The sequence below is a fragment of the Populus alba genome, chromosome 11 (genome assembly GCF_005239225.2).
Source record: "Populus alba chromosome 11, ASM523922v2, whole genome shotgun sequence".
In the NCBI taxonomy this organism is placed as follows: Eukaryota; Viridiplantae; Streptophyta; class Magnoliopsida; order Malpighiales; family Salicaceae; genus Populus; species Populus alba.
Window position 1 is genome coordinate 21,166,115 of NC_133294.1, and position 71,211 is coordinate 21,237,325.

The window sequence follows — 71,211 nt, forward strand, 5'->3', positions numbered from 1 at the left end:
TATTAAAGTCTACATCTAATCCTAAAAACAAAAATTGAAAAAAGATTTTTGACATGTTGGTCAAATCCTAATGGATAATCATAAAACTGGTCACAATATCCATTTTTGATTTTTTTTATAAATATGAAAAAGATGCAATTTTTTATTATGAAAAAAATATATACTTAGAAAAAAATTTTTAGGATTTGGCCGTATGCAACAAAATATTTTTTTTGTTTTTAAAAATGTTTTGAAATTTTTTATTATTTTTTGAGAAATAGTTTGGAGAAAACCAGTATTTTAATACTGAATTTGTATTTTACAGTGTAAATATACAACCCGATATTATGCAAAATTGATAAATAAAAAATATGCAAAGAAAATCACATTTTTTTAAATGATTTTTGGAATTTTTTATTTTTTTTTATTTTTTTATGTTTTTTTAATGTTATAACACACACACACACATAATTCACGTCCTGCATGAACAGTACGACATAAATTATATTTCACGCCTACTGTTCATGCAGTGAACAATAGGAAAGGAAGAAGAAGAAGAAGAAGAAGAAGAAGGCTCACCTGGCTGAAGGGGTCGTGGTTGTTGTTGCTACCCAATTTTTGACCCATGTTTTGATATATTTTCAAAAAATCCAAAAAATGAGAAAAAAAACAATGAAAATCCAAAAAAATATGTTTTTTTAAATATATTTGCGTCATTTTAGCATTTTCAACGTCGTCTAAAAAAAGAATTTAAATTTTTAAGGGTCTTTCAAACGCGTTCGACTTTTCACGCGTCGTTTTTAAAATCATTGATTTTCCGCATCGAGTCGACGTTGATATTGCTCATTTTCAAAAAATTACAAAAAAACAAGAAAAATCAAATTTTACAAAAAAAAAAAAGGTTAAGGGACCAATGTTGAAAACTTGGTAATATTTTTTGCCTATAAATACTGGTTTCTAACACTTGCAAGAGGGGGGGCAATTTTGACAACATCTAAAAAAAATACCAACAACCCTAAACCTATCATCTCCCATTTTTCTCAAGGCAGCCGCCCCCCACCCTTGACATTTTTTTTTCCTCCCTCAACCGGCTGTTACCCCCTTCAGCCGGACCCTCTCATTTTCAACCCAAAGAAGCTGCCAGCCCCTCATTTTTTTTTTCGAGCTCCCTCAACCGGCCAAAACAACAGCCCCAGTTTGAAATTCTTCTTCCCATAATCGCCGTCCGAAACGACCACACCACCACCGAAACTTCCCCCCTTTGCTTGGTGATTATTTTGCCGCCGGTTTGGACTTTTCTCTAAAAAAACAGCCGGATCAGCCACTCCGTTCCCCCCAAATCACAGATCATCACCATTTCCCCCCTCCCCAGTCTGTGCTTCTCATTTTTTTCCGGCCACTCCTTCATCCTCTCTCGCCGGCCTCCTCTACATCAACACCGGAGACTTCCCCTCGGCGTTTTCAGTCATCTCTCAACAGCCATCTCCCCTCTCGCCGGTCACCAGACCTCATCTTCAGCAACCAGATCGGCCTCCAGCGCCGCCGTCCGCACCGGAACAGAGGAGAAAAGGAAACCCAGCGCCCACCGCGGCGCAACCAGCAGCTCCAGCACCATCGAGGCCACCGCCATTAACACAGCAGCAGCGTCGCTCCCTTTGCAACCACCGGATCCACCACCAGAAATAGAGGAGAAGAAGACACCCACAACCGCCGGCCATCTGAACAGAAGAAGAGGAAACAGAAAAACAAGCTGCAGGGAGGGCAGATCCAAAACGGCGAAGGAAGAATGAGCCAAAAAACAGATCTATAACGGAAAAAAATAATTAAAATCAACTGCTGTTTGTGTGTGTTTCTCCGTTCTGCAGATAGCGGCGGTTGTCACCGCCGGCGAGGAAGAGGAGAGGAGGAAGCCATTTCTGGCCCCCTGTTTCTGGTTTGATTTCACGGCGGCGCGTGGACCCACGCGCCGCCGCTGGCCTTACTGTTCCAGCGGTCTTCACAGCATTATTCCAGCTACTCGGAGGGTTCCAGCACTGTCCCAGATTGTTTTGGGTTATTTTTTGTAATTTAGAAGTTGTTTAATGTGATTTTTTGTTTAGTGTTAGTTTGTTTTGAATTTTTGTATTTTGTATGTTATAAATATGGATGTAAAAGAAAAGAAAAGAAAAGGAGAGAAAAGAAAAAGAAACAAAAAATAGTGAAAAGTGTATGTGTGTGTTTATTTTTTTTTTTTTTGAATTATTTATTTATTTTCTTTTTTAATGATCGAATTGCAAATATATTAAAGAAGAATTTAATATTTTGATCGGATCACGGATAAGAATTATTAACTTATACGTAAGTAATATTTCTAATTTCCGACGAAAAGACAATTATTAAAACTTCTTTAACACGTCAAAGCCACGAAGCAGCTTACCTCAGGTAGGGTGCGTTAGGGGTGCTAATACCTTCCCTAACCACAACCAGTTCCTTACCCGCGAATCTCTGACAAGACCAGTACATCCGGTTTCCTAGTAGCCCGAAATCAATTACTAGGTGGCGACTCCAACGAACCAAAATCAAAACAAAACAACCACAAACGATGAAAAATCGCCAGCCGATGCCGCGCGCCTTCTGATTTTTTTTGGGGTGCGACAGAATGGCGACTCCACTGGGGAAGGTACTGTTTCTGGCATTATTGGACTAAGCTTTGTATATTTCATGTGTTTAAGTTTTTGCATTTTTATCTTTTTTGTTAATATTTATTTTCATGCATTTTATAGAATTGTCTCATGCATCACCTGTATTTATTTTTGAAAGCACCACGCAAGCTTCTAGGTTAGGTGGGGAACTAACGATCTGCCCTAAGACTATTGGTCAGGGTTCAGATGCGTGAAACACCCAACTCATATCTGAGTGCCTGCTTGGTAATGGTGGGTATACGTGCCTTAACCATTCCTTGCAACGCCCCCATACTGTCTTTACGAAGAACGTCACTGGGCAGATATGAGACCCTTTTGAGACCAGATAGAAAACCTACCCCTGTTAACATAATGAATAGAACATGTCCTTAGGTTGTATGTGCTATCGTTTTTGCATAAGGGCAAACTCTTCTTGAAGCATCTTGAACTCAAGACTTATGGGTGACACATTGGCCGTTACTCCGAAAATTTTCATTGTAGAGTTTGGGCAAAAATCACGATTCTTGTTCCATCATGCAAGAGTTACGACCGTATTGTCACCCCTCGAAGGGCAAGTTCATCATATAGATTACATGTTCATACATTTATCATGCATGAACCGGGTCGAAACGTAGGTCCCATGTACAAGTTGTGCTGCACGTGATTGAAGAAAGATGAGGGAAGTGAACAAAGGAGTCAGATATAGGTTCATTATCAGATTAAGGGTGAGAGCATCAAGGGTGAAGTAACGGGACTCAGATCTGCTCGAACAAGTGTTGAGCATCAAATGGAAAGAGAGTGTCTGCATAGTTTTCTGTGGGAACACTGCTTGTTCTTGTCCAATTGAAGCTGTATCTCTCCTTTTCCATCATGAACAACAACAACAATGCCTTTAGTCATCAACTACTGACAACTCTGGTTCTTGCCCACTTGCACTGTTAAATGTTCATCGCCTCCACATCATCTAATGGAACCAAACGACTACTAGCCTCTTGTACATGGCGCATTAGTCTTCTTGGAAGCCACCCCAATTATGAGCTCAACTCCAGTTCAACAGCACAAGATGGTCTGAAAAACCATGATTAAACGCTGAACTTCAATGTGGCAGGGCTCCCTCCATAAAAATCCATTTATGGCTCTGCAAATTGGGAATGCAAGAGGGAATTTATAAGTTGCATATGCTACAAATATTTCTCTCATCAGTGTCAGCACGGAGACATCTTAGTACATTGAAGATCCAGACCTGGTCTGAAAAATACGAACAGACTTCAAACTTCAACGTAGCAGAGCTCTTTCGGCAGGAATCTGTTTGTAGATCCGCAAATGGGAAATCCAAGAAGGAATACAGTAGTTTCAGATCAGCTATGATTTTCCTCCAACAGTGTCAGTATTAAAATGCAAGAGTAGAGAGAAGAGACATGCCTAGACTGAAAAACATGAAGAAGACTGAAACTTCAACAGAGCAGGACTTCCTCTATAGGTATTTGTTTGCTGCACTGTCAGTGAGAAATTGAAGAGGGGACAAAGGAGTTTTAGATTCATCAGGTGCTCTTCCAATAGAGACAATGTGTGATTCCACACGTCGGTAGTGGCGATACTACAAGTTTCTGGGCGCTGCCAAGATTACCAAGCTGTTAGAAAGTTTTCTAACAATCCTCAACCAACCACAACAACATTTGAAGATTGACATGATGTTGTGAAGATCATCGAAAGAATTGAGCGAGCTATGAAGAAGTGAAGGATTGAAGGTTTTGTTATGGATTCCAGAACCGCGAAGGGAGTTGAATCAGAAGATGACTCTCGATTGAGAAACCTCAGTTATTTTGCCTAGTCAAGTCTCGCTCAAGCATCATTGACTACTCCAATGTCTTTGCCAAGATAGAAGTTCATTTGCCATGTGGCGTAATCCAGACAACATATGCGATGTGATGGTGGGGTCCTCGACCATTTCAGTGGAATAGTTGCAAGAATTTTAATTGAGCAGTGGCCATGTGGGTTTATTTACCAGAATCTGCCAGATTCCAGACTGTTGCTATACGTCGACAGATCCCATGCAACCACCAATTTCTCGGTGGTATAATCCAGATAAGAGATGTGATGTCATGATGGGGTCCTCAACTATTTCAAGTGAACAGTTGCAAGAATTGCAAGAATTGAGTCTGAAAGTTGGTAAGCAAGAGATAAGGAAGTCCCGTGAAGGAGGGGGTCATTGGCTATATTGTCCCCCGAACATCTTTAGAATGACATGTTGATCGAAAGTGCTTGACAAAACGCTAATATTGCCAGAAAAGTTGATTCAAGAACGGTGATGAATTATCAATCATATTGTTATGGAATTCTGCATTTTGTTTTGGGATCACATCTCATCCTTCAACGAAACATGCCTTGCTTTTGACTTTTTGTTGTTTTGAAATCAACAGATGTTTAGCATTTTATTCTGACAAAATATTTTGATCAAACTCCAACATGCGATAAAGGTTAATCAATCCGGAAGATTAAAAGTGTTTTGATTATAGAAATGACTCGATGCTTGAAAATGACATGAGGTGACTAAACAATTTTGAACTCATACCTCCTGAAACCAAACCACACATCATTTAGCTAAGTTTTAGCAGTATGCATAATGACATGTAGTGGATTCGGTAGTTATGGACTCGTGAATCATGATTCTTACAAGTCCAAATCATTACACTGGATGAGGTCAAAATTTATCGGTTCTAACCGACCTTGCTTGAAATGAGAAAAGGCCATCTTTGATATCCTTTCACGTTTCTTAAAAATTATATCCTTTGCAGTCCCATTTTGAGCCTAGTGAAATATTTCTTTCAAAAAGAAACCCTGACTAGGATCACACCCCACACTGGGGGCAAATGAGAAATATGTTGGAGACACGGATAAGATCAATGGATCAAAGAGGAGCTTAGAACAAAAGTCCAATGTTTGAGAAAGGGCTAGAAGAAGAAAATCCATAGATTGAGGGTCATCCAAGGAAAACTTTGAGGAAGGCTATGCAAAAAAAAAAAAAAAATGCAAAGGAAAGAAAATGCATATCAATTCTAAAAGAGGCAAGGCAGTTTTCAATTGAGAAAATACAATAAATGCCAAAAGTCAACACTAGAAAAATCGATGCTTCATATCTTTCGGTGTGTTTAGGATAAAGCCTCTAATGTCTTCAAAATTAGATTGGTTATTCATCAAAGAAAAAGTGGGATTTGTGTTATGACCTATGTTAAGAGAATTCTGATATTTGAGATTAACAAGGTTATATGTCACTTTCTCTACAACGACGACAAGAGAAAGAGAATCGATGAATAGCTAATGTTGATCCTAAGTCGTTGAAACCCTCAAACACCTTTTGAGCCTTTGAAATTCCTTTCTTTTATAGCCATGAACCATAGCCTACATTACGTGCTTTTAAAAGCCCTTTTTGATCAAGTAAGCAATCTGAACCGATAAATGGCGCTCTCAAAACTTGAAGAGTTTTTCCATAAGGGTCGTGACTTCATGAATTAAGCTACTAGTTATTATGCATGTTGATAAAATAAATGCTAAGAAAAGAAACAACCTTTCTTGATAAAGCCTGAGCATCTTGTTTTTGAAATTCATAAAAATGTCGCCTCATCACATACCATCAAAAGATATACCCAAAATCAAAGTTTAAAGTGAACACAAAGAACCATGAAAAAGTCATTTTAAATCTTACAGCGGGTCAATTTCTGTTTTCAAAATACAAGACAATCAAAGGACTGCATTGAATAGTGTGTTGGGTCTTTGACCAAAGGAGCTCGAATTTCAAAAATAACTTTTCAGAAACAGACATCTCTGATTTCATTTCAACAAACTAGACTTTGAATAGACATGATCTTTGAAATATGAGAGTTGATTCCAGAACAAGGAAGATTATCAAACACAGAAGAACATTGATTGAGTATGCAAAATCGTTTATAGAAATGACATTGAAGTCCTCGACACTCCTTGAAAAGTTGAGCAGCCGGGGGCAATACAATAGACCTTGAAAAGAAAAAACAAGCAGTGCTCAGATCAGCTATGAGGCAATGTTTAAATGATGAATCAATGAACTGAAGACAATGATGTTCAAAGACAAATAATCAATGAACGAGCACATTCGGATCATACTGGGGGGCAATATCATTCCAAAATGGCCCATGCTTTAGTGAATCCTGCCGGCAATGGATAAACAAAAACGTACCTGAAGGGCACTTTCCTATCATTATTTTTTGAAACATGGCTCGCGATCGATGAGGAATACACAGATGAATGTAATTGAATGGAGAAAAGATGCATACCACCAAGACTGACTGTGGAACGATGCTGCACTTAAAGGACAATCTCATATTGTCATTCTTTGAAACATGGTTTTATAGACAGATGTTATCACACAACTGCACTGAATGAATGTCGGAAAGGCACCCACCTCGAAGACTGATTGTGGGACATCTGTTCTGAAGCCAGATGAGCACTTCACCGCATGAGTATGGGTGATAAAAGCATCATCATTGATGAGGCCGAGACATATCTTTTCACAAATCTGATTAGAAGAGTTGAAGGGAATCTATTAAGAAGAACACTGAGCATACAACCATGAGCCTTTGTACTGCAAGCTATGAGATGCATGACTGGATGACTGAATGAGTTCCAAGAAGGTTGATGATAACATGTACTTGAAGAGTACTGTTTCAACTAGAGGCAAGTTCATGATTGATTAACAATCTTGATGGGTATTGGCATGATGCACACAATCAATCAGAGGATAATTCTCAGAAGAAGTCAGGAGAGAAAATCCTTCATAATGAATCAAGCAGTACCACACTTGGGGGCAGGGTCAAGCTTGATGAACGATGCAAGCAGTAATTGTCAAAGATAGCCCGGGATGGGCACTGCGTTTACAGCTGAGTGGATGGCCAGTACATGAATGAGTCAATGCCTCGGAAGAACAAAGAAAGCTTTGGGATGCAAACAAGGGAACCCTATGACGATGGAGCATCAAGGAGGGGGGGACCTATATTTTTCTCAGGTAAGTATACATGCATATTGATCATAATGCATTGCTTTTAACATTGTCAGGTCGGTGTTTCATCATCATCTTTTGGGTAGTGTGTTTTCTAACCCTACCTCATTTTGAGTGCGCCTTTGAGCTCTCACCTCTTTTTGTGAGCGCCTTTGAGCTATCATCTCGGGTACTGCGTTTTTCTAACCCTACCTCATTTCGAGTGCGCCGTTGAGACCTCACTTCTCAGGTAGCGCGTTTTCTAACCCTACCTCATTTCGAGTGCGCCTTTGAGCCCTCGCCAACATTTTTCTTGGGTAGGTCACCCATTACAATGAGACCACACTTCATATTCTTTCCATCTGGGTAGGTCACCCATCATAATGAGACCATTTTTTTTTTCACTTTCTTTCCACCTGGGTTGGTCACCCATGACAATGAGACCGCGTTCTTCATATTTTTTCCATCTGGGTTGGTCACCCATTACAATGAGACCACACTTCATATTTTTTCCATTTTTGGGTAGGTCACCCATTACAATGAGACTGCACTTCATATTCTTTCTATTTGGGTAGGTCGCCCATCACAACGAGACCGTTCATCATATTTTTTCCATCTGGGTTGGTCACCCATTACAATGAGACCCCACTTCATATTTTTTCCATTTTCGGGTAGGTCACCCATGACAATGAGACCACACTTCATCATATGCTAAAATGACGCAAATATATTAAAAAAACATATTTTTTTGGAATTTTTTATTTTTTTTTATTTTTTTTATGTTTTTTTAATGTTTATAAACACACACACACACATAATTCACGTCCTGCATGAACAGTACGACATAAATTATATTTCACGCCTACTGTTCATGCAGTGAACAATAGGAAAGGAAGAAGAAGAAGAAGAAGAAGAAGAAGGCTCACCTGGCTGAAGGGGTCGTGGTTGTTGTTGCTACCCAATTTTTGACCCATGTTTTGATATATTTTCAAAAAATCCAAAAAATGAGAAAAAACAATGAAAATCCAAAAAAATATGTTTTTTTAATATATTTGCGTCATTTTAGCATTTTCAACGTCGTCTAAAAAAGAATTTAAATTTTTAAGGGGTCTTTCAAACGCGTTCGACTTTTCACGCGTCGTTTTTAAAATCATTGATTTTCCGCATCGAGTCGACGTTGATATTGCTCATTTTCAAAAAATTACAAAAAAACAAGAAAAATCAAATTTTACAAAAAAAAAAAAAGTTAAGGGACCAATGTTGAAAACTTGGTAATATTTTTTTGCCTATAAATACTGGTTTCTAACACTTGCCAAGAGGGGGGGCAATTTTTGACAACATCTAAAAAAAATACCAACCACCCTAAACCTATCATCTCCCATTTTTCTCAAGGCAGCCGCCCCCCACCCTTGACATTTTTTTTTCCTCCCTCAACCGGCTGTTACCCCCTTCAGCCGGACCCTCTCATTTTCAACCCAAAGAAGCTGCCAGCCCCTCATTTTTTTTTTCGAGCTCCCTCAACCGGCCAAAACAACAGCCCCAGTTTGAAATTCTTCTTCCCATAATCGCCGTCCGAAACGACCACACCACCACCGAAACTTCCCCCCTTTGCTTGGTGATTATTTTTGCCCCGGTTTGGACTTTTCTCTAAAAAACAGCCTGATCAGCCACTCCGTTCCCCCCAAATCACAGATCATCACCATTTCCCCCCTCCCCAGTCTGTGCTTCTCATTTTTTTCCGGCCACTCCTTCATCCTCTCTCGCCGGCCTCCTCTACATCAACACCGGAGACTTCCCCTCGGCGTTTTCAGTCATCTCTCGACAGCCATCTCCCCTCTCGCCGGTCACCAGACCTCATCTTCAGCAACCAGATCGGCCTCCAGCGCCGCCGTCCGCACCGGAAGCAGAGGAGAAAAGGAAACCCAGCGCCCACCGCGGCGCAACCAGCAGCTCCAGCACCATCGAGGCCACCGCCATTAACACAGCAGCAGCGTCGCTCCCCCTTTGCAACCACCGGATCCACCACCAGAAATAGAGGAGAAGAAGACACCCACAACCGCCGGCCATCTGAACAGAAGAAGAGGAAACAGAAACAAGCTGCAGGGAGGGCAGATCCAAAACGGCGAAGGAAGAATGAGCCAAAAACAGATCTATAACGGAAAAAAATAATTAAAATCAACTGCTGTTTGTGTGTGTTTCTCCGTTCTGCAGATAGCGGCGGTTGTCACCGCCGGCGAGGAAGAGGAGAGGAGGAAGCCATTTCTGGCCCCCTGTTTCTGGTTTGATTTCACGGCGGCGCGTGGACCCACGCGCCGCCGCTGGCCTTACTGTTCCAGCGGTCTTCACAGCATTATTCCAGCTACTCGGAGGGTTCCAGCACTGTCCCAGATTGTTTTGGGTTATTTTTTGTAATTTTAGAAGTTGTTTAATGTGATTTTTTGTTTAGTGTTAGTTTTGTTTTGAATTTTTGTATTTTGTATGTTATAAATATGGATGTAAAAGAAAAGAAAAGAAAAGGAGAAAGAAAAAGAAAAAGAAACAAAAAATAGTGAAAGTGTATGTGTGTGTTTATTTTTTTTTTTTTGAATTATTTATTTATTTTCTTTTTTAATGATCGAATTGCAAATATATTAAAGAAGAATTTAATATTTTGATCGGATCACGGATAAGAATTATTAACTTATACGTAAGTAATATTTCTAATTTCCGACGAAAAGACAATTATTAAAACTTCTTTAACACGTCAAAGCCACGAAGCAGCTTACCTCAGGTAGGGTGCGTTAGGGGTGCTAATACCTTCCCTAACCACAACCAGTTCCTTACCCGCGAATCTCTGACAAGACCAGTACATCCGGTTTCCTAGTAGCCCGAAATCAATTACTAGGTGGCGACTCCAACGAACCAAAATCAAACAAACAACCACAACGATGAAAAATCGCCAGCCGATGCCGCGCGCTAAAGATTTTTTTTGGGGTGCGACAGTTGTTGTGATGAGGTGGTTCGGTCGGTGGATCAGGGGGCGTCAGCTGAGGATGGTGAAAGAGTTGGTGGCGCTCCAAGGAGTGGTTGTTGCTCACGTTACAGGAGCTGCTATGGTCGGTGCTAGAGTTGCTAACGGTTGGAGTTGTTCAAGTTGCCGCTATGACGAGAGAGTCACCACCTCTCTTGCTGTTTCTAAGGATTAAAGCCCCTAGAAGAGGTGGTTGCTGCCTCTGCTGCTACTGTTGAGGTTGTGGTAGCAGAGAAGAAGGAGGATGAAACAGGTCTGCATGAGAGAGAGAGAGGGAGTCGCGGTGGCTGCTTGGTGGTTGTACCGGCTTTCTATGGTGGAGCTGGTATTTTTGGTGGTGTGTAGGCCAGGTGTGTTGGTATTCTCGCCAGAGAAGGCAGCTGTGGAAGAGGCAGAGAGAGAAAAAAAAATAGAAAGTTGCATAAACCGGGAAGAAGCTTATTTTTTGGCTTCTTTTGGACCCGATTTTCTCCTCCCTTAGGCCATCAATAGAGTGTCTATTTATAGGCGGTGGAAGAGGGTAATCTCGTCTTCATCGGGGTAAAATTTCAGCCTTTGATTATGTTGGGAAGGATCCCAACCGTTCGTTCAAAGTAGCCTCCCTAAGTTGTCAAATCTGCAAGAAAAGGCTGCCTGAGTTGACCTCTTCATGCCGTCGCAGGCGTCTCTGTGCGGTCATTCATCCTGAACCGTTCACATGGGATTGTAGAGGAACTACAGGGGATTAGTTTCGTGCAAGTTTTGTTCAATTTGATGGAGAAATCAAGCATTAAATGTACTGCAAAGTAGGCTCCCACGTTGTTTTTTCGGGTAAAACGTGGAAGATAATGAACAGTAACCAGACAACGCGTCGTCTGGTCCTCTCTCTTTTTTTTTTAATGCAAAACGACGCTGTTTTGGATTGAATTAGGGATTTTAACTTATTTTCAATTTAGTCCTCTAGCTTTTAATTGATTTCAATTAAACCCCTAATTGACCCTAAACTTTTGATTTAATGCAATTAAGCCTCTGATAAACTTCAATTGGAACCCCGAAGTTACGTGTGTTTTACAATGTGGTCCTTGGTATCGGAATTATGCAATTTAACCCCTAATTAACCATTAAACTTTCAATTTCTTCAATTTAGCCCACCGATTTTTGTCAATTAAGCCCCTAAAGTGTGGCACCTCTTGCAGATTGGTCCTTGGATGCGAATTTTATCAATTTAACCCCTAATTGACCCCAAAACTTTAATTTTCTTGCAATTTTACCCCTGATTTCAATCAATTAACTTGTTAAAAATTAAATTTGATCTCTTAAAATTCCAATCTTCTCAATTAAGCCCAAATTAAGCTCTCAAACTTAAGTTTTCACCAATTAAGCCCCAAATAAAATTAATTTGACCCATTTAAAGTATAATTAAGTCCTTACACTTAATTAAATCCTTTAATTGGGCCCAAATTAATTCTTAAACACAATTAAAATTTAATTCGGCCCATGATTAAATCAAATTGGCCTATGAAAAATTTAATTATGTCATGGGACTTAATTTTTTGCAAAATTCGTCCAATAATTATTTAATTTGATCTTAAATTTGCATTTTTTTTTCTCCATTTTTGGGCATAATAGGGTAAAATTAGGCCTTGAATTTCCTTCAAAAATTACAGCTTGATTTTTCCCTATTTTTGTAGTCCTCCTTGATCTGCTTTCTCCACATTGCCGACATTTATTTTATTTTTTTATTTTTATTTTGAAAAAAAATAAATTGATTTTTTTGGGGAATAACCAGAATTGGGTTATGACAGACTCGATAACTAAAAGGATCAAAAACCTTACTTGAATGATGGTCATATATCATCCCAGGAAAAGCAAATCCATATCTAATATACATTAAACATACACGTCATGCATTTATATTACATCACAATCATGCATTTTAATTACTCGTTCTGTCGTATGGATTACATATTGTGAAAACATAAGTCCTTCGCCTGTGATTCACTACATCCGACTAAGAAAGAGAATGGAAAAATGAAAAAAAAAAAGAGCTCATCTAGAAGCATATTACTAGAAGGAGTTAGAATCAATAAAGAATGAAGTTGCTCGGATGACTAATCTACTCGAGCAACTTTTAAAAGATAAGAATGAGGAGGAAACATCTATACAACCTCCTGTAGAGGCACTAGTAGCCCATGCCCCCCCCACCCAACATCTCAGAACCTGGGAACAAACTCAGTAACTGAACAACACTTTGTCCTATTTCCCCCCTTCCAGTCAACTCAAGCTTAAGTCATCGTAGATCTAACAGCGAAGGGACCTTTTATCAATAGGTCTACCAGTCCTTTAAACCATGACAAGTTGTCTGCTTTGGAAGAGAGATTGAGGGCAGATGAGGGAAATGATTGGTTTGACCCTATAAAAGCTGTTAAAAATGCTTGGTGCTGAATATTATGATCCCAAAAGATTTTAGGGTTCCTGATTTCATTAAGTACATTGGTTTAGAATGCCTAAACACTCACCTTTGGTTCTACTACAACAAAATGGTCGAGGTAATCCATAATGATAAGATGCTAATCTATTTTTTCTATGATAGTCTCACGAGGTCTATCCTAAGCTAGTATATGAGACTAGACAATACTAGGATCAATACATGGAAAGACTTAGTCAAGGCTTTCCTTAAGCAATAAAAATTCAACTTGAAAATTACTCTTGATAGAATGAGTCTAATGTCAATGGAGAAAAGAAACCAAGAGTTAGTATGGGCTTATGCACAAAGTTGGTGGGACGAGGCATGCATATCCAACCCTTTTTAATAGAGATGGATGGTGATTTTGTTCGCCAATACCTTTAAATATCTTGCATTTAATAGGTAGCTTATTTTAACATTTCTATGATGTTGTACATATTGTTGAAAGAATAGAGCAAAAGATTAAGCCTAGGCGCATAGTTGAACCAGTGGAGAAGAAATGTTTCACTACGAAGAAGAGGGAGAATGATATGAACTGCTTAGAAGGAAGGTATAAGGGTAAAAAAATAAACTATTATAATCTCCAAATACTTACCTCTCAAGTTACTAGTATTAATTTCGCTAAGCCTTTTGCCCCAAATCAAACCAATCAAGCAAATAACCAGAACAACCACCAAAGACAAAATATAAGAAATACCCTAGAAAAATTACCACCTCTACATATACCTCTGAAAGATTTAATGCCAAGCTGTTGAGTAATGGGCATATAGCTCCTATCCTTGTAACTACAATGCAATCACCATTTCTTGTCTGGTGTAAGTCATATTTGACTTGTGAATACCACGATGACCATCCCACTCATGGTATTAAAACTTGTTATGCCTTCAAGAAAAAAGTTTTTGGAACCCATTAAGATAGGATGGGTAACTTTCAAAGATTTGCCCATCGTGAATTTGTATTTATTACCTAACCATGCACGGGAAACAATAGAGTAGGTATGATGAAAGTCGGGAGTAAAGGCAAGGTGTTGAAGTTATTCATGAAAAGATTGTACAACATGCTTACACGATCAGGATCCTTAAAAAGAAATGATGAGCATCACTTGGAGAAAGGTGACCATTGCAAGTTTCATGAAGCAAAGTGATATCACATTGAGAATTGTGTTGAGTTTTGTCAAAATATGGCAAGAATGCTAACCATGAGAGAGTTGAGGGTTGAGATTATAGAGTTTTGGCAATGAGGCAAGGATAAAAGAAAATTAGAAAAGTGATGGATTATTATGTTGTTGAATAATTGCCCTCCCTAAAAAAAATTAGTAAATGAAATGTATTTTATCCAACATCTAAAACAAACAAACAAAAAAAATATAATAAAATAAAAATATTGTGAAACAATATATTTGTTATCAATATTAAAAGTATTTCATTTTATTATTTTATTTATGTATTTAAAAGAGTTGAAAATTTTATCTGTAAAAAATTTAATAAACGTACAGTAATTTCTAAAATGCTATTTAAAAAAATGTAAAAAATACTAATTGTTGTTTGTTTTTTTTTTATTTCCCCGCTTTCATAATTACAGTTGTTAATAATCTATTTTTCTCCGACTTTAATCAATATATCTATTGTTTTCTATTATAAAAATTATTATCTTGAGTTTTTGTCCTTCATAATTGAAATTGTTTAATAATCTTTTCATCTCTGACTTTAACATTTTTAATATTAAATTATAAGTTTTTTATTGTGTAATTTTGATTATATTTGTGTACTAATTACAACTATCTTTGACTTCAAAACCCAAACGATGTAATTTGAGTTGAGAGAATATTATTTTAGTTTCCTCCAGCTGTTCAAATAATTGCAAAAATTTTAGTTAAAAAATTGTGCTAAAACTCTTAAATAGAGTTAACTAAAAATTACTTAGCAATTGAGACTTCAACATCAAGACAATAAAACTCATGTGACATGTATGTTGATCATTATTACACTCCATTTTCATGTGTCAACCGACAGCCGACGTGATGTATGTGTTTATTTGTCGTTTTTCTCCTTAACCTGCAGCATTGAAATTCATGGTTGCTGCAAACGTGTACTAGAGATCACATGGCCATCTCGATTTGCTATCCTGTGGCTATAAATATTCCTTTCCGTACAACAATTATTTGAGTCAAGATTGTTACAACCACCAGTTAGTACATTTTTAATAAGCAAAATTATTTTAAAAACTTGAAAATAAGTAAAATTAAGTTAAAATCAGATAAAATTAATAAAATCAGGTAAAATCAAATGAAATCACAAGTTTACAACTGTTTTAACAATTTTAACCAAAATCACATCATATATTGCAGTTTTACTGAAATTTCTTGTTTATGTCATTTCACCATTTATTTGATATTACCCGCCCGATTTATCCTTCCAAACGACCGTTCAGGCAAAACATTGTTAGCCACACGAAGCAACTCCAAGCACAAATCACTGGATTTATGTCAGTGGTTAGTTATATCAAAGGAAAAATAAGAATCTACAAAGAATCTAGAAAGTCACATTCAAGACTAGTTTTTGATATAAAAATAAACACATGACAATACCAAAAGTCAGTGCCCACAATAGTAACACTGATGCTTCTTTCAATTCAGTGATAAGTAGTACAATTTTAACTTTTAAAGTAGGTGGTAGTATAATAGTAATTATTTTTTTAAAATATTTAAAAAATATTTTTAAAATTCAATATTATGATATTAAAATAATTTAAAAAATATTAAATTTTTTTTAATTTAAGATAAAAAAATCAAATTTATTCTAAACAACCATACAAAAACTTGAACAATTTAACTTAATTTATTCTTTTTTAATAAATTAAAAATTACAGTTACGGTAATTAAATTAACTCATTTACTTTTTATTTTAATTCTTAACAATAATTACAAATTACAAGAAACTATAAAGCACATATATACCAAGTATGAACATAAATCAATAGCATAATTTTAAAATAAAGATAAATAATTATTTAAATATAAAAAAATTACAATGACAACGTTATTTCTCTCACAACTTAATAATAAAGATGGTATTTATTCCCCTTAAACCGAGATTAGAAACTACTTGCTCATGTCCTCTGAAAATTCCAGCATTCAAGATAATCTCTCTTCAAATTCCAGCAGCAAAAAAGAACCCCATCGTCCAGTTGGTCTTCCCCTGTTTTTGTATCTTAGTAGGTTGTTTTCATAATTAGATAAAGGCTAAAGATAAAAGTTGTAGAAACAATCCTTTCTAATCCCCTTAGAAACTCCTCGTGCATAATTTTCCAGCGGATCAATGTCAATTCCGCATTTTAAAAAGGCAAATACAATTGTTTGTTTGAGTTCTAAATTGATTACAGTTATGACTAAAAAAAATGGGTAAATTAACCACTGAAAACTAGTGATAGCTATATAAATACTCTTTTTTTCTTCAAAAAGTTGTGTATTTATTTTTCACATATGAATATCTAGACACACAAGTGTTGAAAATCATAGCAGGCCACCAAAATTTAAAAACAAAATATCAAATTCAATGTTCTTGATGAAGATCCAACCAAATATTTTAGTATCATGATAATCACTAATTAGTAGAATGAATCAAATCTAAATTATTTTGAATACAGATCCTTGTGTTATTTTTATTTTTAAATGCATTTATAATAAAATGAATGGGAAAAAAGATTGTGTGTGTGTATAATAATGAACATCAATCTATAATATTTTAAATATTTAGATTAATTGATTAAACTAAATTTACCCATCAAACACATCTTTGTGTTGAGCAAGATCCTTAATCAAAAAAAATAAAAAACACAATTAGAATTCTTACTTTTTATACATGTTTTCAAAATGTATGTCTCTTGTAACAAAGTTAGTTGGGTAAAATTCAAATCCAAAAAATATTTTCATCATTCACACCTAATACGCATGTACATATCTTTACATCCATAAATATATATCTATTTGTTGTAAATAACATACATGTATACATCATGTTGAATTATAAGTTCTCAAAAATCTATAACACTCTTCTCTAACTAAGAAATATAAAATATGAAAAAACATGCTTATCGGTGTTAAATAATATTTATGTAGTATTATTTATTAAGGGTAGAATAGTACTTTCAGTTTAACCTATATATACTTTATTTGTATTTAGGTTAAGACTAAGCATTCATAATATACAGATTATTCAGAATTCTAGCCTCCCTTTTGTGTTTTGATCTCAATAAGTTTAACATGGTATCAGAGCTGGTTTTATGAAACGAGGCTTAATCCCAAATACAGCTTCGCGGATCCAACTATTTTTTTTTTGGAGTGATATTTTGTCTTCCGCTTCTGCAAAATTAGGTATTTCGACAGTTTCTGCAATTATTTTGGTATTTCGTCTTCCCTTCAGCATCTGCAATTTGGTATTTGCGTTCAGTTTTTGCGAATTTGTTTTGTGTTTTGGAGTAATCGTATAATTTCGAGAAGAGATTTTTTTAGTTTCTGCAATTTAGTATTTTGTTTCCGCTGCTTTTGCATTCTGGTTATTTGTGATTGCTGATTATGGCTACTGAAAGAGATGATTCACTTCAGTCTGTGAGTGTGAGGTTGGATGGGAAGAATTATTCGTATTGGAGTTATGTGATGAGAAATTTTCTTAAGGGTAAGAAGATGTGGGGGTATGTTAGTGGGACTTATATGATACCTAAGAATGTTGAGGAGGGAGATGCTGTTTTGATAGATACATGGGAAGCAAATAATGCAAAGATCATTACTTGGATCAACAATTCTGTTGAGCATTCGATAGGTATGCAGTTGGCGAAGTATGAGACAGCAAAAGAGGTTTGGGATCATTTGCAAAGGTTATTCACACAATCAAATTTTGCAAAACAGTATCAATTAGAGAATGACATACGAGCTCTTCATCAGAAGAATATGAGTATCCAAGAGTTTTATTCTGCTATGACAGATCTTTGGGATCAATTGGCTCTTACAGAATCGGCAGAATTAAAGGCATGTGGTGCCTATATTGAGCGTAGAGAGCAGCAACGATTGGTACAGTTTTTAACAGTACTTCGCAGTGATTTCGAAGGACTTAGGGGTTCAATTATGCATCGTTCTCCATTGCCTTCTGTTGACTCTGTTGTTAGTGAGTTATTGGCTGAAGAAATACGTCTTCAGTCTTATTCTGAAAAGGGAATTTTTTCTGCTTCGAATCCTTCAGTATTAGCAGTGCCTTCTAAGTCATTCTCTAATCATCAGAATAAGCCTTACACAAGGGTTGGCTTCGATGAGTGCAGTTTCTGTAAGCAGAAAGGTCATTGGAAGGCTCAGTGTCCTAAGTTGAGACAGCAGAATCAAGCTTGGAAGTCTGGCAATCAGTCACAATCTAATGCTCATAGACCACCTCAGGGTTATAAACCACCACACCACAATACTGCAGCAGTAGCTTCCTCAAGTTCTATTACCGATCCTAATATTTTGGCTGAGCAATTTCAAAAGTTTCTCTCCTTGCAGCCACAAGCAATATCCGCTTCTTCTTCCATAGGTCAGTTGCATCATAGTTCCTCAGGTATGTCACACTCTGAATGGGTCTTGGATTCTGGTGCTTCTCATCATATATGTCTCCAGATTCCTCATCTTTTACCTCTGTTTCCCCTTTGTCCTCCATTCCTGTTATGACTGCTGATGGCACTCCTATGCCCTTAGCAGGTGTTGGTTCTTGTTGTCACACCTCACTTGTCTCTCCCTAATGTTTATCTTATTCCAAAACTCAAAATTGAATCTTGCGTCTGTTGGTCAAAATATGTGATTCTGGTGATTATTTAGTCATGTTTTCTGGTTCATTTTGTTGTATACAGGATCTGCAATCTCAGAAGCTGATTGGGATAGGCCGTAGAGAGAATGGACTATATATTTTGGATGAGTTAAAAGTGTCAGTTGCTGCCGCTGCTGCTACTACAGTTGATTTGTCTTCCTTTCGTTTGAGTCTTTCATCTTCTAGTTTTTATTTATGGCATTCCCGTCTAGGTCATGTTTCATCTTCTCGTTTGAGATTTTTGGCATCCACAGGAGCTTTAGGAAATTTGAAAACTTGTGACATTTCGGATTGTAGTGGATGTAAATTGGCAAAATTTTCCGCTTTACCTTTTAATCGAAGTATTTCTGTTTCTTCTTCACCATTTGATTTGATTCATTCTTATGTATGAGGACCTTCTCCTGTTGCCACAAAAGGAGGGTCTCGATATTATATCTCCTTTATTGATGATCATACTCGTTATTGTTGGGTTTATTTAATGAAACATCGTTCTGAATTTTTTGAGATATATGCAGCTTTTCGAGCTCTTATCAAAACTCAACATTCTGCTGTGATTAAATGTTTTAGGTGTGATTTGGGTGGGGAATACACCTCTAATAAATTTTGCCAATTGCTTGCCTTAGATGGAACCATCCACCAAACTTCTTGTACAGATACTCCTGAGCAAAATGGTGTTGCTGAAAGAAAACATAGGCACATTGTTGAAACTGCTCGTTCTCTCTTGTTGTCTGCCTTTTGTTCCTAGTGAGTTTTGGGGAGAAGTTGTTCTTACTGCTGTAAGTTTAATTAATACAATTCCATCTTCTCATAGTTCGGGTCTATCTCCTTTTGAAAAGTTATATGGGTATGTTCCTGATTATTTCCTCATTTAGAGTCTTTGGTTGTACTTGTTTCGTTCTTCGTCCTCATGTAGAACGAAGTAGTTATCCTCTCGATCCGCTATTTGTGTTTTTTCTAGGCTATGGTGAAGGTAAAAAAGGGTTATCGTTGTTTTGATCCAATAACTCAGAAACTTTATGTCTCGTCATGTTGTCTTCCTTGAGCATATACCTTTCTTTTCTATTCCATCCACTACTCATAACCTGACCAAATCTGATGTTATTAGTATAGATCCGTTTTCTGAGGATTCTGATATCTCTCCCCCATGTTCGATCAATTTGTACTCATAACTCTGCAGGTACTGGTACTTTTACTCTCTGGCACACCTGAAGCTCCATTCTCATCTACAGCCCCTCAAGCTCCATCTGAGATTGTGGATTCCACCTCCACGTCAGTCCATCCATATTCGTAAGTCTACAAAACTACCAGATTTTGCTTATTCTTGTTATTCTTCATCATTTACTTTCTTTTTAGCTTCTATTCATTGTCTCTTTGAGCCCTCTTCCTATAAAGAGGCAATTCTTGATCCGCTTTGGCAGCAAGCTATGGATGAGGAACTTTCTGCTTTGCATAAGACAGATACTTGGGATCTGGTTCCTCTACCTCCTGGTAAGAGTGTTGTTGGTTGTCGTTGGGTGTATAAGATCAAGACTAATTCTGATGGATTGAGCGATACAAAGCTAGGCTGGTTGCAAAAGGATACTCTCAATAGTATGGTATGGACTATGAGGAGACATTTGCCCCAGTTGCAAAAATGACTACTATTCGTACTCTTATTGCTGTAGCTTCGATTCGTCAATGGCATATTTCTCAGCTTGATGTTAAAAATGCCTTCTTGAATGGAGATCTTCAAGAAGAAGTTTATATGGCACCCCCTCCTGGTATTTCACATGACTCTGGATATGTTTGTAAGCTTAAGAAAGCATTATATGGTCTCAAACAAGCACCTTGTGCTTGGTTTGAGAAATTCTCTATTGTGATCTCGTCTCTTGGCTTTGTTTCTAGCAATCATGATTCTGCTCTTTTTATCAAGTGCACTGATGCAGGTCGTATCATTCTGTCTTTATATGTTGATGACATGATTATTACTGGTGATGATATTGATGGTATTTCAGTTTTGAAGATAGAGTTGGCTAAACGATTTGAAATGAAGGATTTGGGTCATCTTCGATATTTCCTGGGTATTGAGGTAGCATATTCACCTAGAGGTTACCTTCTTTCTCAGTCGAAATATGTTGCAGATATTCTTGAGCGGGCTAGACTTACAGATAACAAGACTGTTGATACTCCTATTGAGGTTAATGCAGGTTACTCTTCTTCTGATGGTTTACCTTTGATAGATCCTACTTTATACCGCACTATTGTTGGGAGTTTGGTATATCTCACCATTACTCGTCCAGATATTGCATATGTTGTTCATGTTGTTAGTCAGTTTGTTGCTTCTCCTACTACTGTTCACTGGGCAGCTGTTCTTTGTATTTTGTGATATCTTCAGGGTACAGTTTTTCAGAGTCTTTTACTCTCATCCACCTCTTCCTTGGAGTTGCGTGCATACTCTGATGCTGATCATGGTAGTGATCCCACAGATCGCAAGTCTGTTACCGGGTTTTGTATCTTTTTAGGTGATTCTCTTATTTCTTGGAAGAGCAAGAAACAATCTATTGTTTCTCAATCATCCACCGAAGCAGAATATCGTGCCATGGCATCTACCACCAAAGAGATTGTTTGGTTACATTGGTTACTTGCTGATATGGGAGTTTCCTTTTCTCATCCTACTTCTATGTATTGTGACAACCAGAGTTCTATTCAGATTGCTCACAACTCGGTTTTTCATGAGCGAACTAAGCACATTGAGATCGATTGTCATCTTACTCGTCATCATCTCAAGCATGGCACCATTACTTTGCCTTTTGTTTCTTCTTCCTTGCAGATTGCAGATTTCTTCACCAAGGCACATTCCATCTCTCGTTTTCGTTTTCTGGTTGGCAAACTCTCGATGCTTACAGCTGCCGCATCGTGAGTTTGAGGGGAGATGTTAAACAATATTTATGTAGTATTATTTATTAAGGGTAGAATAGTACTTTCAGTTTAACCTATATATACTTTATTTGTATTTAGGTTAAGACTAAGCATTCATAATATACAGATTATTCAGAATTATAGCCTCCCTTTTGTGTTTGATCTCAATAAGTTTAACAATCGGGACACTTATTTTAAAAGAAAAAATTGGAGTTTTAGAAAGTACATATAGCCGACTTCATCAATTTACTCCAGCAAATACTTAGAAATATCTCTAGGTGATGGTCCTTCCCACTTACCCCCACCTTTTTTTCATTCGTAATTCATTATTGCTTTATTTGTCGTATTTCTCCCTTAATTTGCAGCACTGAAATTCATCCAGACTATCTTTTGGCTATAAATATTCCTTTTCATTTCAGCTATGCTTAACAACGTATAAATATATCCACCATTCGTTCCAGTTTGCTAGTGTGTGATTGAGTTTGCAAGAAAAAGATTTATGTGGTACCTAGCTATCTTTTAATATTTCTTTGTCAAAATAGAGATGGCAAAAATTATCAGCTCCGATGTATACTTGACTTAGCACGGGTCCACATCTATGTAAGCATAATTGGTGTGATCAGTTTAAAATTGCCTTTTAAATATTAAATTATAGTCAATCTTTTATTATTAAATGAATTTAATATTAAAAAGTAATTTTAATTTACTTGATAGTAACCTTAGAAATAAAAATCTATTCTAAAACAATGGTTTAAAAATTTAAACAATTTAACTTAGCTTATTCCTTATTAATAAATTAAAATGATAATTGCAGCAATCAAATTAACTCATACTTAAGGATAATATGAGCATGAACAAAAATCAAATAAGATAATATATACTATCTCAAAACAATTCAATAAACATGAATAAAAATTTAATAGCATAATTTTAAACTAAAAATAAATAAATACTTGAATATGAAAGAATTACAATGATAATATTACTTCTCACTATTTAATAATAAAAAAATAGTATCTATTCCTCTTGAACTAAAACTAGAAATTAATTGTTCATGGAATCTGAAAATTCCAGCATTCAAGATAATTTCTCTCTAAATTCCAGCAGCAAACAAGAACCGCATCGTTCCAACAGCAAAAAGGAACCACATCGTCCAGTTGGTCTTCCCCTGTTTTTGTATCTTATTAGGTTGTTTTCATAATAGGATAAAGGCTAAAGATAAGGAGGTTAAATTAAGGTTGTACAAAACAATCCTTCTAATGCTCTTAGATTCCTTCTCAAGACAGAACTCCTTGTGCATAATTTTCCAGCAGGATCAATGTCAATTTCCACATTTTAAAAAGGCTTATACAATTGTTTGTTTGAGTTCTAACTTGATTACAGTTATGACTAATTTTCTTGATAGAAAATGGGTAAATTAACCACTAAAAATTAGTGATAGCTATATAAATACTCTTCTTCTTTTGTTTCAAAAAGTTGTGTATTTATTTTTCACATATAAACATCCTGAAACACAATTGTTGAATCATAGCAGGCCATCAAAATGTTTTTTTTTTTAAATCAAATTCAATGTTCTTGATGAAGATCCGACCAAATATTTTATTATCATGATAATCACTAATTACTAGGATGAATCAAATCTAAATTATTTTGAATATAGATCCTTGTGTTATTTTTATCTTTAAATGCATTTATAATAACATGAATGGGAAAATAGATCGCCTGCGTATGTGTGTGTGTCTATATATTAAACAATGTTCATAAATCTAAAATACTTTTTTATATTTGGATTAACTGATTAAACCAAATTTACCCATCAACACTTCTTTGTGTTGAGCAAGATCCTTCATAAAAAAAAAAAGTAAAAAGCACAAATAAATTCCTTACTTTATGTACATGTTCTAAAATGTATGTCTCTTGTAACAAAATTAGTTGGCTAAAATTCAAATCCAAAAAATGTTAGATCCCACATTGGAAGATTACAAACCTTTCATTTGGTTTATATAGTGAAACATTGAGAAAATAAAATTGGTCCCATAAAGTGTCATAACCCACTTTTAGGTTATTTTCCAAATTCACTTTTTTTCTTTCTATCAAAATCAATCGAAAAACATAATAAAAATAATAGCAAGAAGGCTAGTGTTTTGGAAAAAGCAAGAAAAAATTCAAGCACCAATTTTGGAGCCTAATTGTACCTCGTTTTATCCAAAACAAGAGAGACAAAGCAAATTTAAGGTCAAATTAAATTATTATTAGACGAATCTGCACAAAAATTAAGTCTAAAGACATAATTAGATTTTTAATAAGCCAATTTGATTTAATCATGGGCTAATTTAAAGTTTAATTATGTTTAAGAATTAATTTGGGTCCAATTAAAGGATTTAATTAGATGCAAGGGCTTAATTATACTTTAAATTGGTCAAATTAATTTTATTAGGGCCTTAATTGGTGAAAAATTAAGTTTAGAATCCCAATTTGGAATTAATTGAGCAGACTGGATTTCTAGGAGACCAAATTTAATTTTTATTAGGTCAATTGATTGAAATCGGGGGTGAAAGTGCGAGAAAATTTATGTTTTTGGGTTAATTTAGGGCTAAATTGAAGAAATTCGCAGCTAATGATCACTTTGCAAAAGGCAATGAACTCTAGGTACCCAATTGGCCGACTTTAGGGGTGAAATTAAAGAGATTTGAAAGTTTAATGGTCAATTAGGGGCTAAATTGAAGAAATTCGAGATCAAGTACCAAAATAGAAAAAGACACTGAAATCTAAGGCTTAAATTGAAGTTCATCAAGGGTATAATTGTACAAAATTAAAAGTTTGAAGTCAATCAAGGGTGTAATTAATAATAAATCACAAATCAAAGGACTAAAATGAAATTGGCCAAACAACGCCATTATGGTGTTGACTATTCATCTTCTCTAGAGAGGCTGCTCGTGTGACACTCTTTGTAAGGTATTTTATGCTTCATTTCTCCACCAAATTGGACAAAAACATACGCCAAAATGATCACCTGACTTCTAACTACACTCTAGTGTGGTTAGTTATGGTTAATTGACACCGCCTCAAAGTGACCAGCTCTTTTCCTACATCAAAACTTACAACATATAATGCCTACTTAGAACCAATAGTTTGAATCCTTCTAGGTCAAACCAAAGGCCAAGATTTGGCATTAGTGAAGACTTGATATCCCTTTTTCACACCCTATAAATAAATATGGATTTCATGTCCTAAGAAAAGAGAAATAAAAGGCCAAATTCAGTAAAACAAAAATCAGCCTTTTCCTAGTATTTTTTTGTTGACAATATCTTATTAAGACGACCCTCTACTGCCTTAGCATCAAACCCATGCGTTTTCTAACTCTACTGCTCAAGATAGGGCGTTAGATGATGGATCTCCTAAAAAGGTGATTTACATAGTAGAACTTACGAGGGATTCTTGATTTTTGTGGATGTCCATCAAAATTATTTGACATTACTGATTTTATACTCCCTCGTAATTCTGATTTGAATCACCCTGAGAAGTTGTGAGTTGGAAGGATTACTGATTATTAGTTGATTTTTGCAACGAATATTTTGTCTTGTCTGCTAAAAAACACATTAATGATCTTGTTTCCCTTCCCGAATTCAACATGGAAAAAAGCATCCTCCTTGCATATCTAGTCATCACGAATCTGTTGGCCTAGGAACATGATAAAGCTAGCAAACTTCAATGATTGATTGATATCCCTTTGGATTTTGGGATACTGGAAAATCTGTGGTGCAAAACTAAACTAAGGCATTTTCTCACAAACAGATATTTATCATCGACGCATTTTCTCTGCTGAAGTTGATGAGAATTACCAAGGGCAACTGGTAGGCAGGTAACAAACAGCAATCACATAGGGAACTTGTAAGAATAGCACAGTTATCAGTGCCCGTGCCAACAGAAGAACATTCAAATACTCCATCAGTTGGTAAAGACTAAAAGAACACCATGCCCGTAATTAACTTCAATTAAGGATTAATTTGTATAAATCCAAAACCAAAGACTAAAATGAAAAGGCGTTGAATTTCAAAGTTGATTTTGAGTTTGGCAAGGGTAAAATCGCATGAAATTAAAAGTTTGAAGTTAATTAGAGATGTAATTAAAAGAAATAAAAAGACAAAGGATTAAATTGAATTTTAGTCAAATCCCTAATTAAAACCCCAAGGATGTCAAAATTGCGCCATTTTATTTAAATAAAATAGCGTGTTTTGACTAAGATGATTTGTTTTGGTACAAAATAACGCTGTTTTGACTAACAAAAAAAAAAAAAAAGGATGCTAACAACTTGTGGTTTGACCACTGTTCATCATCTCCAATTTTTTATACCTGAAACGTTGTTCGATTGGTTACTTTTCAAGAGTATTTAATGGCTCATTCTTATTCTAAATCTTTTAAATTTTTTTTATTGGTACTAATTGGCTTTATTCTCTCTTAAAAAGGTTTTTTTTTTTTTTTTCCGTAAATGATTTTCAGATTTATTTTAGTAAACACATATATTACGTTTTTGTTACATAATGTTAATTTTTTCTTTGATATTGTAGCGAGTAGCAATGTCTACACTCTTTTTTATTTTGGCGTTGGACAAAAACTTTTTTGAGATTTAAATTCCGGAGGAAGTCAAGGAGTAAGCATATCTCTTAATTAACCCTAAATTATTTTCTAAGATTAAATCACATAAGGCAGTTGGCATTGGCATGTGGTAATTAATAATTCCAGCATCGAGCAGCACTTTTGATCATCTAATTTCGCTTCAATTGTCCGCTTGAATTTCTCTATAAATACCACAAGGTGGCAACGCCTGTACTCACAGCCTCCCCTTGAAAGCACGAAGCTTTAAGCCAATTGAGTTAATATACTTTTGTCTTGATACTGTATCTTACTAAGCCCTAGCTATCACCATAGAGATGTCTTCTCATGTTTCTGCTGCTCCAAACTCAATTCGAGATACCATACCAGATGTCACTCGACGCTCTGCAAATTTCCATCCGAGCATCTGGGGTGATTATTTTGTTTGCCACACTTTCAACTCCATGGTAAATGTAATTTACGTGCGTATATAATTCTCTATTAAATATGGTAGCCAATTTATTCTCCAACCTGGTAATACAACTCCTAAATTTGTCCATCGAACAACGAATACTAAGGCTAATTTTCTAATTGCTTGTCTTCTATCTATAGATTGCAGGGTTTATCTCTGTCAGTATGCATATCAACTCCCTTACAAATTAGTATTATGATACCTGTGCAATTTAATTTTCTTCGCAGTTTGATGATCATTTTGAGCAAGAATTTTATAGGCTGAAGGAGGAGGTGAAGGAAAATGCTATATGCTACTACCAGCAAGCTTTCGCAGCAAACTGAACTTTATCGATGTAATCCAACGTTTGGGAGTGTCTTACCTCTTTGAAAGTGATATTGATCAAATGCTGTGTGACTTGTACCATCAAGGTTGTGGTGACGACTATGTCCATGATCATGACCTTCAAATGGTTGCTCTTCGATTTCGATTACTTAGACAGCAAGGGCACTACGTTTCATGTGGTACATATCGCTTCTCCCTAGATAACTTCTAATTTTTCTCCTTTTTGTCCATTTAATCTCTTGAGAATCAAAATTTTCCATATTTTTTTCACAAATGAGGAACGAAATGATGAAAGTGATCATATGGTGCATATATATATATATATACACACACACAACACATAGATGTCTTCAAGAAGTTCAAGGATACTGAAGGGAACTTTAAGGTTTGCCTAGCTAATGATATTCAAGGAATGCTAAGCTTGTATGAAGCTACACACCTCAGGGTTTACGGAGAAGATATTCTAGAGGAAGCACATACCTTTGCTACGACTCATCTCAACTCAATAACGACAGCAGACATGTTGTGCCCTCCACTTTTGGTAAAGCTAAGACATGCCTTAGATCAACCCATCCACAAGGACCTACCATGGCTAGGAGCAAAGCGTTACATCTCTAGCTATGAGCAAGAAGCTTCACATAGTGAAGTTCTACTCAAATTTGCAAAGCTAAATTTCAACTTCCTCCAAAATATGCACCAAAAAGGAACTTGCAGATATCACAATGTAAGTTTTTTGAATGTTAGGTCTCTAATTAGTTATTATATAATAATTATAAATTTATTACATTGAATTTAATTAACTACAAGTATTTTAATTTTTAATTTTTATTTGTTTTTTGTCATTTAGGTGGTGGAAAAAGGTGGACCTTTCAAAGAAGCTACCATTTGCAAGAGACAGACTAGTAGAATGCTACTTCTGGATATTGGGAGTGTGCTTTGAGCCTCAATACTCTTTCGCTAGAAATAATTATGACTAAAGTAATTGCCATGACATCAGTGATGGATGATGTATATGATGTATATGGTACAATGGAAGAAACTTGTACTCTTCACAGATGCAATTGAGAGGTTTGGTTCACAAAACTAGCTAGAATACATGAAGTTATCAATTAATTAATTAATATACATGAAATCATACTAGTATACATAAAATTCTTTGATGGTATAATTCACAATAGGATATGAAATCCATTAATTAATTATAATTACTGATATCTTTCAGGTGGGATATCAGCAACATCGATCATCTCCCAGAATAATATGAAGTATTTTTACAACCAACTCTTAGATGTTTACAAAGAAATTGAGACGGGGTTGGCCGAGCAAGGAAGATCATACAGGGTTGACTATGCAAAGGAAGCAGTACGTATACTGTGAAGTCAAATCTTAACTAGTTTAAAACTTATTGGAAAAAACTTATTATAAATTAATTCACTGGAAAAAAACTTTGAATTTTAGAAGCAATCAGAAATTGTTTGCATAATTAATCAATAGCAAAGTTCCTCTTCTTCTTCCTTTCCACCTCATGTTTGACATTTCAATCAATGGAAATTGTCTTAAAGGCATTGAAAAATATATATATACATAATAAAACTTTTTATAGTCTATTTTATCATAGTAGTATTCTTCTTGTATGTTTCAGATGAAGAAACAAGTTCAAGCCTATTTTGTTGAAGCAAGATGGCTCCATGAAAATTACATGCCAACAATGGATGAGTACATGCGCATCTCATTGATTTCCTCTGGCTATCCCTTGCTCACATGCATATCTTTTGTTGGAATGGGCGATATTGTAACAAAAGATGCCTTTGAATGGCTAAGCAAGGACCCTAAGATTGTTAAAGCTGCGTCCGTCATAGCCAGGCTCATGGATGACATTGTATCCCACAAGGTATGTGTTTTGTGATTTCTTTCTAATATATTGGATCGATCTCCGACTAATTAATTTCTATTGAATCCAACTCCTTGCAGTTTGAACAAGAGAGAGGTCATGTTGCCTCAGCAATAGAGTGCTACATGAACCAGCATGAAGTTGCAGAGGAACAAGCATCTGATGAGCTACGCAGGCAAGTTGTGGAAGCATGGAAAGACATCAACGAAGAGTTGTTAATCATCCCTAAAGACCATGTCCCGATACCCCTCCTCACTCGAGTTCTCAACCTTGCCCGGGTGATGGATGTCATGTACAAAGATGGAGATGGGTACACAAATGCCAATGGAAAAGTGAGAAATTACATTACTTCATTGCTCATTGAGCCAGTGCAGCTAGCTACTTCGAGCTTATTAGTTTAATAGATAACACTGTTAAAGTGTAATTTATAATTTGAAGCGTCTTTAATTATTTGCTTTAATGAGTCAAAGTTTCTTTTATTTTCTCTGGACCTAGGAAGTTTATGTCCTCCTAGTTTTTATTAAATTAGTCTCTGTTATATAGAGACCTTCTCTATCCAGTATTGGATGTTCATAACAAAAATAATAAAAACATTTATGGTATTGAGTTGTAGCTCTACCAAATATTTCACACAAAAATCTTCTTCAACCATGTTTCCGCAATCTGTTTCCAACATATTTGGTATCAGAACCAAGGTTGTCAAAAACGCTTTTTTGACACGACACGGAACATACAATATAAACTCGACTCGTAAACTCGAATCGTAAAATCATAAAATCGGAAGTAAAAATTTTTAATTAAAAATCGTAAAATCGCAAGTAAAATATTTTAACTAAAAATCATAAAATCGCAAAATAAACATGTTGCCACTTGTAGTTTTTTTAGAAGCCATGTATCCTACAATTCAAGAATCATTTGTATAAGCCAACACAAAGAACATAATATTTAGCATGCAGTTAAGGCCTGGAATTGATGAGATGATTCTGTTCCCTGCAGCGAAAATCTTAGCCTAAGGGGCATTAATCAATAGAGATCTGTGTATAGGCAGCTCGAGGTGTGGCTTTGGTTTTGTTAGGCCTCATGAGCTCTGTGTTTAGCTTAGTTTCATCGTATGCACCAAAACGAAGCAAGCATTACCAAATTTACTCGTCCACAAGGTTTGGCCTTTGGAATATTGACCATACTCAAGTTAAGTACTTAACAATCACCACGAACCTAGACCTTTGATATTTGTTAGCGTAGGCTTTCAAGCATCTTCTTCCTTGGAGTATATATATATACGTATACGCACACACAGACAATAATAGTTTTGTAGAGAAGGAAAACCATACAAAAAATGGGTGTATGAAATGATCAAGAGCTACAGGCTACAGCTTCACGCGTAGCAGAAAGCCAGTCACTCTCAATTCTCAAAGCATACGTGGGTAAAATACCTTTGCAAAATATAGCTACGCAAGAGTTCAAAACAACAACAATCAAACTTAATTTTATCATCAAATTCAAAACAACTTAGTTAACTAACCGGGACCATCTATAAAACCGAAAAAATTACACACTTCACTCACAGATTCACAGATTGCAGAATTACATAATCTGCAACACCGCAAGCAAGATCAAACCGAAAAAAATTCCCCGGACAGAAGCAAACCACTTAATTGTAGAATACCCAGAAGGGCCAGAACATAAACATGGATTCACAATTTCACAGCATACCCACCATTAGACAGAAAATAACAAAGCTTGGGATGGGATTGAGAATCAATGCTTACCTTCGTCTCGCCAAGAACAGAGAGGGGACGATTGGCGAAGTCTGGGTCCTCTAGGACTCTAGACTCTGGAGTCAAGGAGAGTATGAGTCTGTGAGACAAGGAGTCAGGTTTATCGAAGATCCAACTACACTCTCCTTAGCCAGTAGGCAGAAGAGCAACAACAAGCAGCGGCAGCATACTACGAGTCGTCTCTCTCAGGTGACTCAAAAAACAACAAACTAACAATAAAGCAAGAGAGAAGCTTCGGGGATTGGGAGTCGGATCATAGATCAATAGCAAATCAACAGCAAGGAAACAGTAATCGAATTGGTTTGTATCCATCCTCTGCAGCGATCGGGTTACAAAGGCAATCGAGCGGGAGTAGTTTCGGAGAGAGTTCGTTATCGGGAGAGTATTACCCGCCGACGACTCTGTCAACGGGCGGAGGAAATGAGATTGATCAGGCGTATGGGTATGAGGATGGGAGTCTGGGGACCGTGGGGTGACCTTGAGACAGGGACGAACCGACGAAGTCACCTGATGTCAGGAGGGTGGTCGCCTGGTCGGGGACTTGGGTGGGAACCGACGAAGTCACCTGAGTTGAAATTTGTTTCATTGCTAAATGCTAATTTCCATTTAGTTACCCGTGACTGTGAGCCCATGCATGACATTTCATTTAACTCGTGAAAACGTAACGGTTTTAACGTTTTTTGCGAGTTGACCCGATTTTTTACGAGTTTGACCCGGTTTTATGCGATTTTAATGGTTTTCGAGTTTTGCTTCCGTTTCTACACGTTTTGCTGGTTTTAACTCGTAAAATCGTATAATTTTACGAGTTAAAACGCATTTTTAACAACCAGAGCTAATTTCTTTAAATGGCTTCTTCATCAAGTATCTCTATTTTCTTCTATAAAGCAACTTGGATTCCTATCTTAGATGGAGATCATACTAGAGTTCTTATACGGAGACTATCTTTATTTCACAAGATTTATGGACATTATTTGATGAGGGATATGAAGAACCAACCCGAACAGGATCTGTTGCATCCAGGACTAAACAAAATGCAAAAGAATATAAGCAGAATGTGCAAAGAAATGCAACAACCTTAAGAATAATTCAGCAGGGAGTAAGCAAATCAATTTATCCCAGAATTTTCTCCATTAAGAAGGCAAGAGAAGAATGGGAGATTTTGAAAAATGAATTTCAGGGTTATTAGCAAGCTATCTCCATACAACTGCAGAATCTATTGAGAGAATTTGAAAATCTTACAATGACGGATAGTGAGTTTGTTAAAGATTTCTTTTCAAGAACCATTGAAATCATCAATCAGTTAAAAAGTTAGGGTGACAATGTTTCTGATAAAAGAGTTACAGAGAAGATTCTCAAAAGTTTACCATAAAACTTTTAGTATATAATTACTGTTATTGAAGGGGAAAAAAAGATTTGTCAAGGCTTACGATTCATGAATTGATGGGATTCCTTGAAGCACATGAACAAAGAATAAACCAGTATAGCAAGCAATCATTAGAGTAGGCATTTCAAATAATTGATGGGATCCCTTGAAGCACATGAACAAAGAGTAAACCAGTATAGCAAGCAATCATTGGAGCACGCATTTCAAATCAAAGCAAATTTTTTTATAAGAAAACAACTAGATTTCATAAAGATCAGAGAGAAGGAAGATCATTTTTCAGAAAAGAAACACATGGAAGAGCAAGTGAAAGTCATAATTGCAGCAGAAGCAGATGTAAAAGTTAAGGAAGAGGAAGAACAAATTTTCAGCAAAGAGGGAGCACCAATTCTTATTGTACTATTGTACTATTTGTAAAAGAACTGGTAATGAAACTCGAGATTGTTTCTTTAAATGTACCAGATGCAAAAATTCCTCTTATTCTGACAAAAATTATTGGCGCAAGGAATAGGCAAATGGTAGTGGAGAGATCAATATAACAAACTTTTCAAAGAATGAAGATCAGTTGTTCTATTCCTACATGAATGTAGAACACAAAGTAGAAAAAGAATGGTATCTTGATAATGGTTGTAGTCATCATATCACTAGTGATTGTTCAAACTTTGAAACTCTTGATGAATCTTATTTTTCTCATGCTGAACTTGGTGATAGTAAGAAAGTGGAAATCAAAGGAAAAGGTGATGTTGCAATCCACTCCAATGAAGGTAATGAAAAACATATTCATGATATGTTTTACTCTTCTAGCATTGGTCAAAATCTTTTAAGTTTAGGACAAATGATGAGAAAAGGTTATAAGATGATTTTTAATAAAGAACAATGTGAGATTTATAATAAGAAAACAAATAAGAAAATAGTTGTTGTCAAAATGAGTTCTAATAATATTTTTCCTTTAAACATGAAATCACTTCATAATGCTATTATGAGAAGTGAACATGTTGATGAATCTCATCTTTGGCATTTAAAATATAGGCATCTGAATTATAATGGTTCGTAATTGTTAAAGCGTAAAAATATGGTTCTGAGTCTTTCTTCTATTTAAGACCAAGTTGGAATCTGTAAAGATTTTGTGTATGGAAAAATACATCATTTTCTATTTCCAAAGACAGCTTAGAGAGACAATGCACTTCTGGAATTAGTTCATGCAGATATTTATGGCCCCACTCGAACTCCATCTATGAGTAACAAGAGATATTTCTTACTCTTTGTTGATGATTATTCTAGAATGATATGGATTTATTTTCTTGATAAAAAATCAAAAGCATTCTCTATATTTTTGTAATTCAAAGCTCTTGTAGAAAAGCAAAATGGGTGCCAGAGGAAGATTCTAAAGACAGATCATAAAGAAGGGTTTATTTACAAACCTTTTCTTGATTATTGCAAAGAGAATGGTATTCATAGGCAACTTACCGTTAAACATACTCCTTAACAAAATGGAGTTACAAAAAGAAAGAATATAACTATTGAAGAAATAACAAGAAGCATGTTAAAAGGGAAAGGACTTCCTAATAAGTTTTGGCTGAAACTGTCAATACTACATCTTACATTCTTAATAGATCTCCAACAAAGGAAGTTTGAAATCAAACTCCATTTGAAGCATGGCATAAACGAAAACCTAATGTCAGTCATCTTAAAGTCTTTGGCATTATTGCTTATGCTTTTATTCCTTCTCAAAACAAAGACAAGTTTGATGAGAAGGGGGAGAAATTTATCTTCATTAGCTATAATGATAAATCAAAAGGCTTCCAACTCTTCAATGTAGAAAGGATAAGTTACTTCTCTCTAGAGATGTAATTTTTTATGAATCTGCAACTTGGAAATGGAAAGATATAGTCAATCTAGAATCAACAACATTGGAGTTACTTGAAGCTCCAAAGCAGCCTGATGTTTCCAATTCTTCTTCTTAAAATGGAACTGGTTCAATTTCTCATAATGAAGGAAGCTCATCAAGTTCTAATGAAAAATTAGACACAAAATCTTCTCCAAGGAGATATCGACCATTAGCTGACATTTACAATTCTTGTCATGTTATTTTCTTTTCAAGTGAACCTCAGAATTTTAAAGAAGGAATATGAAAGGAAAAATGGAGGAAAGCTATGAATGAGAAGATGATAAGTATTGAAAAGAATAAAATATAGATATTAGTTGATCTCCCAAAAGAAAAGAAGGCAGTAGGCTTAAAATGTATTTTCAAGATCAAATACAATGAGGATGGGAGTAATCAGAAGCATAATGCTAGAATTGTTATAAAAGGCTACTCACAGCAACCTGGAGTTGATTTTACAGAAACCTTTGCGCCTATTACAAGAATAGAAACTATCATAATAGTTCTTTTCTTGGTCACACAACTTCAATTACAGGTTTTTTAACTTGATGTTAAGTCAGCATTTTTTAATGGAGAATTGCTGGAAGAAGTTTATGTTGAGCAGCCTCCAAGATATGAATTAAAAGGAAAATAAGATAAAGTTTACAGACTTTATAAAGCTCTTTATGGATTAAAACATGCGTCAAGAGCATGGAACAACAAAATTGATCTTTATTTTCATCAAAATGGATTTGAAAGAAATCGCTCTGAACCATCACTCTATGTAAAGAAAAAAGGAGAAGACTTTCTAATGGTCTGTCTTTATGTTGATGATCTAATATATGCAGGAACAAGCAACGACATGGTTGTAGAATTCAAGGATGCTATGATTAAAGAATAGAAAATGTTAGATCTTGCATTGATGAGATATTTTATTAGCATTCAAGTGAAGCAATCTCCACAAGAAATTTTTATTTCACAAGAAAAATATGTTGTGTATCTTTTCAAAAAATTCAACATTTCATAATGTAAACCAATAGCATCCCCTATGGTAGCAAATGAGAAATTACAGCAAAATGATAATGATGCTAAGGTGGATTCAAAGATTTTTTGAAGTCGGGTTGAATATTTAATCCATCTCATAAATTCAAGATCTGATATACTATTTTCAGTATGTATTATTTTTAGATTTATGAGGATCCGAGCAGACTTTATTCATTTTACAGCAGCAAAAAATACCTCGCGATGGCTTCAATGAACAAAGGATCATGGAATCTTGTACAAGAAACAAGAAGATAACACTTTGATTGGATATTCAAACAATGATTGGAATAGAAGCTGTGATGATAGGAAGAGTACATCTGGTTATGTGTTTTGCCTAGGAACAAATATAATTTTATGGTGTTTAAAGAAGTAGAATTATATAGCTTTGTCTTCTGTACAGGCGAAATACATTGTTGCAAATAAAGTAGTATGTCAATCAGTATAGTTGAGAAGAAATCTTTTTAATTTGCAACAAAAAGTCCTTAATCCTATTATTATATTATATGATAATATGTCAGCAATTGCAATGATAAAGAATTCAGTTTTTCATGCAACATCAAAACATAGAGTTAAGGTATTATTTTATCATAGACATGGTTAGTAAGAAAAAGATAAGATTGGACTTTATCAATACAAATGATTAAGCTGCTGATGTTCTCACAAAAGTCATTCCAGTTGAAAAGTTTCAACAATTCAAGGAGTTTCTAAAGATTATAAATTAAGAGGGAGTGTTAGAGTGCAATATATAATTTTCAGTGTCATTAATTGTTAGCTTTAATGAGTCAAAGTTCTTTTATTTTTTTCTAGGATATATGCTCGTAGTTTTCAAATTAGTCAAAAAGAGAACTTCTCTCTTCATAATTAAGAACAAAAATAATAAAAATGTCTATGTCAAGATTGAATTCCAGTTATCCTTGGATTGCAAAATTCAAAAAACTGTTGCGTCCAATAATCATGGACTCTTTATTTTTACCTCTGCTGCACAATCCTAGAAAAATATAAAACTCAAACCCTTTGAAATTCTAAAACCTCAGCGTTCACTTCCCTTTTCTTTGCTCGTCAAAAAGACTTCACTTCAAAACACCTGTCCTTCAAAGTGTACGATAGGTGAAGAAGAAAATTGTTCAAATCAAGTTTGTTGTAACCCAAAATGTTTGTTTAGTTTGACGAATTAACACTCTTTTATAACAGTCTTTTAAACTTCATCAAACCATGATATTATACTTGTGAGTTAGCCTGAGATCATTTCCTCTAATTTTTAAAAAATATATATTTGTTTTTTGAAACAAAACAAAAACATCATTGTAATTTTAAAAGAAAAAAATTATTGATATCAATCTCTGAGTTGGTTTTAATAATTAGAAGTAAAAACTTTATTTTTTTGACTTAAGAGAATAGAAACCCTAAACATAAAAAAAAGTCAAAAACCCTTTTGTCGCAAAGGCTCCACCGTGCTTGCCTCATTCCTTCAACTGTAAAACGAACCATAAGTACTCCAAGGTAGATTTGTTTGCCCGAATTCATAGCCAAAAAAATTCAATTCACTATACCTATAAGAAAAGATCATACCTATAAGGCTATAGCTTGTGCTATCTGATCTTCTATCTTCATCCTTTCATCTTTTTGTAGCGTTTGATGAGATCTCCCATCCTCCCAAGGCCATCCTGTCCAGAAACTCACCATAGCTCTTTGGATAATTTATTTTTATTATTATTATTATTAATATAAGTATTCCAGATTAATTTATAAGTACATGGATTAATTTTAGAAATCTCAAGTTAATAATTATATAAATATTTCAGTGACTTATTATATAAGCAATTACGGAACTCAAATATGAAATTAAAAAAAAAAAAACAAATTCCTTAATCTCTAGATCTTACCGCTCTTTTTGGATAACTAATTAGACAAATGATGGTAATTAATTCTTGCTTTATTTGTCGTATTTCTCCCTTTGATTTGCAGCATTGAAATTCATGGTTGCTGCATTGTTACGGAGCTGTGCTACGTACTAGAGATCGTATGGCCATCTCGATTTACTATCCTGTGGCTATAAATATTCCATGTCATTTCAATTCAATTCAGGTATGCATCAATGCGATTACGATGCCAGACATCTTTTTTAATGTGAAAAGTAATATGGAAACATGACTTGGGCCCACATCTATGCAAGCATAATTGGTGTGAGAGAACTCCGTGTTAAAAATTAAGACACAAGTTGTTAACCGGGTAAATTAACTATGGTAATATATATATATATATATATATATATATACTTAATTTTAATTGAATTACGTATTAATCTATTAAGCCAATTAGGTTTTATCAGTTAACTTCCACATTATTTATTTTACAATTATGATTCATGACCAATATTATTTAGGAGTGTGATTATGGTTGCTTTTCTAATAATTTTTATATCAAAATATATACTAATAATATTTTTTTATTTTTTAAAAATTATTTTTTGATATTATTACATCAAAATAATTTAAAAACATATTAATTTAAAGTAAAAAAAAAAAAAAAATATGAAATTTTTTTTAAAATTTTTTAATATATAAAAACAAACAGTTGAAATATACATAAATTTAATTTGAAGGTTTGCTGGCTACAGAAGAACTTGGTCTAAGGTTCCTACCCTACATACAATCATGATTCATGACCAAAAAAAAAGGAAGAAAGGTAGGTGACCACTCACAATGTCTCATTGTCTAATTTATCAAATTAATGGAACAGATTGGGTTGCTTTAGGTGCTTAATACTATTTACGATGACCTTTGTAATATAAAATATTTATTTTTCTAAATTTCCACTCAATTTTATTCAACTTTATTAATCATGAATAGAACTTGCACGGCTGCGCAGTTCCATTCAATATTCTTGATGAAGATTCAATTAAATATTTTTTTTATTAATATGGATATTCAGAACCAACTTATATATATCTCGACTAATTCTATAAGTTCTAAAATTAATGATCATATAAAGATCAGATAAATAATCTAATAACTAATTGAGTTACATCTTATTCAGATAATTTTATAAGTTTTACATGAAATTTGAAACCGATGATTTCTAAAAAGCAAATCTAAAACCTAACTAATTGAGTTACATCATTCGAAATTATTCACTAAATATTTTATTATTATGATAATCACTAATTAGTAGAATGAATCAATTTAAATTATTTTGAATATAGATCTTTATGTTATTTTTATTTTTAAATGCATTTATAATAAAGTGAATGGGATAATAAAACAGGCGCATACATATATATATATATATATATATATATAATATATATATATTTCATATTGTTAAAATAATTATTAAACAATGTACTTCAACTTAAAATATTTAAATATTTAGATTAACTGATTAAACTAAATTTACCTCTTTCATCCAATGAAAAATAAAATCAAGTTATCCCACAAAGAGAAAGTAAAAGCTATCATAGGGCGACACAAGGTATGAAGTTTGAACCTGTTGGACAAGAATCAAACTAATATGAAATCAAGTGAAAATTGGAGGAGTGATTTGTAATTCGTCCAAAAAAGCCGTAAATCCATTTGAAGCTTATGGGGTTTGTACCTTCCTCCTACAATTATCTCATCTCCCTCTCTCTCTTTTTATCTTTTTTGTTTTTATCTTCTTCTGCTATCTAAACCATAAATGGCAGTGTCCACCGCCTTATCCATAGCCGGTGCAGGTGCCGGAACTCGCTTCTCCGGTGATTTTCAGAAGCTGGGGCGTGTTGAAACGAGGCTTTCTCAAAAACCCAGAAAGCATTCTGGCTGGTTATGCCTGTATAGGCACCAATTACCTCATTATTACAAGTGCTTTTGGCAAGAATCCAGAACCGAGAAATTGAGTTTCAAGCAAAGTTTAGCTCTTCGTAAAGATTCTGATGACAGCTTTCTCTCGGTATGGTGTTTCATTTCTTGTTGGCTTTTGTTTGATGTGCTGTTACTGTTGAAAACTGTATAATATGAAAACTGAAGTTTATGATCTTTTGTTTTGTACTTTGGTTTGTTTTCTTTTGGTTAACTTGATCATGATATTTTTTAATTGGGTGCTTGTAAAATTGAAGAAAGTGTTAGAAGTTTGAAACTTTGTATTTGAATCACACGTTCTATTGTAGTTTTGTTGTCATATGTACTGCTTGACTTGTGTTTTGTGTCATTCCTGAAATTCCCAATTCTTGTCGCGAGAGTCTATTAGATACCATCAAACAAATTGTTCAGGTTGGGAAAGTTTTGAAACTCTTCTCCTTTCTTGCCGATTCTATTGACATGCTTGATGTGGGAATGTATGAAGAAGCTTGGCAATGAGATTTAATGAGTAAAAGAATTGTGCTTTTGAACTTCTTAATGAAGTAGATTTTATTTTTGTGTTGACTATTGTGAAGAGACCATGCTGAGTTTGAGTGGTTGTCTCCTCCTACATTTTGGAAGAAATGGTTGCTCTTTTTGTCTTATGTCTTACCTCTGGTTGTAAGCCTAAGAATATCATAATTTCCTTTAAATGATTCTTTTGAATTTTGGGAGAAGCTATCGGAAATCTAATTTGCACTTTTATGGTCAAAATAGTTGATATGTGCTTAATCAAGACTTTAGTCCAAGCATGATCTACCATCTCATCTAATGTTTTGCTACTTGAGAGCACATGACTCTTTAATTTGTAATCAATCCCTCACAACTCACATTTGATTTTGTTCTTCCTTTACAAATATGCTAAACCTTAACCATACTTGTGCATATAGAAGAGTCCACAAAGTGGATGAATGTGTCAGTTACCAATTTAAACATACGAAACTTGTATGTCCACATTGTGTTGCCGGTGAGATTCACATTCGTTTGGTGATTCGCAGTTTGTCTGAGAGATTCCAGTTCTGCTGTTTTCTTTAAATGTGATGAATCGTGGTTAGATTCTAGAAATTGTTGCTCTCTTATTCTTAGTTATCTGCCCTTGTTAATGTCATAAACCTGTGGGGCTGGTTTTATGTGGTTACTGTATTTTCATGTCACTATATTATTTTCACTTTTATGCATCTTTTTTGCACTTTAGGTATTTGGCTTTTTAATGGCCAAACTCTAGGGTAATGATATATTGCTTACTAGTAATTCGAGGATGACTGTTCTATGTAAAACACATTCCAGCATAAATAAAACTAGAGAGGTGAAAAAAAAAATCAAATGTTATTTCCTTAATTGAATCTAGTGCATGGGGTTTCTTTTCTTTCTTTCTTTCAATTTTTTTCCCTGTTAAATGCCGGAGCCCTTCATCAAGTTTTGTAATTTTGATTATTCAGAATGAGATCTAGTACCATGTTTTTGCTTCTGTTGTTTCCATTCTTCTTGTGTTTTTAAGGCATTCTACATTACAAGCATAAGATGCCAGACAAAAAAGTGAGAGATTTCAGCTTCTTATCGGAGTCCAAAGGAATTGATATTCATTAGGTTAGGGAATTCTTACTATCACTAGAAATTGAATTGTTTACATGGTCATGGATACTGAAAGAAATTTTTTCTCATTTTGTTTTGACTACATGCTACTGTAGTGATGGCTGGAATTGGAAAATTGTTATGATTAATGCATAATTATCTATCTGCTTGTTGGATGTTAGGGTGGGTGCTTCCAATACCTTTGAGGCAATGTTCCTGACATGATTGATATCTTTGCAGAATGTAGAAGATACAGATGAGATGTTTGATGACTTGTTCAATAAATATGGAAAAGTAGTCTTTAGGAGCAATGACAATAAACCTCCTACCGCAGAGGTTGATGATGATGCTGAAAGCTTGTCGTGTAAGTTTGTAACACCCATATTTAAAATCATGGTTACTGCCTATGTTTTATGTAAATATAGTAATTATCTGTCTGCACCTAGTTTTCCTGCTATGCATGTGCGTTTTGGCTGATATCAGGTATCTTATTCTTGGATATCTAATTTTGTACTATTGTGCTGTATTTTCCTAGTACTGATTACAATTATTGTAATGATGTTAGTTTGTTCAGCGCTGCTAAAGGACCCTTGTTGTTGCTTTTACTTTGCTATCATATCATTTAATTACATCATTGTTCCATTAAAATATTAAAATATTTCTTGCCATCTTTTACATGGTACATTGCTCCAAACCAATGCTGTTCTGTTTTTTTCAGAAGTGCTGCTAACGGGCATTCTTTGTGTGCTTGAAGGTACTTTAATGCCGGCAATCATGTTTTTAAGAAATTTGAAAATGAAAAGTTGTTTTTATGCTTAGAAAACGATTTCATTATAACAAGACATGCATGTCTTTCAACTTCTGCCAAGTTTTGGCTGAGTTGGTGTCATTCAGCTAGTTGTGATGTCTTTCAGTTCTCTTTGGACTTTCTTGTTTTTTGTTCTTTTATCCTTTTTGTAAATGATTTGTGTGCTTCTGAAGTTCACTGGGTTCTTTTCTGAACAATACACATATTGCAGTTATGCACGCAGGCCTAGGTAATCTACATATAATCCTTCCATTTTTATGTAGTGTACCTCTGATTGACAATGTCCTGCTTCTTTTCTTCTGTTCTAGTTGCTGTTGAAATGGCCAAGGTTGCAAGTGATGTTAAGGCTTCAGATATAAGGGTCCTCTTCGTAAAGCCTCTTGTGTACTGGACTAGATTTTTTATCATTGCAACAGCATTTTCACGTCCTCAGATTGATGCTATCAAGTATTAACTTCTATTCATGTCTTTTATCCTTTTACATCTGGTTGATATAAGATTAAAAATGTCAATATTTGGAGCAATTCCTCAGATGATGTTGTCTCCCTTTGTAGTTCCAGAATGAGGGATCTTGCTGAAAAGAAGTATGGAAAAGTTCCATCTGGGGACACAAAACCCAACTCATGGACCCTGTTGGACTTCGGTGAGTTCTTGAATGACAATCCCAGCGGCTTCTTTTTATATGAAATTAACTCAACAAAGAAACAAAAAAAAAAAAAAAAAAGAGTTCCACGGTTATGAACATAGCCATATCCTCAATTTGCGTACAAAATTGAAGAGGTTGTTGTGTGCTGGTCAACTGATTCCAGTGGCTCTTTATTTTTTCCTGAAATATTAGTATTTAGGGTACTTCTGGTATTGGTAATCCAGAGTCTTTTCTTCTCTTGATAGATTTTTGGCTGGTGGTTGGGCTTGTGTATTTTCACTATGAGAAATTTCTTGCTGTTCATTGATGTAATTTAACTTGTATATTGGTCCAGGTGATGTAGTAATCCACATATTTCTTCCTCCGCAGAGAGCGTTCTACAACTTGGAAGAATTCTATGGCAATGCAACACCAATTGAGCTTCCTTTTGAGAACCAACCTCCATTTGGCAGATGAAATAAGTTTTGCTCAAGGATCTGATTGCTTTTAACCATCTCCACATAGCCGTGGTGTTTGGTTGGCAAACGACGCAAATTTCACCTCTGCCTGTTTGTGCTTTGCTTGATAGACATGCAGAGGCTGATGGGTGGAATAGAAACTTCTGCGAGCAGTCCTTGCTGAAGACATTCTTTCACAAATTTGTAATGGAGTAAGAGGGGGGCGGTGTCAACATCCTTAAAGTATCTCTTTTGGCTTCCGTGGCTGCAGAGTGTACTCAAAGCAGTATATGTGAAAGCCATGTGGTTTGGATAACATGGAAAAATGAACGTTTTGCCAACCATAATAGCAGTTTTTATTCTTCAAGGAAGCTTCTTTCCTCCTCATTCCCAATGAGTTTTAATGTTTATCGATGACGAAAAAAATGAAGGATACCAAACAAAGGTTTCTTTGGAATTTAAACACTCACAGGATTCCTGAACAAATGCAGAAACAGAAAGTTTAGCTTTCAGCTGATTAAAAGAACGATATTGAATTGTATGACAGTGATTGTTTAGTTATATTCGTATAGAAACATTACAAGGACCAGTAAGTATACATCTGATTTCAACTCTATACTGGTAATGTGTACAGATCCGAACCAGCTACTAACGCGGTTAAGTGGATCTCAACACAACACTACCACGATCTTATCAATTTAGACACAGAAGGATCCAAGCCAAAGTAACCGGTGTTTCACATATCATCAGTGATTGTAGCTCAAATGCTCTCTCTTATCATACAGTTTTCATACAGTTTTGGAGAACCACTGTAGCGTCAAAACCTGAATGAAGCCTGGTTAAATGGTCCATAGAAGACAACTATAGAGATCATCCAAGTCAGTCTCAGTCATGAGCTGATCAATGGTTGCCACCTATTTAAAACAGTTGAAACTGATTCCTGCAAACACAGAATGAAGACATGTCTTTAAGAGACAGCATAAACACGTGTGTTGTATAAGAACATTCCTCCCTCTCTACAATGTTTGCAAGTATATAACATACAAAATTTATGTGCATGCATGTGGATTCGTGCATGCACATGCAGCCTTGCTTATGTTTAAGCCTAGAACGACATCTACTATGAACCATAGAGGGTTAATTAGATATAAGAGGAGAATTACAATTACAGCTGGACGTATGTTGACTGCCTTGTCCAGGGTCTGTGAAACTCAACTCCATATCGTGAGTAGCACCAGGCTCGTAAGCTTCAAGAAAACTAATCTTTGCCTTATTTGGTAAATCATGGGGATGAACAAACGGCACTCCAGGAGGCCATCCAATCTCCATTCTTATGTTTGCACATGGGCTATCTAGGGCATGAATGTGATTCTCACACTCTTTCAGGTTGCAGAATCTTAACTTGATACCCTTTTTATCAGCAATGTCCTGAACTCTTTCTTTCAGAACCCTCTGGGCCTCAAGCCTTAGCCTCTTTGAAGGTGGTAGAGGTTTGCATCTTGAATTATTCTTCCTCCTCCTAATCAAGGGCTTCGCAGATCCTGTACCAGCATGTCATCGATCCAAGGACCTGCTGTTAAAAACTACTCACTAAGGACTATTTGAACAAAAAAAGAAAGGTGAAAATCCAAAATGAAGATGAGCCAACAAACAGAAATGGACAGAACATATTATCAGGACCAGCCAGTGGGATGCTGATTTCCAAAACTCTACATTTGTCAAATGGCATTTACTTTCTTCTTATCCCAAAGAAAACAAAAAATTGATGCAGGAGGACTGAGCTCACAACAGAAAACGAAAAACTATGCAACACAACAGAAGAAAGCAATTAAAAATCACAACCATTGCTCCACCAATCGATGCTATTCTAAGAAACTACACAATTCCTAAGCAGAAAGTTTTGTCCGCGCACCGCGCCATACGAAGAGCCTAACTAAATCAGAAAGACAAGGGTGGCATGCCATCCACAGCATAAGGTTTGTGCAATAAATTTCTAGTGCATTTTAACTACTACACTAATTTGCTAGTTGAAAACCAAAACAGGAACATTATGGGAGTGCTGCATACCATCTTGCGCTGTAGGGAAACTGAAACTCTGGAAATTATGTCTGTTAAAGAGCTGGTCGGTAGGATGTGATCTCTGCATGAAATCATCCACTGGTATTGGTAGCTGAAATTGAGCTTCAACACCATGACCAGCTGCTCTCATCTCCGAACAATTGAGACTGGTCATGGATTTTGGCATAAGTTTAAAAGCCAAAGAACAGCGTCCATACATGCTACCCTGCATGCTATTAAACTCTGTTCTGAGCAGTGCTGGGTTGACATAGCCTGCAGTTGCCTGGTAGAGTGCAAGACCAGGGTATACAATGGCTTCTTGAGGACCAAGATCAACATCCACAGGAACCCACCGCCCATGAAGGTCTCTTATGTGTAAACCTGGCTTATCTGACTTGACAAGAGATATTAGGCTTTTATCCACTTGGTGCTCATGGTCTGGATACATAACCAGCTGCCCGTCCTCATGGGCTGTTAAATTATGATGTTGTGTGCCTTGAAAAGATGGCCTTGCATGACAACAAACAGACAACACAGAAGATGATATTTCCCTGTTTCTCAAGGGAACATTATCAAGTATTTCAGTGAATGGAGAGCTACGCAAATTCAAATAGAAGCTGATGGCATCCAGTATATCCCTAGCTGCCTTTCCAAGCAGGCAAAAGATGTCAGGCAAACCTCCTGGAGGAATTTCCATTGTATTGTTGGGCTCTATAGGAGTGAGTCCAGGTCTATAATCATATGTTTCCTGCCATAGCTGAGGATCCATGTAGTAACCTGATGTCTTGCACCATTCCCGAGAATCATTAGTGTGAATCATATCTGGAGCTGGAAATGATGATCGTTGATGGAAATACAAGCGAGCAGAATCCAAACCAGATCTTAAGAGAGCCCCGTCACTTGATGAAAACTGAATGATGGCGGCAGAATATTGAACAAGCGATTGTGACAAAGTTGTTACTGATAGTTTGTAAGATTCAGAAGGAAGGCCTTCAGAGGGAACTAGATCGCTAAGCTTCACACGACCCAAAGGTTGCAGGCCATTGCCTGCCATGAAACTGTCACTGTGATGGTTGCCTGAGCTTAAACAGAACCAAAGCACCCTATGAACAGCAGAAGTGAACTACGGCATCAGTCACAATCCAAAAACTGTTAGCCATCATGTAAATAATCAAAACTTGTTTCAGTTGCCTTGAACTTAGAAACTTATTCATTTAAAATGGCCATCTAATCTCAAATGAAAAGACATGTTACAGGGAATTTTGCAGATAATAAAAAGAATGCAGACATCTACAGGTCTTATGAAGGGCACTTTGGTTTTTCCACATGAATCAACTGTGGCATGCCATTCCTACTTGTATTTCCAGTTTTTTCAGCAGAAAATAACACTAATTTGTCAAATGATTCATTTATCTTCCTAAATGAAACAATATAACAAAAATAAACTACAGAAAATGAAATAGTAACGACGATATAATATGCTTTTACAGAACAGTAAGCTTTTCAAAGCCCACATCATTCAAACAACATCCTCTAAGTTTTGTATCAACAATTTCAGCTCATACCCACTTCCTAAGATCACATTTTCTCTTGCAAATACCACCTCTTGAGTTCCCAATTATCAAGACCCAGTTCCTACTCCTAGCTCTAAAACCTAAAAAACTCATCTTTCATAGTGAAATAAAAAATTAACTTCCCATAAATAAACTGCCCCTTTGAATATCAGCTATGAAATAGCCCTTTAATGCATATCCTGACCCAAATAAAAAATAACAATCTTCTCTGTTTTTCTATCAAAATGACCATCCTTATTTCCATTTATCAATAAAAAGCAACAATCCAGACTAAAACTAACTTCAAAATCAGAACTTTTTAGCATAAACTTTGTCCACAACTTCACGAAGTGGAGAGAAAGAAGCCACCTTTTTCCAAAGAAATTAAAGACGTTGGCTTGAACAATCAAATGCCAAATTGGGTTAATTCTGGATTAGGGTTTTGCAGAGGAGACAGAAAGGACTTGGTGGGTCAGGAGTTAAAGACATGAAATGAAAGAGTCCTTCCGCTTTGTTCAGTTGAGGAACGGAAGGGTAAGAAATAAGACATTAGGATGACAACTTGGTAAATATTGCTGGATTTGTTTTGGTTGTTCTGGCTGACTATAGGATAAAGCTGTTAAAAAATGTCTGCTGATGTTTATGTATTAGCCTGAAAGAGAAAATAAAATAAAATAAAATAAAAATATGATTTCATTTATTAAAAAATGTGGATGGAAGTTTAATTTTTGAGGTATTTTAAAATGTTTTCTTATAAATTTAGTGATATCAAAAAGTGCCAAAAAACAATATATTTTAAAGTGGTTTAAGAATAATTATTAATTTTTACTTTATTAAAAAGATATATATAAAGAGAAGAAAAACAACATGTAGAAAATAAAAAAATATATATATATTTATTGTGCCACCCATTTAGGAAGATTATTCTTAAATATTTATTCAAAAACAAAAGGGAAGGATATAGATATAAATTTAGCTATAACTCTTTAATGTAGAGTAGAGAATGCTAGGAGAAAAACAAATATTAAATAAATCTAAGGCTGCACTTCTTGATTATTATTTTTTCCATCACATCCTTCCCTTTTAGATAAAAAAAATATATATATGTTATTAAAAAATTTTATAATTATATTTTATTTAAAAATTATTTTTATTTTTATTGCTATCCACTATCATCCATAATTTTTCTATCTCTTATTAAACATGCACAACACTTCATCCTTTAACTTTTTTATATATCTTTAACACTCCGAAGAATAGTTATGAAACTGGCCTGGCCGGTCCAGCAGGTCTATCTAGAATCTAACCAATTCAAAATTAAAATCGGACTGGATTAAAAAAAAATAGAGGAAAAAAATCAGTGTGACCTGACTGACCCGATGGGTTGACTTGGCAATACCTAGTTGTAACCCGGTGACTTTTATTTATTTTTTTTACTAAAACGATATTATTTTGATTTTAAAAAAATTGACCCGGTTAAAACCCGGAACCTGGGCTTTGGACCGGACCAGGTCTAAAAACTATCCTCCAAACTTTTGACTCCAAATCAAACACAACTTTACATAAGAGGAGAAAATACAGTTCAAAATATATTTAGAATAATTACTCCTCTTAAAGAGGCTGACTCCTGATCTGATTTTAGCTCTGTCATGGTGAAGATGGGAGACATGGAACCACCAACTGGTTCTCAAGTGAAGACATGAAGGTTTTGCAATGTTGTTACAAATTAATTAGTCTTTATCTTTCTCTTTATCGGGGTTTTTTTTTTTTTTTGTTAATTTAACTTGTGTGTGTTCTTATAGTTCTTGATTGCAAAGCTCTTGCTTATCTTTTGTATTATTAAGGAGGAAAATGCACTAAAAGAGGATAAGTTTTAGCTAACGGTGCCACTTTAGTTGGTGATGATTTCGCCTTGGACAACAACATCTCAATAGTTTACTAGATTTGTATATTGATCTTCCCCGCGGTGCCAGGCAAAAAAATTTCAATATAAAAAAAATGTTTAGAAAAAAAAATATAAGATTTGAATTATATGGCTCGATAAATAATTTAAATAATATGATTATAAAAATATACAACAATAAATAAAGGATAGAAAAAATAATAATGAAAACAAAGTTAAAAAAAACTTGATGATTTGAGCCAACCTAAAATCTTAAATAACTTGATAATGAAAGGAAAATTAAAAACAAAAAAAACTTTAGTTAAATCGAGTTAACTTGCAAACTTTGCGACCATGAAAATAAAATTAAGATGATCTTATATATAAAAAAAAAAAAAAAGAGTTCGAAAACTAATTCCTAATAAATCAAATGAGAACATAATAATTCCACACACAAAAAAAAAAAGGTCAAGCTCAATCTCTAGCAAATAAAACATTGAAGGATGAAAATTAAAGAAAAAAATTTAATTTAAAAAGGTCAAAAAAACTTGATCTAAGCTCACTCAAGTCAAGATGTAAAATCTATACTCAGTCGTGATACAAGGGTAAACACGTTCGAAAGCAAATTGAATAATATCATGAAACTCAATTATCAAATAATTTAATGTTGAACGATAAAAGTATAAGTTAATTTGGGTTGACCCACAAACCCTATGACTATGGAAATTGTGAAATCCTTGTTCCTTTAACAAGTTTAATTCCTAACTAATTTAATTATAAATGATGAAATTGTAAAAAACATATATATCAATTTAAAAAACTTGTCAAAGATAAAAAGATAGCAATAAAAAGATTGAGGGTCAAATTTAATAGGAAAAAAACTAATAAAGGATGAAATCATAAAAACAATATGATCAAGATAACCTAATAAAAAAATTAAAAATTAAATTGATTTAAAACAATTGAAGCTGTGGAGACCAAATTTGAACACTAACAAGTGTTGAGCTCATTTTTTTCTTCAAACATTAGGAATTGAATTACATGGTCATGGAAGAGATTCAATCCTTTTAATGTTTTTGGTCCCTCAAATTTTTTTCTCAATTTGATCCTTTAACATTGAGTTTCTTTTTAGATTGTACTTCATAGTTTTGTTTTTTATTTTTTGCCTAAATATGAATATTCCACAATCTAGAGGAAAAAATCCGACACTCGTTTAATGCTTGGTTTTGCAAAAAAATAAAAAATTATTGATGTAAAACAATTAAGGCTTAAATGATCAAATTTGAAAAACAAATAATTCTAGGCATTGAAAAAGATGGGCAAAGCAACTTGATTGACTCATGCAATAAACAAATTAGCTTGTGGAAAAAGGTCGTCGTTCTTTGATTGCGTGTGCTCCTCTTTTGATGGCTCCAAAACACCATTAGCAGTTGTATTTGAACTGTCACAACAAGATCTTTCTGGTGGTTGGGCATGTGCTCATGATAGAGCAACAGTGAGGCTCATATGCCATTTTATTTCTTCTTCTCTTTCTTTTCTCTTTCCACTCCACGTAATCCACAAAGGTTTTTCAAAAGTTGAAAGGTTTCTAGTGATTTTGTTTTGGTATGAAATCTAGTTCTTGTATTTTTTTATTGTTATTTATTTTTTTTTGCATTATTTTTTTTAATTTTTTTCAATTTCATTCATCAGCATTTAGTTTTATTTTTTTATATCAATTTTAGTCATCGATCTATTGATAGCTATTGTTTTGTTTTGAGTCATTTTCTAATATATTTTTCTAATTTCATCTTGTAACATTTTATTTTATTTTATTTTTATATCAACTTTAGTCCTCGTTTTTTTTATTATTATCTATTTTGTTTTGGATCTTTTTTTATTGAGTTTTTTTTTAATAAATTATCCCTCGATATTTGGTTGATTGAAAATCCAACTTGTGATTTTTTTGAATTTTCCTTATATGAAATAATTGCAGCCTCATGACCTGGATTACTGTTTTGGAATTTTAGCTCAAGTTCATTTTAGTTTTTTTTTTAATTGATTTTTTTTAATTTTATCATTCAATATTAAGTTTTGATTGAAAATTGAACTTTGTAAATTATTTTCACATTTCTCTATATGAAGTTATCTTGATCTCATATCTCAAGTCGCAGGCTTGACAAGTTAATCTAAGTTAATTGAATTTTTTTTTACATTTCTCTATATAAAGTTATCTTGATCTCATATCTCAAGTTACAGGTTTGACAAGTTAACCTAAATTGATTGAAATTTTATTTTTTTTTTTTCTTTTAAAAAAAAAATTAACTTATATCATTCAATATTAAATTGATTTGATTTAGTTTTATTCAATTTATTTTATATAAGATTATTTTGACCAAGAAGTTATAGATTTAGCCAGCTAACTTAATAAACCTAGGTAGTTTTTTTTTTTTTTTTTAATATTGTTCTTCAACATCATTTGATTTGCTGTGCTGGGAATTGAAATTTAAATTTTTTATTATGTTTTGCTTTTTACGAGTTTATTTTATTCTCGTTTACTTTTTGGAGAATGTTTGTAAAGTATGGACACGAGCATGCTGTTTCCAATTGATGCATTCATTGAGGGAATTTGGGTTGGACTTGGACCAAACAAAAACGTTTCATGCTTCGAGCTGTTGCACGCCAGAAGAGATTTTATTCCAATCTGAAGACCCTAAGTTCGATTCACATACAAATTTCATTTGACTTTTCAAATCTTGATCCCATCCTTGGCCCTCATTTCTATATTTATCTTCCAACCATTTTACGCTTTCGGCAGCATCAGTTACCGAAAATCTCTAGTGGGATCACTCTCGCCCTTAAAAAGCTTTCGAATTTCCTTCCCCAGCAGAAGCATGATTTATTATTTTGAGATAGCTGAGCATCCCATTTCATCTGGAGATACTAATTTTCTTGTACACCCAAGTTCTCTACAGGTTTAATATATGTCGACATACAGGCTTACCATGACCCCAAACTCCAGTCCTTGAGAGCTCGCAGACTCATTTGATAATATTTGCAACAGAGCTCAGCAAACTTCGAATGGTTGGATATTCCTAACAATCTTTCGATAGCAATTCATAGTGTAATATATAAGTTAGCTCATTTAATACCTTCAAGAAAAATGCAGTGATGCATTCTTATTTCGTCGACGAGGGGAAAAAACTGGACAAAATTTCCATGAAGGAATAAAAAGCACAGCCTATTCAACATACTTGAATAATAACTACAGCCTCCATAAAACACAGGCGCAACAGGAGTATCAACCACTAATCCATACAGGCCAAGTTAATCAAAAACAGAATAAAATCTTCACTATTACATCATTCACAACAATCAAGTCAGGGCGAGCAAGAGAGAAGTTGGGTGGGAAAGGAGGGGTAGAAATGGTGAGGAGTAAACATTACCTATGGCTTACGAGGGGGAGAAAGGTGAGGAGTAAACATTACCTATGGCTTACGAGGAGGAGAACTGCTGCTGCTACTGTTACTGCTGCTTCTTCCTCTCAAGGGCCTACAAGAAAAGGATTTCCCATCAGTACAGAACATAACTACAACCAACAGGAGGTAACAGCAGTATGATTCAAACTTCACAACAAACCAAAAGCCTGGACAAAAAATCCCTTCAAGTTTCAAAAACAGTTATTTAACTAATATAGCCAATATGACTGAAATTGAGTAGATAATTATTGGTTCGATTGGTTACATTCAAGTGAACTATAAAATCTAGAAAGGCCAAACGTAAACAAAGAGAGAGAGAGAGAGAGAGCTCTCGCTTTCCACTTTCTTCAGTTATGCAACTTTCTTTTGCATGAAAATCAAGTTAAATTGACTATAGAATGACCCTTGCACAGAATGCTAGCATATTTTAACTATTCCTTATGCATCCCTAGGTAGAAAAAAGTTTCCATGTCTGCTAACATCACTAAAGATCCTTGCATATTAAACATACCCTTCAAAATTAAGCTTATAAATCATTAAAAAAACCATGCATGGCATAATGGGTTTTGACATCGATACCACGTAAATGATAACTAAGAAGCAACACCCATATCAAAAACAAAAGGTTAAAATGTGTGCTTATATCCTAATTGTCTTTTTCAGTGTCTGGAGCACTCAATGCCTGGAGTGATGACAGATGCCTGCGGCCTCTAATCCTAAGGTATTGGTAAAACTTCTGTTCTATACTTCTAGGTCATTCACAGTTCTTTCAGTGAAGCCCAGGAATAAATAATAATCTGAGCAAGTGTGTACACCAGTAACTTCCATACTCTCTTTCAGTCTTTTTCCTAACAGAATCCCCAACCCCTTATCCCTCTTTTTAAATAACAATAATAGAAAATTTTGAAATGCATAGTGGTCATTCAACCAACATGTGCACATGTGAGCCAAGCATGGATCTTAATGAGTTACAAACAATGAAAGGACAAAATGGTGCTAATATGGACATCTTCTATCAGACATGAAAGTCATGTAAAGAATAATGGAAAAATCTATATAGACTAAAAAGGAAGAAAATGAATTACCTTCTAGGACTGCGACTCCTTGATATCTTGCGAGTTGCCTGTTACAATTGAACAGACAAAACCAATTAATAAAAAATAATGAAAAGGTTCTCGCAGGAAAACACGGAAAACCTATAGCACCAACCTTGCGTGGACTAGGTGATCCAGAGTATGATGAAGACCTCCCACGCCTTGCAACTGGCGCTCGGCCCCTGCCATATTTAAACACCAAGCAGAAAAACATGAGGAGAGACATCATATGCAACACCAAGGAATGTAACAAAAATATTCCAAGATCATATGTTTGTTTTACAATGACATAATAGAATATGAGGTTCAATCAAATATTTCTATTCATTTTCCAAAGCAAGTAAAGCATATTCACTTAAGCTGAAAAGGCCACACTAGTAAAAGGATGTTGGCTCCACATTTATAAAAGAGGTAGAAGTTCAGAAAACAGTCCAGGGATCTTGTTTCAGCTTCAGCTTCTTTAAAATACAAGTCTGAACCCAAAACTAATTCAAAATGCTCCTTATGCGCTAGCATAAAAGTTTCAAACAAAAGAGTGCACATTATATCATCAAACTTAGTGAAATTCACTAAGGACTTTAACTTCAAATTTACACAAATAAGTGTAGGAAAACCCAGAGACATTAGCTTGAATAAATCTGACAGGAAAGAAAGTTAAGGGGAAAATAAGGGAGATAAAATAATATTTACCAAACAAGGTCTATTTCAGAAAACAAGAAACTCATATCTTGGGTATTTGATGTTACCTTCGTGGCGAGAGTGACCTTGAGCGAGAACGAGCTGGTCGACGAATTGGAGAGCGGCTACGTCTACGGAGTGGAGACCTTCTTGGAGGACTACGAGCTCGTCGAGGAGGTGTGCTGTAGTAAAGGAAAAGGAAATGTCAAAAGTTAATATCCAGAGTATAATTTGTATTTATTTACAACAAAGAAAACATATGAAACAATGGCTTTGAAGAATTTCAGGTTTTAGATTGCAGTAATTTGATCGATATAATTACCGCCGCCTTGGAGGAGGAGAACGCCTACGAACAGGGCTACCACGCATCCTTCTGGGTGAGGCCCTAGGGAGAGATGACAATGTGGCATTAGCTTCAAAATACTGATGATATCACAGAACCAAACATGTAATAGATAGTCAACTACCTACCTCAAAGGGGACCTATATCTCCTTGGAGGTGAGGATGGAGAACGACCTCTAGCCGGTGATGCAGGTCTCCGCCTTGGAGGTGTCTCACCACGACGATAAGGAGACTCTACTCGGCGACGACCAGGAGAATCTGCACGTCTGCGTGGTGGAGAATCCAACTGACGTCTAGGAGATCCACCCCTTCGAGTAACAGGCGACCTCCTTCGAGGTGAAGCCAGAGGTTTCCGATGGGGAGAAGCTGACAACATCAACAAAGAATAGTGAACACAGGCATTAATTCATGATGATTGTAGAGAATAGATAAAATGTGTAGTGACAGTCATCTTATACAAGCCATACGTTCTCTTTGCCTTTTGGGTCCATCCTTCTCAGCATCTGCACTGGCATTATCAGTTTTGGGAGCATCTCTCTTTGGAGCTGTGGCAATTGGCTTTGGGGGTGGTGAAAGCTTCTGTCGTGGAGGTAATGTGAACTTTGCCCGAACAACATTGCCATCAATTTGAGCCTGCATGGAGGCAATTTACAACATTAATAGTCATATTATGCTTTTCTTGTCACAACTACATTTAGTACCCATGTCTAGGCATGACCTACCCCGTCCATGTATAGCAAGGCCTTTTCAGCATCCGCTCTAGTCTTAAACTCAACGTATCCAAATCCTTTAGGAAGATTAACCTGCTCAAGCATGTAATTACACCTTAAAAAACACACATTCTACCGACTACAGAATAAAGAAAAGCTTTTATAGACTTACAGTGCGATCCATTGCCAGCTCCACATGTACAACTTCACCGAAGTTACCTGAATGAATGAAACATTAGTTTGCTATCAATGATCATCAAGAAATTTTGCACAGAGTTCTATTACTATTAATGGATGTTTTGGTTAACAAATCATTAAGGATTCCCTTAACAATTTTATTCAAGAAGATGCAGCAAAATACAGAAAATAACCATTAATTTCATACACTTGATAGCTGGAGTCGATCCATTCTTCACCACTAGAAGCTTTTAAACAAATACCATTGCAAATCTCAGTTACTGAGGCAGGCTCCCATTACTGTCTAAGCCTAGCAGTAATACTGTGATAGTCCATGTGCATTAAATAGTAATATGCAGCTCAGGTTAATTCATAGTTAGAGTACTATAACTTCAGAAAAGAGGACAGAGGGGGGACCATGTCCATCATGACAACAATTGAGTTACTCAACCTCGAAAACAGTTTTTTTCCAAAAGAACAATGCCCAGTTCTCTTTCCACTGGCATAGCTATACATGTATACATTTGTATGCAAGCATTCACATATTGCATGCATGTATCAATAAACACGAAACTGAGATACATTTACACTTAGACAAGGCATACATGAACACCAAGGCACAAGTATCAACCTATTCAAGCAACAACAAGGGCTAGGAAAGTAACAGAACAAAAAGAAATTCTTCCAGAATACATAAACAAATAAATACTGAAATACTAGTTTCAGTCTAGACCACAATCCCAATCAGAGACCAACTGCCACAAAGTATAAGACCAGTATCAATCAACCACAGACCAATAGTCCATCCACATAATGCAACCTCCAGCACATTTTTTTTTAATTCATAAAAGAAGCAGAAAGAACTCACTAAATATTTCTCTTAGGTGACCCTCATTCACGTTCCTGGTCAGAGAGTCAATGTGCAGAACAAGAGACTCGCGAATTGGTGAAGCTTTCCTGAAATGGATGACAATGCAAAAGATCATATATGGTAAGCAATAAAACCCACAAAAATAAAGACTGTAAAAACTGAAGACCCCCAGTTTGAAGATATTATAGACCAAAAAAATAATGCAGAAAACAATTTCAACAAAAAAGTAGCATATAAATTTACCTTGCAGGTGGAGAAACCTTTTTAGATTGTGGTGGTGGAGACCGGCCTCGCCTAGCTCCTTCAGCAGGACTTCTTTCAAATTAAATAAATGAACAAAGCATATGTCCCAAGTTAGAACAAAATAATAAAACAAGCCCCAAAAAAAAGTATAAGAAATAAACTCATACATGACTCAAGATACAAAAATACTCATTAATCTAAAAAATGCAGAAATTTTACATCAACAAGGACTACTTTAACGAATCTTTGATGCTCAGGCTTAATGGTAAATGAGGTATCAGTTATCAATTGCGCTTAGACACCCTTAAAATATATCCAACCCATAAATTAATCACAAAAAAATAGAATTTTAGGTCAATAAGTAAATTGAAAGGAAAAAAAAATGAGGAACACCTAATAAATAATCACAGTTATTCTCCATCGAAAATCCAAAAAACACTCATATTAACTATCACATTCTACATTAAAGATAATCATGTTTTAATTAACTCAATCTGCCAAAAATCAAAATCATCATCAAGAACCCTAAATGGAAAAATCGTAAACTCATTCCTTAATCGGATGCTAATGTCAATGAATCATCTAAAATTCTAAAAACAAACTAAATTTAAGAAAAGAAACAGGAACGGCATAATTGTGAATTCACCTTTTGCGAGGAGGAGGGCTTCGGCTTCCAGAACTGGCGCTGCGAGAAGGAGACGAGGAGGAGGAGGACAAGGACCGAGAACGAGATCTGGACCGGGACACTGAACGAGAGCGAGAGCTAGAGCGAGAATCTGAACCGGAGTAGGAGCGGGAGCGAGAGGAGGAGCCTGAACCGGATCCTGATCGCGATGTAGGGCGGCCTCTCGTTGGCTTCGCCATGACACAGAGAGAGAGAGAGAGAAGAGGGAGAGGGAAATGGAACCCTGGATAAACCCTAGCGAACTTGGGGATAGAGACAGTGAGTGAGAGGGATAGTGTCCGGTTAGTGGTTTTTATTTGTGGACCTAAGAAGAATCCTGGGCCTGCTTTGTATATCCAAAGGCTTTATAAGATGGGGAAAAAAGTGGTTAAATAAATTAATTAATTAAATTTTCATTTTTCTTGAAAAAAAAACTCAATAATATATTTTAACAACAATAATAAGTGAAACATTAGCTTAATAAACTTGAAAGGTTGTAAAAAAGATATATATATTTTTGAATGCAATGAATCCTAATAATAAGTGGTTAGCCCATTAAATAATAATATAATTGGTATGTTTCAATCATTTGTTATCAAGAAATTTGTCAATATATACCCCCACAGATTTTATTCTTGTTTTTTTTTTCTGGATGGGCCACTTGTTTATAGTCTACCATAATTATTAGTACAGGTCTTGTATTATATAAATTCAATCGGGTTAATCTGAAATAAATAAATATATATATATATATATATATATCATATTAAAAAATGTAATAAATATTTTATATGAATATAGATTATATATAATTATCTCACATAAAAAGTTAAAAAAACATTTAAAAAAGTTAATAAAACTCTATAAACAAAAAATTAAAAAATAGGTATAAAAAAATATATAGGGTTAATTTTTTATAAATTAATTTTATATTTTTTTGAGTTTATTAAAAAATATGACAAAAGGATCAGGTCTCGATCATGCTAAATCACTTGGGTTTGACCAAATCAGTTGCATGCCCAGGTTTTAACCATTTGCAACCTGGTCAAAACCATGAGATGCCCGTGTCAACTTGACTTACACCTGGTTTTATATCTATGCTCATGATCATGTCCTTCAAAAATTGGAAAGGGAATTGGTTGCAGCTGTTTTTTCTGTTTTTGGCTTCAATTTACAAGTTAAAAGTGTTCAAGATATGGATTAACATTTCACTGAACTGTGTTTCACAAAACCAGATAAACCGTCCACGTTCAAAAACTCATTGTTTGGGCAGCAAATACCAAGACCAGTGCAAAACACAATAAGTATACAGCAGAATCAACAGTTAAAGATGGTTCAGAACTCCAAACGTTTGAGCCACGCCTTGGTTTACTTAGGTTATTCCATGTTGGTTGGAGAATTCGAACGCCTCCTTTTGGCTTCATTGTCACCGAGGTGCAATGAAACAAATATGTCTTCATCGCAGCCATTCCTTAGCGAAGCAAGATTCTCAGACACCTCCTTATCTGAAACATTGTTTTGATGCAGTGGGGACTGCCTGATGAAGCTCGGGATGAACTGGTGTTCAACACTGGGAGTCAACTTGATGCCATCTTCCAAGTGGAAGTTGGTTTCCATTAGAGATGATTTTGGGATACCATTTTCAACTTCTGAAGGTATGTGCTCAATTTGAAGACCCAATGATTCCAATTTGTCATCCATTCTGTCATTTGGAAGCATTCCATCAGGGGGTGATGAGTCTCCTATAGTGGAGCAAATTGCAGTTGCTGAGGCAGCTCTCTGTTCTTGTACAGCAGCTGCAAACACAACACCAATGAGAATAAAAAGGACACGTGTTTGGATAAAAAGATAGATAAGAATGAGAATCAAGAAGAGGCCATGTAATAACATTTCCAATTTTCAACACAATCTTTTTAGCCAGGTCAAAACATGATGAGCTTGAATGCCAGACGGGTATACAGATAAAAGTTAACAGGAAAAAAAAAAGGTATTGTAGAATATCAGCCATATGACACAGGACAAACCTTGAAGGCCTTCATTGGTAGTGATCAGATCAAGTTCAAGATGATAGAGAAGGCGGCCAAGATCAACTCCACTAGTCCAATTCTCTGGAGGCTGGCCAACTTTCAACTTAAGTCGACCACGATTAGCAGTACCACCCCATATGATCCCAATAGGCCGAGGCTTCTCGCCGTTCTCACCCTTCATTATGATGAGGCTTCCACTATCTCCTTCAAGGTCAAAAGTCTGTTGGTTCTCACCTACAACAAGAAAGTCAGTTAAGAAGCATATGCCTTTCTCATCATTGTACTCCAGGCCATAGGCAAATACAGTTCCAGTTGTCAAGCCAGAACTTCTTCCAACCTTCATCACTCGCTTCCCAATAAGGTTACTGATTGGACATTGCAAATCTATAATCTTGACATCACCAATTTCACCTACACCTTTCACAGATGTATTAACAGTGGACATGTCAAAATCATCAGTAAATGGGATAAACGCCCCATCTGCTCTCACAAATGTTTCTGCAAGATGCCAAACAATACTCTGTAAGTGTGCTGTTAAAGGTTAAATTGAACCATTCAACCACTGAGGAGTCAGAGATGAAAATGCTGTTTCCAATTTAAGAGCATGTAGAAGAATCCTAAAGAGAAGATCCAGAAAGAAAAGAGGGAAGACGAACAAGGAGTTAATTGGACTCATGGAGCTTAAAAATGATGCTGACATTTGTTCAGAGAAGGAATTGAACCATAAAAATCTTAAAAGAAAAGGCAGCAAGAAAGAGTTCAAGATGATACCATTAAGCCAAGCACAATAGTCATAACAAGCATGTTCGGGGAAAGAGAACAAGATATGGCATATTGCACAAGTTCACTGCCAGACACTAGTTAATTATCAGATAAAATAATTAGATGTTGAATCAGAGAATAACCACAGCACCAATCATGTGAGCGCATTGCTTCTTTGTTGTCGGAAGAATCTGGATTTTAGTGGGGTACTTCAAGCCAAGTTCTTAGCTAGGCAAGATGCTATACTATAAAAATGAACCTATACCAAGCACGAGATCTACAATGACATTTAGTGTAGCAAGACTTAAGACCCGTCAGACTGGATGAGATGATTTCATTAACGACAAAACCATGATTAATTGGTAGATGAACAAAATGGATAAAAACAGCAACAACAAATCCATTTAGTCATATCTGTGCATTTATGAAGGTTTGTAGGGTTTAAAAAATTTGTTCAGTGACACTTTTCTTAGCTTGGCTGAACACAGCTCAGTAAGCAGAATGGTTCAGAAAGAAGACTAGGTGTGCAAATTATGCCTATATAGATTCATTGGAGGGTAGCATCAGTTTTTATCATTATTCAAGCTCTCTAATTAGAATCATAAATTTGGAATCTGCTTACCAGGGTTTATTCCAGCAAATATGCCATACCAAAGATCATCTGTAATAAATGAAGTAGCTCTCTCCACTGCACCAAGATTCACACCAGGTCCAAGTGTCGGGGGCAAAGGATGAAACATTTTCTGATTTGGGTAATCCAAGTCAACTGCAACATGCCTGTTAGTTAGAAAACCAACTTGTCGACTGCCACTTTGGCTCCTTACAATAGCACCCAAGGTTCCATAAGTCTCCTGGCTTGCTACCTGTGCACACGCAACAACTCAGATGTACTTATCCCCATCAATTATATCAAATAAAAATTATATATGTTTAGAATAATTATGTCAAGACGAAGAGACTGACGTAATTAGCACCACATGAGTGCCATGCTTGTCCTTCCAATTATAGATATGATCAATTAACAAATTGTCCATTAGATCAAGATCTTCATGGCCATATTAGCATTGTCAATACAATGTTTTCAGATGGAAAAGTGCTGCCAGTGAGGGACCCAAAATTAGCATCATATGATTACCATTGTCAGTAATTAGCATCATATGATTACCATTTTCATTCCTCTTGCACAATGAGGGACCCAAAATATTTTCCCAGTTGTTCAGAACAATACATCTTATGTGTGAACAGATATATCCAAATAGGATAGGCTGCAAGAACTTGCAATTACCTGGGAGCCCGAACCGATATACAGACCATCACCGCGCAAGTCATTCACAATCTCTGTGTACAACTGTTCTTTGGGAGTAGGCTGAGGCGCACCAAAATAAGAGAACTCGACCACATCAACATCACACCACACACCTCCTGGTCCCTGTTTAGAAGGATATATAATATGCAGTTTAAATGCAAATTGTTCAAAGCAAAATAATAAATGGCAGGCTTGAGAAAATATCACAACAGCCAGCCACTCAGAAAATCATTATATTAAGGATGAAATCACAAAATTTAGCATCCTTTCTTACTTGTAGAGCATTTGGTAGACATTGGACAGTGCTGAGCCATTGCTTGTGAACTTTCCTAGAGACAAAAACAAGAATAGCTGGTATATCAGTAAGCTCACCCCGTCGAATACGAAATCCAATCGCTGTTCCAAGACTGTAACACCGCAGGATCTTGCTATGAAATGCCCTTATAGTCATGAGATCAAGTAATGTTGTTGCTCGCTGCCCTTTAGGAAACTGACCAAGAGTTTCGGGAAGAATCCCTTTCTGCAGATTGGCAAAGTAGTTTGCCCTCTCTTCAGCGGCATCACTTAAACGGCTGGACGTGGGCCATGAGAAGTAAGCAGCATTACTCTCACAATGCTGTCCAGCTGAAGCAAAAGGTTGAAGAGTTGCAGAGCCTACTGAAGTCAGTCTAGGATGATTGCAATAGTTTCTTTCAAGAGCTGATTCATCTGATGGTGTTGAAACATTGCAGTGCGCTCTCATGTTATTTCTGCTACGCTCCATCTTCCAGATTAACTAGAGCAATAGCACAGCAAAGTTGAACAACGGAAGCTTTATGAAATGAGAAACAGCAATGCATAAAGGGAGCATGAGAAAATGAGCATATACAATAACAGTAGCAAAATTTTGAAAACAACAAACGAGTGTCACATGCTTTACCCATAAATCAAAAGGTTGATCTATCACAAGCTGGAAGAGGCGTTAAAGCTTCGTACAGACATGAGAAAAAAAATATGCTAATGTGTTGATTGAATGATCTTGCGCAGTCTTCAATAAAAATAAATAGAGTACCAGAAAATAAGAGCAATTAGAGAGGTATTTGCAGAACAACAAGGCAGCGAACAAAATTACGAAATCACAGCCCCTACATTCCCTATTCTACGTATTTCTTAAGTGAAAAGGAAGCATTGAGCGCATTCATTTCTTAGCATAGATTATACATCTTGAGGGCTTGTAACTAACAACTTCAACTTCCCCTTCATATGGAAACTAACTTACATCAGATCATCCTTGAACCCCTAAAACATAGTCTAACACATCTTACACCCTTAAACACAGTATATCTTTGTACATCCTGTACTTAATTAGTCTTCATGGTAGTTAACCTTGTGTGAAATTTCCACTTCTCTAGAAAAAACCTTCAAAACTTTCAAAAAAGACCCTGGAGCAGGGGTATATCAAGAAAACACTAAGATTTACAGTAGGCCAACACTGCAACACAAAAAATTAAAGCAGCAAGAAATAAAGCAAACCCAGGAAGTCAAAAGGCAGATAAATACCTTTTGAGCGTACAATCACAAACACCAATCATTTCACACATGATAAAAAGAAATTCCAGAAACCAACAGAAGTAGAGAAAGAGAGGGACAAGAAGGATTAACTCACTGTTTAGCGAGGCCAAAGGTGGTAAAGAGCTGGTAGCTTACAAGAACAAGATTAGCAAGTCCAATTTGGAGAGATAGTAGATGGCTTAAAAGAGCCGAACCCACATAGTTTAAGAGCCCAGTTGAATGAAGAATCTGGCAAAAAGGTGCAAAGGTTTCCAGTTTGCACTATGTGCAGCAAAGTGGTTGATGCTACGGTGATTGTTTGTATAGAAGAAGTAGCCCATGAAAGCCATAACAACATAAATCATGTACATGGCAAGGTAAAGTTACTTCTGTTTGTAATAATTTAATGAGGCCCTATTATATATATATATATATATATATAAAGAGCATGTTCATTGGTGGTTGGGTGGGTGGTGTTTGTGATGTGGATGGTTCCATGGTTAGAGCTCTGGGGTCTATGACTTTTGCCGTTTGATTAGAATAATTCTGTGTTTGATTTGGACATTTCTGTTTCTGATAGAGAGATTTATCCCATCTTTTGAACGAGTTGTTCTGTAGAAAACTACAGACAAATTAGGGTAGGTCCGTGGCCTAGCATTAAGAGGCACAAGACATGAAGTTTGACTGACCATCAGTAGGCCTTTGTGATTCCCTTCTCTGCAAGCTATTGGCACATTACAGGATCTAGGACAGTATCAGAGCTGCGTTTCTTTGTCAGAAATGACATAAATTTATTCTGAAATTCCTTGGGAAACAGATTTTTTATTTTCTATACGTTTGGAAATTTATTTTAATTAAATAAATTATAGATAAATAAAAAAATAATCTTAAAAAATTATTTTTTATTTAAATTTTTTTATTATTTTCCTAGATTTAATTATTTATTTATAATGAATAATTAATAGTAGATAACAGTCTTTTAGCTTTTAAATTATATAAAACAGATGGAAGAAGAATTTTGAACTTTAAATTTTCTTCATTTTTTCTTATCTTATTTTTAATGTTTTCAATTACTTTTATATTTTGATTTTATTTTCAAACTAGAGTTTATATTAATAATTTTAAGAATATTTGAGTTTTATATTCTTTGGAATCAAAGATCTTGAATTTAGAAATATATCTAAACTAAAGCCGGTAATATTAGAAACTTGTGAGATATGTGACATATATATTAGTTCCATGATGTGAGGAGTAATAAAGCTTTAAGAACAAAAAAATTCCCATAATAACAATAAAAAAGTTTCATTCTTTTAAATGTTACAACGAGTAAATACAGTTATTTATTTTTATTTAAACATGTATAAACTCTAGTTTTTCTTAGGACATTTTTTATTTAGAATGCATTTGTGATGACAAACTATCAATCAATGCTAATTATTTTTTAACTACAATATTGTTATGATAAACTAAATATATTGCACATTTGTCTAATATATCTACAAACTTTGATATACAATCTTAAGGTTTTATTTTTATTTTTTTTTTTTTGTTTATATTAGATTTTGTTTAGATTATTAGGTGGGAAAAATCAATATTAATTATTATATATTATATATATATATATTCATTTTTAAAGAGGTTTTGGTATCTTGAAGATCTAAATTATAATTTATCATCTAAAATTATAATTCATGTAATTTATTTGAATCTCTTTAAGATGCTACATGATATATATTTTATGAATTAAGCTTTTATAAATCATGTTTATATCTTTGTTTAATTTATACATATTACTTGCAAACATGTTGGAATAATCATGCATTTTGTCTTTCTTGTTTAAACATAGAATATTTTGACAAGATGGATGTTTAGTTTGAACTAAAATAAACAAATTTATTTATTTTTTATCTTATATAATTTAAATTATTTTTATTTATCAAGTTACTTTATTTCAAGTTTTATATTAGTTTTCTTGCTTGTTATGGAGATAAGTATTTATTTATAAATATTATTGGTTATTATCTGTATAATTTATATTATATTTTTAACTCGAGAATTGATTTTTTCAACCAATATTGTTTTGACAAGTACCATCACTTTCTACAATGCATAATGAGAATTCTAAAAAGTTCTACGGATTAAACTTTAAAGGGTGATAACATAAAATGTTGATTTATGTACTCACCTCCAACTTGGTTAAGTTCTTGTAGGAAAAATGTTAAATTTGTTAAATAATAAATTTAATTTTATTATTATGGTAGCTTTGGACATACGAAATTATAGTGATTTTGTATATTTTAAAAAATGAATAAATTAGACAATACACAATATTATGTGTGTAGTTCAATCAATAGTGTAAAGGCACTTTGAAAAGCTTTTAACAAGAAGTTTTAAGTTGAAGTTGTTGTTATGAAAAATGTTCATAGTTGGCAAATCTCTAAATCCAAGAATGACATCAAAATTATTTGGTTAGATTTATTCATGTGTTCAACATTATTCATATATATGTACTAGTAGTTACATATACAAAAAATTAGTGTGATGAATAGATACGATCTAGTGAGTTATATATAATAAGATTGAGTTTTAAACGAGATTGTTTGTGACCTCTCTAATCTTTTCTTAAAACTTACCTAGTGAAAATATTATTTACACGATAATATTTTTGTATGTAGTATAATTCATAAGTGAAATTGTGATAATTAAACAAGCCACTATAAACAAAATAATGCTCAACAAAACAACCCAAGAAAAAGACATGATTGTTAAAGTTAATATCAACGAGGTTGATTACCTCGTTAATGAAGTTTCAGAAATGATCATGCTTATTGTTTTTAAAGTCGACTTGATTATACAATCTTGAGCAATGATGGGTTGATAGTAGTATTACAAGACATGTATGCAAAAAAAAATATATGTTTTTTACTTAAAAAAAAGAAATAGGATGGAAAAAACATATACATTTAAAGCTCATCAACCTTAAAGGTATAGGTGTTGGAAAAGTCATGCTAAATGTGGCACCAAGAAAGCCTCTCACCTTCAATAACACATTACATGTTACTGAAATTAGATAAAAAAAAACAAAAAAAAAACTTAGTTTATGACTCATTTAAAAAGCCTCTCACCCTTGATAATATAATTCAACTAATAATGCTAGTGGTTTTCTGAATAGTTATGGTTTTACTCTAAACAATTTTTGATACAATATATTTTATTTTAATATATTATCAATTATATATATATATATTATATTATTTCAAATGATAAAATAAGTTTGATTTATATATTATGTTTGATTTCATTGAAAGAGACTTTTTTTTCCATGAATGCATAAAATATACAAATTAAAGACATTAGCTACCAATTCCACGTAGCTGGGTAGTAATTAAAAAGTATGTTTATATTTTCATTTTTTAAATTAAAATTCGGAGACCAACACTAAAATAAATTATCCCGAATATATTAATATGAAAAAAAAAATCTTGGTTATTTTGAGAAAAACAACGTTGACTACTAAAAAATCAAACATAGTTGAAAGTTTGACGGGTCTGAACTAAAACCCAAACCCGGAACCCATTTTTGTCCATGAAAACCCGAAACCAAAACCCTACTAAAACCTTCTCCAACTCTCCTCCCATGGCAACTGTCTTGCTCTTCAAGACATAACAGCGCCAAAAAAACCCTTAAAACCCTCCTCTTTCTCTTAAACCCCAAACCCAAGGTTTCTTTATACACCGTCTATCATTTTATTTCCTCACACTGTAAAAAAAATGGGAAAAACAAGTGAAATTGGAGGGCTAATCTCAGCAATAGCAGCTTCCTTTTCCTTTTCTCAATTAAATTTTGTTTCTTATGCTGATGGCCCTTTTAGTTTCTCTCCTTTCTCTACTTCAAACCCTTCTCCTTCCCCTCAATCTTCTTCGCCTTCTTCTTCTGTACAATCTCAGCCGTCCACTTTGCCTCAATCAACGGAGGCGGGTAATAGTGAGCCCGCTCCTAGAGCTCCTAGGAATGATCACCCACGAACGACATCTGCTGGGTTTGATCCTGAGGCTTTAGAGAGAGGTGCTAAGGCTTTGAGTGGGATTACCTCTTCCTCTCATGCTAAAAAGGTTGAAACTTTATTGAAAAGGAAGTAGTTTTTTTGCTGGATTTTGCGGTTGCTGTAAGGGTGCCTGTACTTTTTTTGTGTTTCTGGTGGTGGGATTCATGAAAAATTTCTGGAAATGGGTTTGTGTTGTTTTTGCTGGGTTTTCGGAATTGGAATTTCTTTATTGGGTTTTTTTGTTGGGTTTTAATTGGGGGCATTTTTAAGGAGATGGTGAAAATGTTTTATTTTTTTTGAGATGTTTGGTTGGTGGGTTTCATTGGGTTTTGGAATTGTTTTGTGGAGTTTCGATTTTCGTTTTGAAGTTTTTGTTGTTACTTTTAGTTATAGAGACGAGTGGATAGAGAATTTCGAAAATGGAAAGAATTGAATTGAATTTTCTTTTTTCCCTCTTTTGTTGCCAAGAAAAATTAGCGTTTAAGTTAGTGTTATCCGGATTGCACAAGACTTGACAAAATTAAACTGCTTTTAGTTTTCCATTTCCCGGCCTTTGGATTCATTTTGCTGTTGTGAAATTTGCATGCTCGAAATGGTTTTTGAGGGGATTTGTTGATTATTTATGGATGCTGAATGTGGATTTAAATAGTTTCCTCAGTTAATGGATGAATGGACTAACAGTGGTGCTTCTTGTTGGTGTAGGTCTTTGAGACTATAAAGACGCAAGAAGCAACGAGGCAGGCAGAATTGGCTGAAAAAGCTGCAGAATTTAAGGCATTGCAAGCTCAGGCTGAAACTGTAAGTTACGATATGATGTGTTCCGTTCTTTTTTTTTTATTTTCATCAAGCTTATGACTTCTGAGGCCTCTTGGTTAGTCATTAAATGGTTGGTGGCTCAGAACTCTTTGAATGGGTGATAGATACCTGAAGCCAAAGTGCATCTTTGCTTCATGGCTTCTTTGCTGTTGTTTTGTTGGAGCCACATTATTTTTGTAGGCCTTTGAAATAATTACATGACTGACCTCAATTTTTTTGAAACTGCTGAAATATCTCGAGTCATGAACTCAAGAAAGCATATTGCTAGGACAAGCGTTGAATTCTATACTTATTCATTTATTGCCCCTGGAATACAAATGAAAGAACACGGGCTTTACCTGGACAAAAATTAAAGTTAATCTGCTTGGTTGCAGTTTTTCCTTTGTTGACCATGTTTTCTGGTTGGGGCATACCAGGTCTTCCCTTAGTGTGAATCATATAATGTGCTCTTTTATCATTAGCTAGCTGCAATTGCTATGCGATCTTTGATACCTTTTTACTAACATATAGTGGGTTAATTGTTGACATGAAACATTTATCATATACTATTATTTCTAGATGGCTTCTTTCTACTGCCAGCATTTTATCCCTATCAACTATTAGATGTAAGTTGAGCTAGATTTGTTTCTTTATTTGAATCTAAAAACTATGGAAACTACTAGGAACACCCTTTCTTTTTATATCTCAGGTTATTACTGATGTGAATTGGAGTTCTGTTGGGGGAATAGCTGTGTTTCTCTATTGAATTATCCTGTGTTTTATTTGTTATTGTTATCGGATCAGTTATGTTAGGGTTAATATGAGTTTTCTGTAGCTCAGCAGCTGCTTAGAATTTGTTAGTGTTTGAGTCATTGCTTTCCTTAAAATTCCTGTAGCTGTGTAATTTTAAAGTTTTGACTGAAATCTGTTTGTGTGCACTTATAAAATTTCCTATTGATGAGCCCCTTTACTTTCTTGTTGATTAAATGAAATCCATTCTCCCAGGTGAAAAATAAATTTCAAAATAGTGGCAGATAATTTATTTTTCTCTTCCCACTTATTCACTGAAAGCAATGTAGTTGTTAGTTGTGTCAAATGGCTTGTGAGAGATCGGGCTTTGGTTTTTTTATAATGAGAAGTTGACCACAGAATCTTTGTTACTAGATCAACGAATTTTTCTTCCGCATGCCATATGTTTTTTGAGAAGTGGCCCATTGTTAGTTGCTGATATATCATCATTTTTTCTCAAAATTTCTGTCTTTTGCTTGGCAGGAGAGACAAAGAGTGGTGTATGATGAGCAGAGGAAGCTGGCACAACACCAGGCACAAACTAAATCCCAGATGGCTCGCTATGAGGATGAACTGGCTAGGAAGAGGATGCAGGCATGTATCATAAACATTTTAGGATGAAAGGAGTTATTTCACAGAGAGGAGTTTAATTTCTTCATATTGCAGGCTGAAAATGAATATCAAAGAGCAAGGAATCAAGAGCTTGTGAAACTGCAAGAAGAATCATCAATAAGACAGGAGCAGGCTCGAAGAGCAACAGAAGAACAGATTCAAGCACAGCAGCGACAAACAGAGAGGGAAAAGGCTGAGATAGAACGTGAAACAATTAGAGTGAGAGCTATAGCAGAAGCAGAAGGGAGAGCCCATGAAGCAAAGTTAGCTGAGGATGTTAATCGGCGAATTCTGAAGGATCGTGCAAATGCTGAAATGGAGAAATGGGTTGCTGCAATAAACACTACCTTTGAACACATTGGAGGTATATATTCAATCACATGCACTAGCTAAACTTTGAGAAAGCCTTGTTTGAAGAGAGCCTTGGCTATGACTACTATAAACAGTTATGAGTCTTAGGATGGGCTGGACTACTCTTGGTTTACTGAAGGCCCTGCCTCTCTTCCCAAGCTCAGGGACCCTGTCCTTGCAGCAAATTAACTGAATGCTTCATGGTCCCTGATTTCTCTATATCAAATTCGGTGTTCTACTGATTAAATTTAACCTTAGTCTTCATAAACCTGTAGTGGCATTGTTTTGGTTTTCTTTGCTCTCATTATTTGTTTTTGGGACATTATCTTATTTGACTGTAACTGTCTTTTGTAGGTGGTTTGCGAGCAGTTTTAACTGATCAAAACAAGCTGGTTGTTGTTGTGGGAGGAGTCACGGCACTTGCTGCAGGGATTTACACAACAAGGTAAAAATTACCCTTGCTTGAAGACACATATTGGTGGGCTTGTATGCTGGTAGTCACCTTTGGAAGTTGAAATCCCTTTTCTCTGCACTTAACATGTCATTAAACTTTAAAGAATTTGAGTTCATCATGCTTTTTGTTTTAAGGTGAGAATTTATTGGGCCTTGAATTGATATGGTCTTAAATAGTTGATCAGTGATGTGCCAATGTCAGTTTACATCTCTGTGAGCGTTGGTCATGTTTGGGTGTTGTCACACAGCTAGTGTGGAGGTATCAGTAGTTGATTTTCTATTCTGTGCAGCGCGTCTCTCGGGTGTGAAGTAACATTACAGCTCACGCTTCTAGTTTTTGAATTGCAGAGAAGGTGCTAGAGTGATTTGGAGCTATGTAGATAGATTACTGGGACAACCATCACTAATCAGGGAGTCCTCCAGGGGCAAATACCCTTGGTCAAGAGTTTTTACCCGTACCTTGAGCACTTTATCAAGCGGTGCAAATAAGGGATCGACTTCTAAAAATGGAAATGGATTCGGTGATGTGATTTTACATCCTTCTCTTCAGAAACGAATTGAACAGCTGGCTAATGCAACAGCCAATACAAAATCCCATCAGGCTCCATTTCGGAACATGCTTTTCTATGGACCTCCAGGAACCGGGAAAACAATGGCTGCTAGAGAGTTAGCTAAAAAATCTGTAAGACATCTACTAACCTTAAATTATTTTTATTATTATTATTGAAGTCTTCGGAGCATTAATTATGCAATGAGATGGTGATCTTCTTTGTTCAGTAATAAACTTGCAAGCATATATTGTGCAGATTGTTATGCATTGACTTTTCTGACATTGCACATCACAGATTGATTGAGATGGAGGATGAAGTGTTTGAATCATCAATTCACTTGTTAATTTCTACAAGGAAGATGGAGTACTTGTGTCATAAATTTGCATGTTAATACCCGTAACCATCTCTTCTTTTCTGCTGGCTAGCTTGTAATTTTGATTTGGGATTAGAGCTTTGGCACTTTTGGTTTTCAAATCTAAGTGCAATAGGTGTATATTTACTGGTACTTCAAATTACTCCTTTTGAGTGGGGGTTTCATATGTTATCATATCATATTAAGATAGCTTCTGAAGAATGTCTTGCTTCTTCTTCTTCTTCTTCTTTTCCTGACTTATGATTTACATGCAGGGCTTAGATTATGCTTTGATGACTGGTGGAGATGTTGCTCCGCTGGGATCACAGGCAGTCACAAAGATTCACCAGTTATTTGACTGGTCCAAGAAGTCTCGGAGGGGTTTGTTGCTATTCATTGATGAAGCAGACGCATTTTTGTGCGAGTAAGTGGTGATTTTCTGTTGGATAAAAGAATTGCATCTCAAAGAGCTTAAAACTGTCTTTGTTAATTGCTTTATATGACAAGGCTTGAGGTATTTTTCTTCAGTATGTGAAAATTGAACTAAAATGAAATTAAACAAATAAAACAGACTAAAATCCCTTTTATTTCTGTGTGTAGTTACTGATGTTTTGTGAAGTATCAAAATTACTCCTACTTGATGGAGAGGATATTTATTTACTAGCAAATAACTATAGGAGTTCGGAATTGGATGGAACCTGTACTGTTACTATGAGTGAGCTGGTAAAATGCCCCACTATATATAATAATGTCCAATTGGGAAAACTGCAGACTGGAGTTTCTCATTCGCTTTGCACTACCCCTAGTTATTTAGTTCTAGTAAGTTTGTTTTCAGTTCTACAAGATGTATAGTTTCCTGCATGGGAGAATTAATTATTTGCCTAAAATTGCAGGCGGAACAAGACCTACATGAGTGAAGCTCAACGAAGTGCACTGAATGCCCTTCTTTTCCGCACTGGTGACCAGTCCAAGGATATAGTCCTTGCACTTGCCACAAACCGCCCTGGTGATCTTGATTCAGCTGTTTCAGACCGTATAGATGAAGTTCTGGAATTCCCTTTGCCTCAGACAGGAGAACGTTTCAAGCTGCTCAAGCTTTATCTGGATAAGTATATAGCTCTGGCTGGATCAAGAAAATCCGGTGGTTGGCTCCAAAATTTGTTCAAAAGACAACCACGGAAGATAGAAATAAAGGGACTGACCGATGATATCTTGATGGAAGCAGCAGAAAAAACAGAGGGATTTTCTGGGAGAGAAATAGCCAAATTGATGGCAGGTGTCCAAGCAGCAGTTTATGGAAGTCCGAACTGTGTGCTTGACCCAACCCTGTTCAGAGAAGTGGTAGATTATAAAGTTGCAGAACATCAACAGAGGAGTAAACTGGCATCAAAATCAA

General features: G+C 35.1%; 5 protein-coding genes and 1 pseudogene across 10 annotated transcripts in view; 3 read left to right on the plus strand and 3 right to left on the minus strand.

The window, feature by feature from the left end:
- The first annotated feature begins 26,760 nt into the window (after positions 1-26,760).
- Positions 26,761-29,599, plus strand: LOC118040705 ((-)-germacrene D synthase-like; annotated as a pseudogene).
- Positions 29,600-38,766: 9,167 nt separating this feature from the next.
- LOC118040708 (protein Iojap, chloroplastic) lies at positions 38,767-42,878 on the plus strand. 2 transcript variants are annotated; one of them, XM_035047708.2, is made up of 5 exons: positions 38,767-39,100; positions 40,861-40,984; positions 41,737-41,875; positions 41,983-42,071; positions 42,444-42,878. In XM_035047708.2, the coding sequence occupies exons 1-5, from the start codon at positions 38,849-38,851 to the stop codon at positions 42,491-42,493; spliced, it is 654 nt and encodes a 217-aa protein (XP_034903599.1). In that variant the 5' UTR covers positions 38,767-38,848; the 3' UTR covers positions 42,494-42,878. The 2 variants fall into 2 exon arrangements, with proteins under 2 accessions (XP_034903599.1, XP_034903598.1); XM_035047707.2 differs by having other exon boundaries at positions 38,769-39,100; positions 42,409-42,878.
- Positions 42,879-43,025: 147 nt separating this feature from the next.
- On the minus strand, positions 43,026-46,729 carry LOC118040706 (uncharacterized). Of its 2 annotated transcripts, XM_035047706.2 has the most exons (4): positions 46,492-46,728; positions 44,579-45,672; positions 43,675-44,052; positions 43,026-43,451 (listed from the first exon to the last, which is right to left on the minus strand). In XM_035047706.2, coding segments are annotated over exons 2-4 (1,425 nt in total). In that variant the 5' UTR covers positions 45,624-45,672; positions 46,492-46,728; the 3' UTR covers positions 43,026-43,449. The 2 variants fall into 2 exon arrangements, with proteins under 2 accessions (XP_034903597.1, XP_034903596.1); XM_035047705.2 differs by lacking the exon at positions 43,026-43,451 and having other exon boundaries at positions 43,478-44,052; positions 46,492-46,729.
- A 4,474-nt stretch (positions 46,730-51,203) lies between these two features.
- Positions 51,204-56,538, minus strand: LOC118040711 (uncharacterized). 3 transcript variants are annotated; one of them, XM_073412727.1, is made up of 13 exons: positions 56,225-56,538; positions 55,579-55,650; positions 55,333-55,421; positions 54,460-54,506; positions 54,300-54,380; positions 54,045-54,210; positions 53,706-53,943; positions 53,557-53,619; positions 53,303-53,416; positions 52,672-52,738; positions 52,548-52,585; positions 51,454-51,535; positions 51,204-51,411 (listed from the first exon to the last, which is right to left on the minus strand). In XM_073412727.1, the coding sequence occupies exons 1-12, from the start codon at positions 56,440-56,442 to the stop codon at positions 51,472-51,474; spliced, it is 1,257 nt and encodes a 418-aa protein (XP_073268828.1). In that variant the 5' UTR covers positions 56,443-56,538; the 3' UTR covers positions 51,204-51,411; positions 51,454-51,471. The 3 variants fall into 3 exon arrangements, with proteins under 3 accessions (XP_073268828.1, XP_034903606.1, XP_073268827.1); XM_035047715.2 differs by having other exon boundaries at positions 51,204-51,535; positions 55,579-55,647; XM_073412726.1 differs by having other exon boundaries at positions 51,204-51,535.
- An 888-nt stretch (positions 56,539-57,426) lies between these two features.
- LOC118040710 (protein NARROW LEAF 1) lies at positions 57,427-62,262 on the minus strand. 2 transcript variants are annotated; one of them, XM_035047711.1, is made up of 6 exons: positions 61,983-62,262; positions 60,612-61,112; positions 60,317-60,460; positions 59,654-59,894; positions 58,267-58,767; positions 57,427-58,038 (listed from the first exon to the last, which is right to left on the minus strand). In XM_035047711.1, exons 2-6 carry the CDS (start codon positions 61,098-61,100, stop codon positions 57,620-57,622), a joined length of 1,794 nt encoding a protein of 597 aa, XP_034903602.1. In that variant the 5' UTR covers positions 61,101-61,112; positions 61,983-62,262; the 3' UTR covers positions 57,427-57,619. The 2 variants fall into 2 exon arrangements, with proteins under 2 accessions (XP_034903602.1, XP_073268501.1); XM_073412400.1 differs by lacking the exon at positions 61,983-62,262 and adding an exon at positions 61,877-61,895.
- Positions 62,263-65,457: 3,195 nt separating this feature from the next.
- LOC118040709 (uncharacterized) overlaps positions 65,458-71,211 on the plus strand; it is a 6,232-nt gene continuing 478 nt past the window's right edge. The window contains exons 1-8 of the mRNA XM_035047710.2: positions 65,458-65,979; positions 66,615-66,710; positions 67,980-68,090; positions 68,163-68,472; positions 68,814-68,904; positions 69,261-69,594; positions 70,091-70,239; positions 70,709-71,211. The exon at positions 70,709-71,211 is cut by the window's right edge and continues 478 nt beyond it. Coding sequence (XP_034903601.1) covers positions 65,638-65,979; positions 66,615-66,710; positions 67,980-68,090; positions 68,163-68,472; positions 68,814-68,904; positions 69,261-69,594; positions 70,091-70,239; positions 70,709-71,211 — 1,936 coding nt within the window. The 5' untranslated portion in view covers positions 65,458-65,637. The remainder of the gene's footprint in view (positions 65,980-66,614; positions 66,711-67,979; positions 68,091-68,162; positions 68,473-68,813; positions 68,905-69,260; positions 69,595-70,090; positions 70,240-70,708) is intronic.

Bases quoted from the DNA above. Each gene is read 5' to 3' on its own strand.
- LOC118040708 (XM_035047707.2), top strand. From the start codon at position 38,849: ATGGCAGTGTCCACCGCCTTATCCATAGCCGGTGCAGGTGCCGGAACT. The intron at 40,985-41,736 runs GTAAGTTTGTAA...CTTCTGTTCTAG, and splicing joins TGATGCTGAAAGCTTGTCGT to TTGCTGTTGAAATGGCCAAG. The intron at 42,072-42,408 runs GTGAGTTCTTGA...ATATTGGTCCAG, and splicing joins ATGGACCCTGTTGGACTTCG to GTGATGTAGTAATCCACATA.
- LOC118040710 (XM_035047711.1), bottom strand. From the start codon at position 61,100: ATGGAGCGTAGCAGAAATAACATGAGAGCGCACTGCAATGTTTCAACA. The intron at 60,461-60,611 runs GTAAGAAAGGAT...CCTTCTAAACAG, and splicing joins GTCTACCAAATGCTCTACAA to GGACCAGGAGGTGTGTGGTG. The intron at 59,895-60,316 runs GTAATTGCAAGT...GCGTGTGCACAG, and splicing joins ATATCGGTTCGGGCTCCCAG to GTAGCAAGCCAGGAGACTTA.
- LOC118040711 (XM_073412727.1), bottom strand. From the start codon at position 56,442: ATGGCGAAGCCAACGAGAGGCCGCCCTACATCGCGATCAGGATCCGGT. The intron at 54,381-54,459 runs GTAAGTCTATAA...ATGCTTGAGCAG, and splicing joins AGCTGGCAATGGATCGCACT to GTTAATCTTCCTAAAGGATT. The intron at 51,536-52,547 runs GTAATTCATTTT...CTTTTCTTGTAG, and splicing joins AGGAGTCGCAGTCCTAGAAG to GCCCTTGAGAGGAAGAAGCA.
- LOC118040706 (XM_035047705.2), bottom strand. From the start codon at position 45,623: ATGGCAGGCAATGGCCTGCAACCTTTGGGTCGTGTGAAGCTTAGCGAT. The intron at 44,053-44,578 runs GTATGCAGCACT...ATGCTGGTACAG, and splicing joins TTTCCCTACAGCGCAAGATG to GATCTGCGAAGCCCTTGATT.